This window comes from Spermophilus citellus (genome assembly GCF_964194105.1).
Source record: "Spermophilus citellus genome assembly, chromosome: 6".
Classification (NCBI taxonomy): Eukaryota; Metazoa; Chordata; class Mammalia; order Rodentia; family Sciuridae; genus Spermophilus; species Spermophilus citellus.
Window position 1 is genome coordinate 30,162,451 of NC_138187.1, and position 66,708 is coordinate 30,229,158.

The 66,708-nt window shown below is 51.4% G+C and overlaps 5 protein-coding genes across 13 annotated transcripts in view; 1 reads left to right on the forward strand and 4 right to left on the reverse strand.

The window, feature by feature from the left end:
* The window catches only part of ZAN (zonadhesin), a 33,792-nt gene extending 30,899 nt beyond the window's left edge, over nt 1-2,893 (reverse strand). The window contains exons 1-6 of the mRNA XM_081299428.1: nt 2,388-2,893; nt 1,942-2,033; nt 1,482-1,560; nt 1,252-1,380; nt 500-771; nt 197-281 (exon numbers count right to left, since the gene is read on the reverse strand). Coding sequence (XP_081155554.1) covers nt 197-281; nt 500-771; nt 1,252-1,380; nt 1,482-1,560; nt 1,942-2,033; nt 2,388-2,541 — 811 coding nt within the window. The 5' untranslated portion in view covers nt 2,542-2,893. The remainder of the gene's footprint in view (nt 1-196; nt 282-499; nt 772-1,251; nt 1,381-1,481; nt 1,561-1,941; nt 2,034-2,387) is intronic.
* Nucleotides 2,894-19,314: 16,421 nt separating this feature from the next.
* Nucleotides 19,315-21,275, reverse strand: EPO (erythropoietin; the record flags this gene model as incomplete). The annotated part of the gene is made up of 5 exons (XM_081298165.1): nt 19,315-19,873; nt 20,046-20,225; nt 20,461-20,547; nt 20,761-20,994; nt 21,150-21,275. 5 exons carry the CDS (start codon nt 21,273-21,275, stop codon nt 19,718-19,720), a joined length of 783 nt encoding a protein of 260 aa, XP_081154291.1. The 3' UTR covers nt 19,315-19,717.
* A 10,494-nt stretch (nt 21,276-31,769) lies between these two features.
* On the reverse strand, nt 31,770-33,457 carry POP7 (POP7 homolog, ribonuclease P/MRP subunit). 3 transcript variants are annotated; one of them, XM_081297745.1, is made up of 2 exons: nt 33,434-33,457; nt 31,770-32,621 (listed from the first exon to the last, which is right to left on the reverse strand). In XM_081297745.1, the coding sequence occupies exon 2, from the start codon at nt 32,609-32,611 to the stop codon at nt 32,189-32,191; it is 423 nt and encodes a 140-aa protein (XP_081153871.1). In that variant the 5' UTR covers nt 32,612-32,621; nt 33,434-33,457; the 3' UTR covers nt 31,770-32,188. The 3 variants fall into 3 exon arrangements, with proteins under 3 accessions (XP_081153871.1, XP_081153870.1, XP_081153869.1); XM_081297744.1 differs by lacking the exon at nt 33,434-33,457 and adding an exon at nt 32,802-33,073; XM_081297743.1 differs by lacking the exon at nt 33,434-33,457 and adding an exon at nt 32,838-33,072.
* Nucleotides 33,458-39,545: 6,088 nt separating this feature from the next.
* GIGYF1 (GRB10 interacting GYF protein 1) lies at nt 39,546-52,030 on the forward strand. Of its 5 annotated transcripts, none has more exons than XM_081297740.1 (27): nt 39,546-39,687; nt 43,865-44,103; nt 44,889-45,034; nt 45,311-45,420; nt 45,521-45,650; nt 45,745-45,840; nt 45,956-46,067; nt 46,180-46,288; nt 46,641-46,681; nt 46,840-47,010; nt 47,228-47,481; nt 47,587-47,695; nt 48,155-48,292; nt 48,477-48,577; nt 48,764-48,935; nt 49,030-49,196; nt 49,329-49,429; nt 49,510-49,638; nt 49,741-49,841; nt 50,022-50,104; nt 50,181-50,321; nt 50,404-50,631; nt 50,856-51,046; nt 51,131-51,291; nt 51,371-51,537; nt 51,612-51,741; nt 51,840-52,030. In XM_081297740.1, the coding sequence occupies exons 4-27, from the start codon at nt 45,386-45,388 to the stop codon at nt 51,890-51,892; spliced, it is 3,120 nt and encodes a 1,039-aa protein (XP_081153866.1). In that variant the 5' UTR covers nt 39,546-39,687; nt 43,865-44,103; nt 44,889-45,034; nt 45,311-45,385; the 3' UTR covers nt 51,893-52,030. The 5 variants fall into 5 exon arrangements, with proteins under 5 accessions (XP_081153866.1, XP_081153867.1, XP_081153864.1 ...); XM_081297741.1 differs by having other exon boundaries at nt 51,615-51,741; XM_081297738.1 differs by having other exon boundaries at nt 49,030-49,429; nt 51,615-51,741.
* Nucleotides 52,031-54,402: 2,372 nt separating this feature from the next.
* Nucleotides 54,403-59,545, reverse strand: GNB2 (G protein subunit beta 2). 3 transcript variants are annotated; one of them, XM_081300481.1, is made up of 10 exons: nt 59,376-59,545; nt 57,009-57,154; nt 56,719-56,757; nt 56,506-56,612; nt 56,127-56,190; nt 55,881-56,043; nt 55,721-55,787; nt 55,270-55,471; nt 54,959-55,175; nt 54,403-54,880 (listed from the first exon to the last, which is right to left on the reverse strand). In XM_081300481.1, exons 2-10 carry the CDS (start codon nt 57,063-57,065, stop codon nt 54,774-54,776), a joined length of 1,023 nt encoding a protein of 340 aa, XP_081156607.1. In that variant the 5' UTR covers nt 57,066-57,154; nt 59,376-59,545; the 3' UTR covers nt 54,403-54,773. The 3 variants fall into 3 exon arrangements, with proteins under 3 accessions (XP_081156607.1, XP_081156609.1, XP_081156608.1); XM_081300483.1 differs by lacking the exon at nt 59,376-59,545 and adding an exon at nt 57,876-58,292; XM_081300482.1 differs by lacking the exon at nt 59,376-59,545 and adding an exon at nt 57,476-57,787.
* Between the last annotated feature and the right edge of the window lie 7,163 nt (nt 59,546-66,708).

Genomic DNA, 66,708 nt, shown 5'->3' on the forward strand with positions numbered 1-66,708 from the left:
GCATCAAAGACACCTTCGCTCAAGCAAGCATCCTGACAGTACAGGGACAGTAGAGGTGGGAAGGACATAGAAACTCACATCCGCTGTGTGAGTCCTAGGCACAAGAGGACTTGCATTTTACACAGCTTCTATAGAGGAGCCAGGGTGATCATGCCAGGGCCTAGCACCCTTCCTAGAGCCCAGGGTTTTGTCTTACCTCGACAAGAACCTTGACCGATCAAGATGAAACCCACAGCAACAATAAAAGCGGGGTTGCTACCCCGGATGGCCTCAAAAATCAGCTGAAGAGAAAAATGAAAAGACTCCATGGCAACTCAACAACTCTGCCAGGCGTGTCCACTACCTGTTGGTACCCCAACGGTCCAACCTACCCAGGGCCTTGAATCCTTCATTCATCTCTTCTCTGCTCCCTTTCCACCTTCTTAGTCCCACACCTAGCTCTGAATCCCCTTACCACAGGCCATGCAGACACATACGGGGCCCACTCTCCATCTCTCACCTGCATGGGCTGCCGGTGTCCTGAAGAGATGGTGGTAGAAGCATTGAGCCAGTTAGGGCTCTGGGGCCCAACACGGTTCCACAGAGAAGAAGGGGAACTTCCAGCAGGGCTGCTCAGCAGGAGAATGAGTGTACTGCCCTCTCCAGGGCCATTCATGTGGTAAGAAAATTCCACACAGATATCCCCGGGGGCACAGAAGGGCCGGCTGGTCAGTTTGACAGACTGCCCTGCTTTGGAGACCTTGTCCACCTCAAAGTAGATAAAATGATTCCCTGGGAAAAAGAGGGGAGCCAGCAAGATGAGACACCGGCACAACAGCAAGTCTACTTGCTATTTCTGGCTTTCTAAGTGGGCATCTGAGCAAGTAACCAAACACCTCACATGATGGCATTGTTTCCTACTGACTTTGGATTTCTAACTGGAGAATATGGGGGAAAAAAACAAAACCTGCAACCTAGACTCCATAAATGTACCCATCAATGCCTCGGCTGAGATATGAGATTGTCAGTTTTGAAGGCTTAGACTTAATGAAGTGGGAGGACTCATTTTCTTAGGGAATTGCAGTAATCCTACAGCCATGAGAACCCTTAACTGTGTCTACTGTCATCTCTTCAGCTCTGGACCCATAACAGTTTCCCAATAAACACTGCTGGCTCCTCTTCACCACCTCCAATGTCCTCCATCAATTGCAGATTCAGCAATTCATTGAGTTGAGAGGTCCTCAATCTCCTCACCTTGATAAGAGAACTCACCCACAAGGCCTGTGATGTTGTTGAGAATAGTTCTACTTCCCCAGGACCACTGTCCGCCACTTTCTGGTTTATGGGTCCAGTCACAGAAGGGATGGGCTCTGTCTTCAAAGTTGCACTGAGGAAAGCTGTCTAGTAGGTCCAGAGGGAGGTTTGAGAAACTGGGGCAGTGCTCTCCATTGCTGTCCCTACCATCCCCAACTCCAGGGGGCCTCCCAGAGCCCTGCTCTCACCCCCACAGGGAGCAAGGCTGACTGCATCCACTGCTACCGCTGGCTCTGGGATCCTTCCAAACACACCCACCAGGGCAAACTGGAGAGAGAGAGAGAATGGGCCTGGAGTAAGTACACAGGACAAACCCTCAGCCCTCCAAAGCCCAAACTGATCCTTCTTTTGGGAGTGGGGGGGTGCCAGGGATTGAACTCAGGGGCACTCGACCACTGAGCCACATCCCCAGCCCTATTTTGAATTTCATTTAGAGACAGGGTCTCACTGAGTTGCTCAGCACATGGCTTTTGTTGAGGCTGGCTTTGAACTTGAGATCCTCCTGCCTCAGCCTCCCCAGCCTCTGGGATTACAGGCTTGTGCCACCAAACTTGGCTCCTTATTCCATTCAGAGACCCAGGGCCTCTGCTCCTGGTGCCTTGGGAGTACCTACCATGTGCAAAGATCTGACTCCATGATTCTCTGTACCTGTATCTGTCCCGGTCCTGTATAATTGAGAGAAGTAGGCTGCCAGTTGGGTCCAGGTTGTCCTGAAAAAAGAGTGTGTTTCCGGATGCTGCCTACAATGGAAAAATTGGTGAGAGAAGTGAGCTTAGAGGAGCTGAGAAATTACTTCAAACCTATACCCAGAAGGGTGAGTTGCAAAAGAAATATTTAAGCACGCTGCCCCAAATGTAAACAATTCTTCTCTCTCCCTCTCTATGTATCCATTTTTCTAGAATCCAGTGTCCTCATTTCCACTTCATGGAAAATCTCCCACATATCTTAGATTTTCCCTAGACCTGAGACATTCCTCCTCCCTTCCCGCTTATTTCCCCATCAACCCAACCCTGGGAGATGCTAGTGGAAATCCAATGCATCCTCCACCCTCCCACCCCCACCTCACCCCCCCACCCCACCCCCACGTCGCTAACCCAAGGTGGAAGCGTAGACCAGGAGGGCTGCTCCAGGAGACCGGTTCCGCAGGATATAGTAGAAAGAAAGGGTCAGACAGCCATTGGAGCGGCTCGGGGGACTCAGGAGGGAAGATTTCTGCCCCGGCCTTGCATTTTTGGGGTCCAGGAGCATGTAGAGGCCATCTATGAAAAAAAAGTCCTATAAAGTAGGGTGGCTGGAATTGAAGGGGGTATTACGCAGGGGTAGGACCCCACCTGAGATGGGGACCTGGTCCTGGGGAACCCCAACAGCCACCTAGAATCAGGCAGCGCTGAGGTGGGCGTACCCCAAGTCACGACTGGCTGAGGCCTTCCACCCTCCCTCGAGTGCTTGGACTAGATAAGGACGAGGGCGCCGCCCTAGGAAACACGGGCATCCTCTCAGAAGCAGCCTCCGAAATCTAGTGCTTCGGATGCTGACCCCTCGAGCCCTCTTTTTACACAGCCATTCGCACAAATTGTTAGAAGGGCCAGACCGACGCACGAGGGCACGCAGGTCCCCCGCCCCGCACCGCACCCGCTCCCTCAGGCAGCCAATCAGCCTGAAGTTCGCTCCGTGACGTAACGAGTAGCCGGGAGAGGGAGGGGGCTGCGGACATGCCAACCGCGCAAGCGTGAGTTCAGGTGCCGGCCTTCCGCTGCGTCCCCCTAGGTGAGCGCGGTGGAGAGTGCGGGCAGAGAAGGAGGCTAAAGTAAGGGAACAAGCCAGAGAGGGACAGCAGAGAAGAGGATGGAAACAATTGGAAGGAAAGGAATGGGAAAGCTGAGTGAGAGAGCGAGGAGACGTGAGAAATGGAAGAGAAGAAAGAGACGCCCGTCATCCATCCCAGCGGCTCAGGAAGACGAGGCGGGAGGATCCCAAGTTCAAAGGCAGCCTCAGAAATGTAGTGAGGTCCTAAGCAACTTAGACCCTGCCTTAATGTGGCTCAGGTGGAAGGAAGGAGGGAGGGAGGGAGGGAGGGAAGGAAGGAAGAAATTTATATATCTATATATGGGAGCAAGATGGATAAAACTAAAAAATAGAGAAACTAAAAGAAAAACAGCGTTTGCTGAAACTGCTAGGCATGGGACACGATGCTGAGAGATGCAAAGGCGAGCTGGCAGAAAGGAAGGGACGAGAGGCCTGAGAAGAAACAAGAAGTGGACTCTCAGAAAGTAAATGAGGGCCCCTGAGCTCTGTTGGACCTACAAAGTCGGGCCCTGAAGGCTTGGAAATGTGGGCTATGTGGAGAAGATTGAGAGAGGAGATGAGAAGGGAGAGAGAGGGAAGGAGTGAACAGCAGGAAGAGGAAGGAAAACCCCAGGCAAAAGAACAGAGAGATGGTGGGCAAAGAAGCATGATGTAACATTTGGTGGAAAAACAGGAAGACTGTATTGCCTGGATTCCTGCTAAATAAAACCCCCTAAATATCCTCCAACGGCTACTCTTGCGGGTTCTCTTCAGTGGCTCCTTTTTTTAAAAAAAAAAATTTAATCCTTTCTTTTGCTTTTTAAAATACTTTTTGTTGTGGATAGACATAATACCTTTATTTTACTTTTATGTGGTACTGAGGATCAAACCCAGTGCCTCCCACGTGCTAGGCAGGTGCTCGACCACTGAGCTTCAGTCTCAGCCCTTCAGTGGCTTCTTTTTTTTTTTTTTAAAGAGAGAGTGAGAGACAGAGAGAGAGAGAGAGAGAGAGAGAGAGAATTTTTTAATCTTTATTTTTTTTTAGTTTTCGGCGGGCACAACATCTTTGTTTGTATGTGGTGCTGAGGATCGAACCCGGGCCACACGCATGCGAGGCGAGCGCGCTACTGCTTGAGCCACATCCCCAGCCCCCTTCAGTGGCTTCTTAACAAAATGGTAGAGCATTTGTCTAGAGTGTGAGAGGTCCTGGGTTCCACCCCCAGCACTACAAAAATAAATCAGATCAAGTCACACAGCTGCTCCAAATCCTGCAAAGCCCCCTTCCCATTCACACAGAATAAATGCCATAGTCCTGACAATGGCCTTCAAGGCTCTATATGATTTGCCTTTCCTATGATCTGAGCTAAGTCTCTTCATTCTAGATCCATGGCTATACTTCAGATCCCTTCTTCCCTCTTGGCCTGGGATACCTCAGAGCCTTTGCATGGCAGGCTTCTCTGTCTGGAATGTTTTTCCACACTCCTAATATTTTCATGCCTCATTCCCTCAACTCAAGTGTGTTCAGCTGTGATCTGAAGGAGACCTATCCGGGTCACTCCAGTTAAAATTCACAACTTTCCTACCCTTGCACTTCCACAATCCCTTTCCCTTATTCAACTGATTTTTCCCAAAGCACTTGTCACACCAAAACTTTGTCATTTACTGTAATTTCCTTTTTTGTTTTGATATCTGTCTCCCTGTTCCTCACCAACACCACTCCCTGTCTGTTTTGCATACTGATTCTCAAAAGCCTAAGACACTGCCGGGCATGTTGTAGGGTGCTCAGTAAATATCGAAGGATGGAAGGAAGGAAGGAAGGAAAGATGCCAAGAAAGGAGGTAAGGAGCAGGCTGTGTTGGGTCCACCAGGTGGAGCTAGTGGGAAAGCTGGGGGTGCTCAGAGCATGCTTCTAGAAACCTGAGCTGAAAAAGGCTTGAGTCTGCTCTGGTTCACCTACACAGACCCATGGCAGCTATTGTAGGGCGTGCAGAGGTCACTAGAGCCTAGAAAGCCCTGAGGATAAAAGCATGGCCAGTACTCACTCCCAGGACTGGAGAAATCATCATTAGGTCCCACGTCTGCCTGCCCTGATGACCCTTTCTTCTGTGTCCACTTGGCCCCAGAGGAAGATGGGATCCAGCTCCAGCCACAGAGATCATTCATAGTGTCAAAACTGCACATTTGCATCATGCATACTGAAGGCAGAGAAAGGAGGGGACAATGTAGCTTTTTCTGAAAGGAGACAGCTCTGATAGGGATGTAGTCTGGAGTCAGAAAATTCTTGAGTTCCAATCTCAGATCTGTGATGAGCCGTGGCTGGCTTTCCAGCCAGACATGGCCCCTTGACTATGGGCCGCGTTCCTGACACAGGTAACTTTACCTGCCCAAGCCTCAGTTTTCTCATCTATAAACTGGGAATGGCAGTGCCCCTCTGTCTCCTAGGGTTGTCAGTTAGATCATGAGCATGGGGCATTTAGTCCAGTCCCTTTGGTTAATGAGTGTTGATTCCTTTCACCCAGCTTCTGAAATTTTCCTTTCCTTGAATTTTCTCCAGTCTCTAGGGTCAGTTTAGAAAGATCCATCTAATGCTAGATGGATTGTGGTGGTAATGTCCAGGTTTTCTTGGAAGGGAGGGCTTTCTGAGATGCAGGACTTTTAGTGCTGAGACAGGGACAGCCCAGGGAAAGCCAGGCTGGCTGGTCACTCTAGACAAGGTATCCCCACAACTGCATGTTGGAAGAGCACCTTCCTTGATGTATGGCTTCTTCAGGAATCAGAGGTGTGGGGTGAGGTAGCAGAAGGAAGCCAGTAGTCTTGACTCATGAGAAACCTGGGTGCTGAGCCAAAATAGATTTGCAGAGGCCAGGAAGAAAGAAGCATGTGAGAGGGAGGGAGAGGGACTCACCCCTATTGCAGGTTCCCCGATGGATAGCGAGGGCATCCAGGGAGATGTCCAAGTAGGGAGTGTTGCCCCTCATCCCCTCAAACGTCAGCTGCAGGATGGGAAACAAGGGAATCCCTGATTCTGTGAGCCCCCTGGCCAGGCCTCCTGTCCCTTTGCCTTTAGCTCCTGATTTTCCTGAATTCAGATGGCAGGGACCACACACCCCCTCCTTGCCCCAGCCCTCTGGGTCCTCCAATACCCCTGGCATCCCCCGCCCCACAGATGGCCCTGGGGCTCTTCCCTCGGCCTCACCCAGCTGGGCAGGTTGAGTCCTCCGGGCACAGTGACGGAGGTAGGTATCCAGGAAGGGCTCTGGGTATTTGTGTGTTTCCAGAGTAATTTGGGGCGATTGTTCTGTTTGCCCATGAATAGCAGCAGTCGGAGCCAGGAGCCCCATGACAGCCCGAACATGTGGTAGGCGAAGCGCACACAGAACGGGCCTTGCTCCCATATGTCAGGGCTGCGCAGGCGGGCCACTCCACCCTGATGGAAGTTGTTGGAATCCATGTGCAGATAGTAGCCCTCTGGGGAGGCAGAGCCCAGGATGCTGGAGCCTTTGGTCCCCAACACTGCCCTCCCACCCCTGCTCAGAGCCCAGGTGTGCCTGAGGCTTCAGCAGCACCCCCTCCCTTGGCCTGTGCCCAGCTCCCTGCTGACCCCTGCCATCTGCCCTCCCTAAACCTGAGGCTTCCCACAGACCCCTCACCTCCATTAGGGTACCCCCCAGGGGGCCCAGTGGTGCCAGATAGGGAGGGACCACTGGCTCGGATCCAGTCCCCATCATCGGTGAACTCTTGGGACCAGTCACAGAGGGGTTTGGAATTATCCTCAAAATCACACTGGGAGATAATGGCTGGAAAGAAAGGGCCCCTGTGAGGCCTCAGAGAGGGCAGAGGGCAGAGGGCAGGGGCCAAGACCACAGACCCACCCTGGGAGATGGAGGTCAGCAGGGTCACTAAACTTAGAGAAGGCTGTCACTAAGATTGGGGGATCCAAAGCAGAGATTTGGGAGACAGATCTTTGGGGAGAAATTCAGGGCTGGGGAATGGAATGGGCCAGACAACAAGGTTGTCATCATAGGACTGAGATTGGAACTCAAGAATTCGGACTCCAGACTGCACCCCTTTCCTGAGCTGTCTCCTTTCAGGAAAAGCTCCATTGTCCCCTCCTTTCTCTGCCTTATAAACATGAAGCTCTGCCCCACCGTTCCCTCTGCCCTCTGTCGTCCAAGGGCCTCCCTTTGCACATTGGTTCCATGTTTATGCCACCGCCCTGCCCCAAGGATAACTAAAAGTGGCCACCCTGGGCTAGGGACTAGCATTCAGTCCTAGGGAGGGAGAGGAGGCCTGAGTCATCCAGGTTCCAACTCACCTTTCTCCCTTGGGTTGAGAGCAGCAGGTTTCAAATCTTGGGGCTTCTGTGTCCTTGGGATTGGTTTGGAAAAAGCAAAAATATCACTCTTGTTATTCCGGAGAATTAGAAGACTCTGATTGAGAGTTCTCTGAGCAGTCATGGACGGACAATTTTTTTTCTCTCTTTTTTTCCCTGAGTATGTCAGCGTTCACACAGTCAGCGTGCATTGTCTTCTTCAGGATTTCAGGAAGGTCACCTTCAGCCTCTTCCCCTAAAGTTCTTCCCACTCTCCTAAGAAGCAGGCCTCCTCTACCTCCTCCCATCGCAGACCCGGTTTCCTGGGCGTGGGAATTCTCATGCAGTGTCTGGGTTTCACACTGGGGTCTCTTTCCTTAGGGTTGAGGTCTTTTTTTTTTTTTTTTAGATAGCCCAAGTTTTTGCCCAGAGAGTAGAGATGCATGGACCCCAGGTTGCTAGTGGGTAGTGGATGGTATCTTGCCAGCTACACCCGACTGAACATATAAATGGGCAACAAAGATGTTCCCTGGTCCTTCCTCCTCACCTCACCAATTCCACAGAGAAGGCTCTTGCCCCACATAGAACAGCCCTTTCTTTTCTTGTTCAAGTTCAGCCCACTTCCCCACCCCTACCCACAAGCTCCAGGACACTACACCATCCTTTTATTTTTTTCTTTTTCTTTTTGGTACTAGGGATTTAACCCAGGGGTGCTTAAACACTGAGCCAGATCTCCATCCCTTTTTATTTTTTTTTATTTAGAGATAGGATCTTGCTAAATTGCTTAGGATCTCACTAAGTTGCAGAAGCTGGCTTTGAATTTAGAATCCTCCTGCCCCAGCCTCCCTATCTGCTTATTTACAGGTGTGTGCCACCTCGCCTGGCAACATCCATCATTTCTTAGTTGCCTCCTATTTGAAGTCAAACTTATCAGTTGGGCCTACTCTGAGTTTTGTCTGTTTTCCAAGGGTCTGACCTGCCTCTCCTCCTCTCCCAGCCTCAGTCTGTCTCCTTAGCTCTGTACCCTCCTTCATTTCTCCCCAATTCCACCCTCTGGGGCTGAAGGATCAGTGCCCTCCCTGTTTGTAAGGTAACTTCTCCCCAGCCCATCAGGCTCCCTGCCTTCCTCCCAGGCCTCTGCCACCCCCTGATACATCACCCACCTCTAAGCCCAGCTTACCAGATAGGGGCAGGCAAGGGAGCCTGGCCCCAGGCAGCCCCCACAAGCAGCACCAGAGTCCAAACTGGAGGAGCCATGAGGGACCTCAGAGGCGGCCCTCAGGGGACAGGGAAAGGGTACAGTGAGGAGACCAGGCCACTCTTACACTCCCCTGGTCCTCCTCCCTTGGTATTCTTCCAAGAGGGCCATGAAAAACAATCAATCCGAAAACAAGAGAAAGCCCTGAGAACTGAAAGCTCTCAGCTGAAATTAAAAACCCAATAGCAGAGTGATAAACCAAAATCAAGGGAAAGAAGAAAGAGAGAAGACAGACTTGGAGGGTGAATCTGGGAAGTCTACCATCCAATAAAAATAGTTCAAAGAGAACAAAGGAAGAGAAATTATTTTTAAAAACGGGAAAACACCAAGACAATGTCCCGTCAGTGAAATACTCAAGTCCCTAGATTAAAAGGTGCCTAAGTAAGATGAATGCAGAGACCCAGGGGGAGGTACATTGTGAAATTTCAGAGTATGGGGTGAAGGGAAGATCCAAAGCACTTTCAGCTAGAAAAGAACAGGTCACAGAATAAGGATCAGGAATCAGCATGGCATCGGGGCTTTTCAGTAGCAACCACGGATTCTAAAAGGCGGTTGAACATTATCTGCAGAATTCCACAGAAGATCATTTCAAACCTAAAATTCTATAACTGGCATCAGTGGCGAAGGCCCCCAGAGGGTCCTGTAAAGGGAGAACGGAGAATGGCTGTGGGCAAAGAATCGAAGAAGATAATCACAGAAGAAATACAAACAGCCAACAGATATTTGAAAAGATGTCCTGCTTCACTACCAGAAAGGGAAATGGTGAACAAAACTACCAACTGTGAAAAGGCCTGCTTCTGTTGTGGTAATAGGGGCAGGCTGGAGAGTTAAAAACCCACGACTGTCATACTGATAAAAATTTTAAAAATGGATAGTGTAGAGTATTGGACAGGATGCAGGTAGACACAGGCAAAATATGGTGATGAGAAGCCCAGGTGTCAGTGGGCTAGATTGGGTAGCTCAGTGAGAAGAGCATTTATTTGCCCAGCATGTTCAAGACCTTGGGTTTGATCCCCATACTGCAAGAAAACAAACAAATGTGTACGTTGGTGAAAACTTCTTAGACAATAGTTTGACAATGACTATTAAACTTTAAAATGTGCCTAACTTGGTTTGTGAGTTGTTTTTGTTTGTTTGTTGTTTGGTACCAGGGATTGAACCCAGGAAAACTTAACCACTGAGCCACATCCACAGCCCTTTAAAAAATTTGTTTTTATTTTTATTTTTTTGGTCCCGGGGATTGAACTCAGGGGTATTCAACCACTGAGTCACATCCCGGCCATATTTTGTATTTTATTTAGAAACAGGATCTCACTGAGTTGTTTAGCGCCTTGCCATTGCTGAGGCTGGCTTTGAACTCACAATCCTCCTGCCTCAGCCTCCTGAGCTGCTGGGATTACAGGCATGCACAGCCACACCCAGCTTGTTTATTGTTTTTTTTTTTTTTTTTTTTTTTTTTTTAAAGAGAGTGAGAGAGGAGAGAGAGAGAAGAGAATTTTTAATATTTATTTTTTAGTTCTCGGCAGACACAACATCTTTGTTGGTATGTGGTGCTGAGGATCGAACCCGGGCCGCACGCATACCAGGCAAGCGCACTACCACTTGAGCCACATCCCCAGCCCTTGTTTATTGTTTTTTGAGGCAGGGTCTTGCTATATTGTCCAGGTTGTATCAAACTTCTGGGTTCAAGTGATCCTCCTGCCTCAGCTGCCTGAGTAGATGGGCCTACAGGTGTGTGAAGATATGCTCTTTAAAATGTGTGCATATCTTTGACCCAACATTCCCATTTTAGGAATCTTCCCACAGAAGCACATGTACATTTGTGCAAACACGTACATACCTTAAAGATATTAACTGCAGCATTGTTTACAATGAGAAAAAATATCATTAAGATGACTTCAGTGTTTATCAGTAGATATGTGACTGGTTCATATTAAGACATTATAATGCAGGTATTAAAAGGAAAGGTGGGGCTGGGGTTGTGGCTCAGTGGTAAAGTGCTTGCCTCTCATGCATGAGGCACTGGGTTTGATCCTAAGCACCATATAAATGTAAAAATAAAAATATTTAAAAAAGAAAGATGTTCCTCAAAATATTGATATATGATAAAGAAATTCTTCTAGGTATATAGTCAAAGAAATTGAAAGCAGAACCTGTAACAGATGTTTGCACATGTGTGTCTTTAGTAACATTAATTATAATAGCCAAAAGGTGGAAAGGATACAAGGGATCCTACAATAGATAAATGAATAAATTAAATGTGGTGTATACACACACACACACACACACACACACACACACACTCAAATATAATTAGCCTTAAAAAGAAAAAGTAGAGGGGCTGGGGATGTGGCTCAAGCGGTAGCGCACTTGCCTGGCATGTGCACAGCGCTGGGTTCAATCCTCAGCACCACATACAAATAAAGATGTTGTGTCTGCCGAAAAGTAAAAAAATAAATATTAAAAAATTCTCTCTCTCTCTCTCTCTCTCCCCCCCCCTTCTTTCCAAAAAAAAAAAAAAAAAAAGAAGAAAAGGTAGAGCCAGGTCCAGTGGGGCAAACCTATAGTCCCAGCGACTCTGGAGGCTGAGACAGGAGGATCTCAGTATCTCAAATTCAAAGCCAGCCTCAGCAACTTGGTGAGGGCCTAACAACTTAGCAAGACCCTTTCTCAAAATAAAAATTAAAAGGAAAAAAGGGCTGGGAATGAGGCTCAGTGGTTAAGCACCCCTGGGTATCAGGTACCCCAAAATAAATAAAAATGTGGGCTAGGGTGTGGCTCAGTGTGTGATAGAGTCTTTGCTAGGCCTGGATTCCATCCCCAGAGCTGAAAATCAACTAATTAATTAACAAATTAATTAATTAATTCTGACACATATTATATATAACATTGAGGACACTATGCTTATGAAATAAGGCAGCCCCCAAAGGCTAAACACTTACATGAGGTACCGAGAGTAGCCATATACATAGACATAGAAAATAGAATAACGGTTTCCAGGAACTGGAGTGTGGGGGGGGAATTGTCGTTTGATGCATAGAGATGGGTTTGCAAGATGATAAATGACAGTGGTGGCCGCAGAACAACGTGAATGTCCTTAATACCATGCGACTGGTTAAGGTGCTAAATTTTGTGTCATATGTATTTTTCCACAATTCATAAATAATTTTTAAGAAACATCACTTCATAATATTACTTGATAATATGATACTGTTCATTCAAGTCTTTTCCTGACTTAAAAAAAAGGAACATTAGCAAATCCATAGAGTCCTAAGGTATAAAGAGCACTTGGATGTGTTATTAAATGTAAGAGGAGAGTCACAGAAAAAAAGAATGTATGGAATAACCTCATGTAAAATCCCAAATCAGTGTGGGGGCCTGTGTGTGTTTATATACATGCACAGTCATGCCCGACACAAGGATCCTTCAACCAATGATGGATAGCATATAGGATGGTGATCCTATAAGGTTATCACAGACCTGAGAAATTCCTGTCACCTAGTGATGGTGTAGCCATGGTAACGTCCTAATGCTTAACATAACACATTACCACACATTACCGTGATGCTGCTATAAACAAATCTACTGCTCTGCAGTCATCAAAGTATAGTTGCTGGATCACAGGTATGAGTCACCACGCCCAGCTTGTACTCCTGCTTATTAAAACAAAAAACAAAAAGTTTCCCATTAAGAGTGTGCTGTGATGCCAGGGCCCACCTTCTACATCCTCTTTTCCATATCCCTGATTGCATCAAGAGGCCACATTGAGTGACCCATCTTGTGTAAATACACTCAGCAATGTTTCCACAGGAATTTGCCAAATGACGCAGGTCTCAGGACATGATTTGTTGTAAGTGCTGCTCTGCTGTAGGTAGGTAGAGGTGTAAAGGTGGGACCCAAAGTTCACACACGGAGCCACTGACAGTGGTTACCTCTAGGGAGGGGCTGGTGGATTTCCCACACCATGCCCACTCTTAGACATTATGGGAGTCTCCATAGGAAGAATGTCTCCATCCACTCCCATGTAACAGATTTAGGACATTATGAGAGACCTCCATGTGAGCCATTTGAGGGGTCAGACTGGAAGGTTTGGGTGATGGGGGTGGAAGTTGAGGAGATTTCCTTGAGAGACCAGGGACACGTTTTGGAGCTGGTTGGAAAGGAGAAGTAACTGGGGAGTAAGTGTAAAAATGGGCACAAAATGAGGACCTCTCAAGGCAGGAGTGATTGAAGCTTGTGTAAAGGCTTATGGGATGAGTCCAACAGCCAGAGAGGAGAAAAGGGTTTCTGAGAAAGTGCATGGAAGAGTCCAAAAATCAGAGCAAAAGAAACAAGAGGGTTTTTATTTATTTATTTATTTTTTCGTACCAGGTATTGAACCCAGGAACACTTAACTACATCCCCAGCCCTTTTTAATTTTTTTTTTTTTTTAATTTTGAGACAGGCAATTGCTTATTGCCTCACCGAGTTGTTGAGGGGGGCTTTGAACTTGAGATCCTCCTGCCTCAGCCTCCAGAGCCTCTGTGATTACAGGCATTAGCCACCATACTCTACTGACAGAGGGCTCTTAACAGGAGTGGGGAGGGCTGGGCCAGGCAAGCCGTGATGCACATTTAGCTGCTTCTGTTTTATCTGTGAAATAGGAAGAGGATAGAGCAATCTCCACAGGCACAAAGGCCACAGGCCTGGCCTTCACATCCACAGGCCTTCTCTCCACCCTACATTAGCCTGGTCCCCCCAGGTGGGCAGACAGACATATGAACAAGCAATTACCACACAGTGCTTTGGCAGGGAGCTGTGGAACATGACCCCAGTTGCTGGTAACAGGAAGGAAAGAAAACTAGTTAGGGTCAACTCTCCATAGTAGGTGACAACCGAGGGACTTTCTAAAGGACAAAGAGATGGTCATCGGGCAAAGAAGTGCAAGACATTTTTGAAGAATGGCAAGAATAATCTGGGGGAAGGGGGTTGTGTGTGTGCGCACAGTGTACAAGCAGGACCAGGAGGAGGCTGTGCCCTGTCTGGAGGACCTTGAGCGCCATAGCTTTGAGGAACAGTGGGCTCACTTGATCCCACCTGCATTTTCAAATGGTGGCCCCAGCAGGCAGCAGGATGGATCAGAGGGGCTGGCGGATTTGGATAGTTGTGCAGATGGACGCTAACAATCAAGGGTCAAGTGCAGGGAGTGGATCAAGAGCTTTCCAGGAGCCAGAAACAGCAGTTCTTTCCTAGTGACCTAACCCAAACTCTTCACTGCAAATATATTTTCCTCATTTTCTTTTTGGGGAACAGAGCTCTAGAGAAATTTCATCGATTGCTCCCCGTCATTGTCAGAACATGGTGCTGACTCCAAAGTCCCTGGTTCCCATGCTGGCTTCTGCTGAGTCCCACAGTTCTGAGAGCTGTCCCTCTGGGGTTATTGGGGACATCCAAATGTCCATGGGGCATACACCCGAGCCAGAACTTTCCTGCCTTTTATTGGCTTCATAAATGGCATTTCTACTTTAGATTTCAGCCTGAGGGGCACTTATAGCTGCTTTGGAAAACCCAGTGAGGCTTAGGGGGTGTGGTTCAGTGATAAAGCATGAGCTTAGCATGCCCAGGGCCCTAGGTTCCATCTGGAGCACCCAAAACAAAACAAAACAAAACAAACCCACTGATTCCTGGGGCACACACAGAGCTGGAGGCTGCAGGGTGGGGGTGGGCAGTGTGCTAAGCTATCGTGAACCCAGATTTTAGATATATATACATATATGAGTCGTAGTTGGACACAATACTTTTATTTTATTTACTTTTTAATGTGGTGCTAAGGATTGAACCCAGCGCCTCACACGTGCTAGCAGAGCACTCTATCACTGAGCCACAACCCCAACCCATAATTTTAAAAAAAAAATTTATTTATTTTGTGGTTGTAGATGAACAGAATGCTTTCATTTTATTTGTTATTTGTAGGCAGTATAAGGATGGAACCCAGTGCCTCACACATGCTAGGCAAGGGTTCTGCCCCTAAGCTACAGCCCTAGCCCCATGAACCCAGATTTCTGATACCCACCCCCCCAGGTATTCCTGAGGCAGCCCCCCAACACTTGTAGCATCAAAGCTAGGCTCAGGGTGCTTGGTCTTTGCCTTGGAAAAGAGACAAAGACACTCGTTCTAGCCATTCCCCTGAGCTGTCAGGGAGGGGACTATATGGTCTTGTACCCTGTGTCTAGTTTTGTGGGGTTTTTTTTTAATATCTTTATTTTATTTTTATGTGGTGCTGAGAATCGAACCCAGTGCCTCACGCATGCTAGGGAGCGCACTGCCACTTGAGCTTCATCCCCAGCCCCATGGGTTGTTTTTTTTTTTTAATCGCTGTGATCACAGGACCTGACAAGAACAACAAAGAAGAGGGAAAGTTTATTATTCAGGGCTCATGGTTTCAGAGGTCTCAGTTCATGGATAGGTGACTCCATAGTTCTAGGCCTGAGGTGAGGCAGAACATTATGGCTAAAGCAGTCAGGACTTGGCAACCAGGAAACAGAAAGCAAGCTCCGTGCACCAGGGACAAAGTCTAAAACTCAAAGTCATGCCCCCTATGACCTATTTCCTCCAGTCGAAACTTTCCTGTCCACAGTTACCACTCAGTTAATCTGGGTCTGTGGATTAATGCACTGATTAGATTAAGGGTCCCATAACCCAATCATTTCACCTCTGAAAATTCCTGCATTGTCTTACACATGAGCTTTTGGCGGACATCACATCTAAACTATAAGGGTGAGGAAAATCAAGACCCCTTCTGCCCCAGTGAGGTCTGAAAGCCACAGCTGGAATGCCAATAGGGCCATGCAGTAATCCAATCAGGAACAGCACCCTCAACCTCCTTTGGGTTCAAGCTGAGGATATAAAAGATGCCCATCTCAAGCCCCATCTACCCTCCCTCCATGGGAGAAAGTAGGTAGTCAGAAGGGACAAGGACAGGAAATAGTTAACCCAGGGAAGAGCACTAGAAGGTCATTGATCCACAGCCCCTCCAGGTTGGGCAATAAATCCTCTGATGGCTGCTTTTGATGACCTCCTTTGGCACCACAGAGCTAGACGGTCACAGCTTCCAATTTGCCAAGAGGTGGGGAGTGGGAGGTCAAGGAAGGACAGAAAGGTTAGGGGGTGACACACTGGCTCTGCATTTTGGGGAATCAGGAATGGGCAAGGTTCCAAAGACTGGCAGGCTTTAGAGCTTCATAGCTGCAGGAATACAGTCTGAGAGATGCTGAGAAGTAGAAAAGCCCTGGGAGTCACCTCCTAGCTCACTCAGGGGTAAGAAATATGACGTAACATCCGGCCTTAGTGCCTTCATCCATAAGATACAGGTAAGAGACAAAGTTAACACAGCCAATGTTTTTTTTTTTTTTAATTAGGAATCTATAGACTTTGGGGAGCATGTAATTTCCTTCCCTTCCCTTTCTTTTCCAACAGGGCCCCATAAGTTTGGAAACAGTTGTTATTCTGCTGCAAATAGTCCCTTCACAAATGTCACATTTTTATGATGGAATTTTAGTAGAATTAGCATTGACCAGCTTGAAATACTGTCATTAATATTCAATTTAGATTCCAATGTCTGAAAAATCTCATTTAGCTAATGCAAAGATCACCGTCTGTGAGGAGATGGGTAGACAGGCAGTTCCAGTAAAAGCTGAGGTGACCAGGTACATCTGGTCATCCTAAAGCTTGGGCCAGAGAGGACCCACAGTCACAGGCTGGAGCTGAGATGGAGAGAGAAGCGGGGGGGGGGGGGGGGGGGTTGAGTTGGGCCATCATGCTGGCAGGGAGGGAGAGGAGGGAAGGAGGCCTCTCTGCCCTTCAGAGGGTGAGTGGGAGCCTGAGACAGGCGAGGAGCTAGTAGCAGAGATGGAGAGTCTAATGCCTCATTGACTATGACGGGTTCATCCATTCCATTCACCTCTCCTTTCCCCCTGCCTGGTGATCCTGTGCTTCAACAGAAGATGAACCCTAGCTGGAGTCAGGGAACACCTGGCCTCTGGTCCTGACCCTTCCTCTCAATGCCTTGCAACCTGGCCAAGACTTATAATTTCTGGCCTGGTCCCTTAGTGGAACCTATGCTTCGGTTTCTTCCTTTGCTAAATAGGGATCCTCTTCCATCCCTGCCCTCCTCATAGGGTTGGGAGAGCAAATGAGAGGAGGGCCAGGAAAACAACTTGTAAGTCGCCAAGCTCACTCTACACAGAAGGTGACATCCTTAAACAATTAAAGGATGTGCAGACTCAGAACCACAGTGTGATGGAGGCTCCTGATCCCAGCTGGTCTGGTCACTTACTTAGTGGAACCTGGTTTCCCCAGGTGACAGTATTTCTCTATTTCATGGAGTCATGATCTGACATTTAATGCTGGCTCCACCTCCTCTTCTTCCTCCTCCTCCTCCATCACAGTATAGAGAAAGCTCACTCTTCTGGCCTGCACCTTAGGAGACTCAGAAATCTGGAAAGACCCTCCCATGCCTCTCATCTGGGGCTCTGGACTCCACCAGGTTCTCCTCACTAACGTGGCTCTGGACACCAAGGCGTCTGGAGACCCTGCCCCTCAACACTCAGTCACATACCAAGCTGTGTCTAAGTTAAGTGTTTCTGTGTCTTTTCTACCAGGGGACTGTCCAATCCAAGGACACTAGACTATGAGTGGCACGGGCTGAGTGTCATGTCATTTCCTAGCACTTAGGGCAAAGGTTTGGCAAAGAGTAGGCATTCCATAAACATGGAATAATGGATGGTGTTTTAACTGTCCCTAACACACTCCCCCACCACACCTAGCCCAGCAGTGGTCAGGAAGTTCAGGTTCAGTGGCCACTGTTTGTTGTTGTTATTGAGCTGGGGTCTCAACTGCCTTTTTTTTTTTTTTAATTGAAAGCAGTAAGACGTTTGAAGAGAAGTCAAGGAATAAGGTTAGTATCCCTGAATCCTGGAAAGAAAAAAGAGACAGTTACCCCATGGGACATCTGTACCTTAGGCAACAAATCAGGCTAAAGGGTAGCCAAGATTTTGAGGTTTTGAGTCCTAAATCTCATGTTCAGGTCCTAGCTGTCATATATTAGCTGAATTCCTCGGGTTTAAGAACAAGTCTCTTAGCTCCAATTTTATCAGTCTAAGAGGGAGATTTCTCCCTTACTGACTCAAATCAGTGGGGCAAGAATCAGATGTCACATGTGGAAGCCACAATACAAATTTGTATTGAAATGTGCAGAGCAGAGCCCTTTGTGGGTTTCTCTAACAGTTCTCAATATGGCCTGAAGAGGGCACTGTAGTCCAGGAGCTAGGTTGGCCACTGTGAGAGTTCTTTTGGGTCTGCCCTTTTGCAGACTCCTCCACCTCAACTTCCCCACCCTCCAGTCTCTCCCCGACCCCCACAATCTAGCAAACCCCTTCAAATTCCCCATCATGCCTGTAATTTTTTCTGCTCCATACTGCCAAACATTCTCTTTTGCATATGTGCCAGAGCGCATACTGACTTCCCTATGTTTTGTTTTAAAAGCAGAAAGACTGGCCACCACATCTAGGATAATAGCTAACATTGGGGTCCCAGTACACTTTTGTGGCATTTTTGCTGGTGCCTGGGTGGTCCCTTCCAGGTGAAGTATTAACTTCTGGGAAGGAATCAAATCGCTGTCAGAGCAAGATCAAGAGTGAAGTTCAGGTTCCTTGGCTGTGTGTTCCATGACCACCGTCCCAGGGGAGTAAGGGGGCAGGTCGGGATCATGTGGAAGGAAAATCAGATGCAGGAAGATGTTGGGTGGGGGGGGCGCAGGATTGGGATTCCTGTTTTCTTGGCCTCGGGCAAGTTACTTTACTCCACCTGTCAGTGAAGGTGGCCGCAGACACTTTCTTACAGGGTCTTGCAAGGGGTTATATAAGGGAGCCACTTGGAGTTGCACTTGTCACAGAGCAAGTGCACAGTAAGACAGCAGTCTGTGAAGGTGGCCCTATTGCACCTCTAGCCCCTCTGTGAATTGCAGGGCAGAGCCTTACTGAGACAATCCTAAGGCCAGGATTGGGCTGCTGGGTTTACGGGGGTGGAGGCTTGTGTGCCAAGGTAGGAAGCTAATGCTTAGGGATGTGGCATGACCCAAAGGGGCCATGGAGGAAAGGTGGGAAATAGTAAGGGTCCAAGAGCCAGAGCTGGCAGCTGTCGCTAGTCCCCAAAGGGGGTTCTCATCCTGGTTTGTTTCCTCCATGGCAGCCTGGGCTCACTAAAGGCTTGTCCTGGTGGGCTGGGCAGCTGCCCACTGAGGAACAGCCTTGAATGGGGCCTCCTTATTGACCAGCGTGGGCAGAGCTTGTGGCCTTAGGCCCAGTGGGGTCAAGAGGTCAGACAGGCCATGTGAGGCAGCACGTAGGATCCAACCCCCTCCACTCTGTTTTCCCATATCTGACGCCCTTCTGCCAAGATAGGAGCAGAGCCAGGGCAATAGAGGGTTCCTGGGGAAACAGAAAAGTCTAAGAGCCATGTTGGTGGTTTCAGCTCTTGCCAGTGAGATTGAAAAATACACAAAACTAGGACCCCCTTCCCCCCGCATGAGAGCCAGGAGCCAGCCCCCATTCCATTGTCATAACTCTCATCACCCCTATTGTCCAATAGGCTCTTGCAGTCATCAGAGTCCCATGAGACCTAGGGGATTCACAGCTGGCCACCTAAATTTTCCAGTCCTTCCTGTCCCTGCTTAGTAGGTGCGAAAAGAAGTATTGGCCTTCAAAGCTTGTCTTGATGTCACAGTTCTGCAGGGCACCAAGTGAGTTTAGGTGTCTCCCCAACACAGCTCTGTCCCTGAGCTTGAAGCTGGTGTCTGAATTCTTCCTGCTCTGGGGCCTCAGGCTGCCCCTGTGACATTCTTGGATCTCAGGGTTAAGCTCTGGACAGTTCCTCTGGCCCCTAAGATGTCACCGTTGGCACTGGAGTGTCCGTGGGACAGGTTGGCACTGAAGTAACAGCCCCTTGAGGGGATTGGGTGTGGTGGAGGGGAGGCATGGCACAGGCAGAGGTGGTGAGCGAGCTGGTGGATGTGCCTGAGTGGAGGCACCTGGTCACCTGTCCCCCCTCCTGCAGGCCTCCCCTGTATACAGCTTCAGCTTTCCCCGGAGGAAATTGGAGTAAATTCTGAAGAGTTTGCACAAAGTATCGACAGTGAATGTCCGGAGTGGAGCAGCGGAGGCTGCATCTGGAGGCAAGACGGCTTCCCTCTGCCAGGAGAGAACAGGAGGTCACTGTAGTGCTGGGGACCCCAGATGGAAATGGGATCAGGGACAGCATTGGTGGGGGGATGAGGAAGGCCCCCCCCGTACTTCTTGGCAGGATGTTTTCCCCAGCTTACAGAAAGAGCAAGGAGAAGTGTCCACACCCCCTCCTACATACCTGGACTCCCATCGCTCGGAGCAGGGAGGTGAGGCTGCGCAGGCCACTGACAGCTTTGTCTACGTGCAGTCGCAGAGTATCTGATGGCTGGGAGGAGTTGGCCAGCAGGGCCTGGCTCCGCAGAATGGCTTCTGAGAGCAGGGCCAGGCCTTGCCAGACTTCTACAGCCTGCTGCCCAACCTAGAGGGAACAGAGACTTGGAGTCAGGAGGCCCAAGTGACCTCTTCCCCCTCCCTCCCAGCAGCTCCATGCACCAGAGCAAACAGAAAGTACGCAAGAAGGTGTGTTGGATACCAATAACAAATGAATGAGTGAACATATTCCTTTCTCCATTTCTTTTCTATTGTTTTCTCTTCCACCCCGTGAGGGTCTCAAAATTAGACCCCCCTCAAGAGGGAGGAAAAGACAAACTCACCTCCATTCTCCTCCAGGCATAGAAGTTAACCTTGGTGTCCGGGACAGTGATATTCTCACTTAGGCTGCAGCCATCTGCACAGCCCATCTGAAAAACACAGCCCAGGAGTCAGGACCCCCAAGGGCTCTGGTCCTGGGCCCCCAGGCCACAGGCCACTCTTGCTTTGCCCCTTACCTGGCTCCCAGATATACTTTGGGGACCACCAGTTTTCTTACGGGGGTGGGACTGGAAGTGCCAGGAAGGAGACCCCTGGAGTCCTGAGAGTCTATTCTGTGGCATGTGCCAGGGAGGGGGCCTCACCGTGACATTCTCGGCCTCCTTGGCCTCCAGGATGTACCTCTCCAGGACTCTGCTGTCACAGATGAGGCGTGCAGGGGTGCCCAGGACTGGGAGACCCAGAGAAAGAAACAGCAGGGACAGCAGGAGCGGCAGGGCGGGACATTCTGGAAGAGCCAGGCTGAGCGTGAGGCCGGGAGGGGAGGGGAGGGTGGGTTTGGGGGGGCAAGTTCGGTCATCCCGCGCCCCTGCGGCCACCTAGTCCCTGCAGACCCCAGCCTCGCGGGCGCTCAGGCGCTGCCGGGCTTGCCTTCATTCAAACCCGCTGCGCCGGCACACCCCACCCCCCAGCGACCGGCATCCACTTCTCGGGCCAAACTTCAATCCCGGCGCGACAGAAGCTTCCCGCTCACAGAGCCTGGCTGTCGCTCCAGGACCAGGTATCCGCTGATCAACTGGCTCACCGCCCACAGAGCAGCGCCTCTCTGCTCCCTGAACCTCCAAACCTTGTCCTGGGCTCCAGATTGAGCTTTTGCCATTCCCAGGGGCTCCCCAAGCCCTGCATGCACGTGGAGGCTGCCCCACCCCCTCCCCCTTCGCGGGTCCTTAGCAGGTCGCAGGTCCTTGAACCCAGCCACCTCCCGGCCAATAGCCCCAAAGGTAAATCCCTCCTCAAACAGGGGCCCGGGCGACAGCAGCTCCCCCTGCCCGCGAGTACTCACCGCGCACCCCCATCTCCGCGCCTGGCGGGGCCCCTCAGCGCCCAGGGGCTCGGCAGGCGCCCACGCCAGGAGCCCTCATCCCGGGAAGCTGGTGGGGCAGGATCACCCCACGGGCTTGGAGGAGGGGGTCGTGTCCAGGGGGTGCAGGCACGTCGCGGCCGCCGAGCCCGGGGTCGAAGGAGAGCCGGCGCGGTGGTGGCCCTGGCCAGGGTCCGGGAGGACGACGGCACGACGCAGCGACCGGTCAGGGTTGGCCCGGGGACACTGCGGCTCCGGCCGGGGGTCGGGGATGTTATCAGCATGTGTGCGTGCGCGGGTGGGGGTGGGGATGAGGCTGAGTGCGTGAGGGGTCGCCAGGGGTGTGGGCCACCCCCGGTCGGAGCAGGGGGCAGGACGCCTGGGTCCGGAGCTGCAGACGCACGTGCGGGCACGGATCTGCCCCCGCGACCCTGGGATCCGGCAGGGGAGCCAGTGGGGTGCGCACACACGGGATGGACAGAATGCCTGGACCTGGGCGAGGAGGGCTGAATAGGGAAGGCTAGGCACGAGGAGGGCTGAATAGGGAAGGCTGGGCACGGGACACTGCCCCTGGGGGGCGTCCCAGTCTTGGTCCCGGAGCTGGGTTCCTGGGTTCTGGCAAAATAGTTGGATCTGAAAGACTGGAAACAACTGGGTGGCCTTCCCTCTCACAGTCCCAGGATGTGGTCTAAGGGTCGGTGTTGTCCATCTGGAGGGATGAATGGGAGTAGATGGAGCAAGGGTTGGAGATTTTTCTCCCCACACTCCTCACTTTCCAGGACCCTGAACCCTCCCCCCCAAAAAAGTTAACTTTCAGGACACTCCTGCACTTTGACATCAGGGTTTGTGACCTGTGGTATACGTTAAACTCTGTGGCAAAATTCTTAAGAACCAGGAAGAGCTGATCCCAAGAGGTGATGGGAGTGGGATTTACAAGTCAGCTTTCCTGGCTTCTGGAACCCCTGAGGCAAAGGGGCAAGTTCCCTAGAGCAGGAGTCCAAGGCTAGTTGGCCTCTGAAATCTTAGAAAGTGGCCTCTTCCTTGAGCCTCTGTGTCCTCCTGAACTGTCAAATGGGTGTGATGAAAGTACCATCCTCACCTCTTTGGAGGTCAGAAAGACAGCCAAGTCCTACAAACACAGGCATTATATCTGTTCTCTAACTCCCTACCAGGTCTCATGATATCAGATATCTCTTATGCATGCATTCAGTACCTACTTTGTGGTTTTGGGGGCTTTGTTTTGTTTTACAGTGCTGGAACTTGAACCCCAGGGCCTCATGCATGCTAGGCAAGTGCCCTTCCACTGAGCCACATCCCCAGCCTACTTCCCGCAGTCGTTTGCTACATACTTTGCAAGACAATAAGGGGTGTTGAGATGGAGTTTCTGACCTCCTGGAGTTTGCAGTGAGATAAGTTGGGTACACAGAGCAAGGTGTGCAGATCTGAGCTGGAAGAGGTTGGGAGAGGGGTGGACTCTCCTCCAGCTGGGGGATGTTAAGGCAGTCTGAAGGTGGAGGCAACTATGAGCTTAGCCTGGAAGAGTGAGGAGGGTTTCCATGGCAGATGCCAGGGGGAGGGGGAGGCTAGTGAGCAGGAGGGAGAGGTGGGACATTAGGCCAGAGTGAAGCCTGTGAGGAGTCAGGTTGTAAAGGGCCTTGAATGCCACTCTGAGGAATTTGGATTCTGTTTGAAAGAGTAGGAAACATTCATTCACTTATTGAAGAAATTTCTGTGGAGTTCATACACTCACTCATGGCCAGGGACCTGAGTCAGAGTCGTGAATGACCAGATAAGAATGCCTGCCCTGGGGCTGGGACTGTATGTAGCTCAGTGGTAGAGCACTTGCCTAGGATGTGTGAGGCACTGGGTTCAAGTCTTAGCACTGCATATAAATAAAATAAAGGTCTATTGACAACAACAACAAAAGTATTTTTAAAAAAATGCCTGCCCTGGTGAAGCTGACGTTCTAATTGGGAGACAAGGAACACAAGTGAATACAAGATAAAGGATCTCAAATGACATCAAGAATTAAGGAGAGCTGGGTGCAATGGTACACACCTATAATCCTAGTGGCTCAGGAGGCTGGGGCAGGAGGATCACAATTTTGAGGCTAGCTTCAGCAACTTTAAGCAACTAAGTTGCTTAAAGTCTCACTCAAAATAAAATATAAAAATATAAAAAGGGCTGGGGAGGTGGCTCAGGAACACCCCTGGGTTCAGTCCTGATACAAAAAAAAAAAAAAAAAAAAAAAGAATTAAGGAGAAAAGGCCCAGAATGCAGAAAGGCAGAAGCGGGGTTCAAGAGATTGCCATTGTCAATAAGCCACTCAGGAAGCCACATGGTGAAGGTGACCAGATGGAGGTGAAGGAGGGAGCCGTGAAGGTGTGTGAGGGAGAACATGATCCAAGAGGGGGCATGGAAAGAGGAAAGGGGTATAGATGAGCATATGGCTGGTGGTATCCAGGGCCTGGCCCCTTCCCGCTGCTCACTTCCAGCCTGCTCTGGGCCCTCCCTGAACCTGCTGTCCTGGCTTGGCACTCAGAGCCCAGCTGTGCTCCCTTCCCAGGACCCAGCTGCAGGACACGCACATGCACACACGTCCACACTCATCTGCACGTGCGCCTTGTCCTGATCACACACCCCCAATAGACTCTGCTCTCCAGGGCCCCTGACTCCTGCGTCACTGTCCTGACCTAACTATGACTAGGGGGTCGGGGACAGTTGGGGGTGGGGAGGACACAGTCTTGAGGAAAGGGTGGAGCCTTTTGAGCTGTGGGACCTGCCCCTCCTCTCACAGTGACTTGTCAAGATCCCTGGGTTCCTGCCCACCAGAAGGGAAGGGAGACAGGACAGGCCACCAGCCTTTAGGTGATGAAGCCTGCTAGACAGGGTGACCTGTCCCCTGGGACCTTTGGAGAGTTAAGATTACAGCTTGGCAGGGAGTTGGAGGAGAGGCCCGTGGTCCTCCCCACACCCAATCCCAGTGCCAAAGTAATCCTGCTGAGGGCAGAGGCTGGTCTGGGGTCCGAATACAACCCAGATGTACTTGGATACGCCCCAGCAGGATCCATTCATCTGTCCTCGGTGGCAGGGGACCCTGGGGAACAGGAAGAAAGTAAGAGGGTACCTGGAGCTCCCCCTCCAGTGCCCCACATCTTGCCACCCAATGCTCCTCCATCTGCCTGCTGTATTTCTCTGGTGCGGTGCTGACCCAGCCCTGGAGATCTTAATGGGGTCTCCTCCCTGACTTCCCCATCAACTCCCTACCTAACCCTACCCTCGTTCTCTTTCCCATTGAACAGCCCCCTTTGTGTGATTCCCCTGAGCAGGAATCTGCGGTGGCTCCCCACTGCTTTGGAACTGAGGACCTCCCTGTCCTGTCACCCACCCAACTTCCCAGCACCTTCTCCCAATGCCCACTCCTACTCCCTCCATCCCCAGAGCTCACTCCAATGCTTGTGCCTCCTGCCCTTTCCTAACTGAGCCTTCCTCCTGGGTCACCTTCCCACACTATCTCCCCTTTTTCTTCAAATCACAAACCCTCCTCTTCCCCATTCCCGCAGCAGAAAGTTGTCTCCTTCCTCTACTCTGCCATCATCTAGGTACAATCTCAGGTCTCTCGCTGTCAGAGCCACCGTGTCCATCTGTCAGTCTAGCACTGAAAACTCCAGGAGATATTTATTAAAAGTCTCTGCTGGGAGGGATACTCTCTCTAGACATGTGGCACAGGTGTCCTGGTACACAGAGAAGGAAGGGCAGTATATGGAAAGTCTCATACAACTTGGTTCCTGCCAAGTACCTGGCCTGTTTAGGGTCCTTACTCTGCCGTGGGGAGCATTCCATGGGTATCTCCGTGCCAGGCTCCTCAGCCAGAGAATTGGAGGAGTGAGCCATTTCTGGCCAGCTATCTTCCTGGGATCCTGGACTTGGGAAACCTCATCTCCTTTCTAAGTAGGCAGCCATGAAGCCCAGCTTGAAAGGGACAGTTATGACAAGATGGTGGCTGGGGAGGAGTCAGGCCCTGTTCCACAGACTCCTCCTGGCAGCCAATTCAAATTGAAGATCCAAGTAGAAACAAATTTACAACCCCCCTGAGCTGTCCTAAACCCCAGGCAGCACGGAGCCCCAGCTGCATGGAGTCTGGCTGGGGAGAGGGGGGCCTCTGGGCCCCCCATCCTGCCTCCTTTCCAAGCAGTGGCTTCTTGGCTCAGGAGTTCAGCCAGCCGGCCCAGAAGACCTTCTGTGCTGGGAAGTAGGGTGGCCGGGGTCCTGAGAAGGGGTGTGTGTGTGGCGGGGGGAGCTTCCTGGCCCTTGGGAACTGGAAAAGAAGCAAGAATGCTGGAGAAGGGGTTCCTGCTGGAGAATCAAGGCCGAGTCCTTTTCAAGGTTAGTTTGGAGAAACTGAGGCAAGGGATGCTTTCTTGGTCATAAAGCAGCCAACAGAATCAGACCTCTATCAGCAAGCAGTTCTGTGAAGGGGCTCAGTGGCTGAAAGGGGCTGTCTGGTGAACATCAGAGCTGAATTGGTGACCTGAACTCTGCTACTGACTTGCCAGGCACCTATCTTGGCCAGGTGACCTTTTCTCGGAATGGAGATTCTGTAGAATGGAGATGGCAAAAATGATGGGCACTGCTTACCAGGGCTGTGACGGACTAGAGGACATCTGGCATATGAATCAAGAACACAGCTATTATTACTCTTGTAGTCCTCGGTCTTCCTCTGACATTGTCTACCGTTCCCTCCTGGGAGTTGGCGACAGATTCGTGGCACCTTGCCTTTGGTACAGTAGCTGCCCTGACCATGCATCTTGCTGGAAAAAGGTCATCAAATAGAGGGCCCTTGACCACACTTCAGCAACTAGCACCTGGACACAGTTTTCACTCCCTGCAAAAGCTGTGAGTGGATAAGGGGCAGATATCAAGACAGTTCAAAACTTGGTTTATTCAAAGCCTGGGGCCCACCAGGTATTTCTTGGGGAGACCCAGAGAAGCCCCAGTAACCTTGGTCTGAGTGAGACCTTTGGGCATACCCTAAACAAGCCCTGAAACATTACAGGATCACCTTCCCTGGTTATTTATGTCTTAAATCCCCCAAATACTTGAGTCCTTTCAGGCTCCCACAGCACCATAGACCTCCACATCTTGTCAGATTTCTGCAGAAAGTACCAGACCACATCTTAGGATTCTAGTTCTTAAGTACTGTGAAATATTCTCAAGCCCCTTCCTATATTACTAATCCTGTATCAGAAGATGAGGCTGGTAAATAGTCCAAAGTAGCTTTTCTGTCTAAACAAAAACAAAATTAGAAAGTCTTAACTTTAAAAAAAGTACCACTGAGCCAGATGTTATTATCACAACCATAATCCCAGGTACTCAGGAGGCTGAAGCAGGAGGATCACAAGTTCAAGGCTGGCCTGGGCAACTTAATAGGACCCTGTCTTAAAATAAAAAATTAAATGGACTGGGGATGTAGCTCAGTGGTAGAGTAATTGCCTAGCATGTAGGAGGTCTTCAGTTCCACCCCAGAACTGCACAGACAAAACCAAAAACGCGTCTTGCAATTTAAATGGAAGGATTTTTTCCTACCACGTAGACCTTTCCAGAGGTATGATTATAATGACAAGTTTCATTTTGTTAACACAGAACTTAGTGACTTCATGAGGATTTTGCATGAATTCCACTGAGCTCTTGTTCCTATATAGGAATATAGTCCACATTCTACTTCAAGGAAGCTTATAGCAACCTTAGACATACGCTTCAACACCCAAACTTAGCAAATATGTTCCCAAATTGTTCATGGTTCACTAAGAACTAATGAACTATCAGAACTTGATGTTTGATCCCACAAGTATTCCCCTAATCTGATGTAAATAGCTCTTTGGCTTGTGTCTTAGTTCATAGCCAGCAAATAATTTTAGTCCTTTCAGGAAAGTGTATTTTTCTTGCAGCAAACAAGACTCACTGACTCTGAGTTGGAAGAGATCTAAGAGGTCCTGGGAAGGTGAAGGTCTACCCTCTGCTTGTGTATTTCCAGTGACAAGACATCTGATATGGGGGCTGGGGATGTGGCTCAAGTGGTAGCGTGCTCGCCTCGCATGCGTGCGGCCCAGGTGCGATCCTCAGCACCACATACCAACAAAGATGTTGTGTCCGCCGAGAACTAAAAAATAAATATTAAAAATTCTCTCTCTCTCTCTCCCCCCTCTCTCACTCTCTCTTTAAAAAAAAAAAAAAAAAAAAAAGACATCTGATATCTCAGAGAATTAGAGGCTTGTTTCAGTGAAGCAGCTGGTATCCCCTGTGTACCCATCCATGCATCCATCTACCATTCATTCACCAGAAAAGCATTTCTTGAGGTTATCCCTCAGTTTTGTAACTAACTCCCTGATCACCTTACCTAGAGAACAAGGGACCAGTCACGAACAGGCTTTGTACAAAAATCAACATTTTCTTTTTTTTTTTAATATTTATTTTTTAGTTTTAGGTGGACACAATATTTTATTTTTACGTGGTGCTGAGAATTGAACCCAGTGCCCCATGCATGCTAGGCGAGTGCGCCCCCACTTGAGCCATATCCTCAGCCCCAACATTTTCTTATTATAAAAACAATATGTAATTTTTGAACAACAAGAAAACACAGTTAAACCGAAACCCAAACTACAAAGTACCCATAATGCCATTAGAGAGATGGAGTTGTTAAGTGGCTATTTTCATTCTTTTTTCTTGGGTCTTGCCCCAAATCTCTGTGTAACTGGACACCCTTTGCCCCAGGAACTACTTTTGAACATACTTGTCCGACTCCTCCAGAGATTCAAGGGTTTGTGAACATGACATTGTTCCCCCAACTTCTGACCAAGCACTAGGAACACACTTGGGACAAAGTGCTGGGCCTTCTTAGGAAGGTCATCAGCCAGTCTAAACCAGTTCCTGTGTCCTAAAGGCCTGGCCTCTCCCTTTCTATGCCTGGCACCATCAAAAGCCTGACAAAACTAATAGCCCAGACATCACCTCCCTTCCCTTCTCCCCAGTCTAAGATGCCTAAAATCATTTTTTAGCCAGATGGCTTCAATCCACTCGATAGTAGCCCTGTTGACTGAGCCCTTACTATTACTAGGACAGTTCCAAGCAATTTGCAAATTACTTGTCTTTTAAAATCTGTCTTGCTTCCCACTGGACTTTACAGGACCAACATTTAATACCTCTTCTGGAAGGCATGGCGCCCAGCACAGATCCCCACAAATAGCAGATGCTCAAAGATGCTATGGATGATATGCGAATGTCTACACCGCCTCCAAGATAAGCATTTGGATTTGAATCTGACCTCCTGGAATCTTTCTGAATTGGGAGTTCATTTCCCATTCATTGTGGGGTCTGCACCGGTTAAGTAAAAAGGATTGACACACTTGTGTCCTCTCACCTCCTCTGTTGGACTAAGCTAAGGTGGAGGTCAGAGAGCCAGTAGAGGGAACAGAGTTTGGGGCTGGCCTCTCTGCAGAGGTCCCTAAAGACACAAGGATTTTTTGCTCCACCCACTCTGCATGGACCCAACAGATGCATGAGCCTGGTTCACACCCACTACCTGCTCCCACTTTCTAAAGCCAACAGTCCCTCTTGCTTCAGTAGCAACATCTATGGGCTGGTTCCCCAGAGGCCACTGAGGAAAGCCCCACTGGCAAGCAGTAGGGAAACATGGAAGAGAAACAACAAATCGGCCAGGAGTGGGAGCTGCCAAAACAAACCAAGTGCAAAAACGGCGCCTGCCACCACCTCAGCTGGGCCCGGGGCCAGGAGCGCAGACAAGAACACATACGCGCAGGGAGACACACAGGCCATTCAGTTCCTTGCAGGCTTCCTACTATGCTACTGGAACTACTGGGGGCTCCAGAGTAAGGGAGCCTTGCAATCAAGGGTGATGGAGGGAGGAGGATGACAGAAATGTCAGCAGCCTCATCTCCCCAGTGCCTCCTGCTTCTTAGGCACCTTTTGTCCCTCTAGTTCCAGAACATGCCCTGCCTATTCATGAGTCCCCCTTGATTTCTCTGCCAGATTGCCCCTTCCCTCTTTACTGCCTGTCAAACTCCTATTTATCCTTCAATACCAGGTCAAAGGTGAAGCCACTTTGGACCCCACCAGGAAGTCAGCCCTTAGCATGTCTTCACTTTTATTACCATAGCAACTATTACTTCTTACACATCTTACTCATTCACAAATGTATGTGTGTCCACTTCCCCATTAAGTGCTGAAGTCCTTACAGGTATGGGCCATGCCATATTCACAAGCCAGGGGAAGGGATTTCAATTAGGAGCCTGTAAGGCTTTCAGGTTCAAACCAAATTACCTTCATAGTAACTATGATAAAAATTCAGTTACTAACCTTCCAAGGCTTTCAAACTCTTAAGACTTCAAACAATAGTCAATACCAAAATTTATATCCTAACTAGTACACATGTGTATACAATCATCTCTTGGTGTCTGAGTGGGATTGGTACCAGGACCCCGCTGAGAATACCAAAATCCAAGGATATTTAAGCCCCTTATATAAAATGGCACAGGATTTGCATAGAATTTGTCCATATCCTCTTGTATATTTTATTTTGGTACTGGGGATTGAACCCAGGGGCACTTTACCACTGAGCTACATTTCCAGCCCTTTTTGAGACAAGGTCTCCCTAAGTTGCTGAGGCTGACCTTGAGCTTGCAATCCTTCTGCATCAATCTCTCAAATTGCTAAATTACAGGTATGTGCTACTGTGCCCTCATATACATTTTAAATTACCTTTAGAGGACTTATAATTCCCAAGACAATGTAAATGTGTGTAAAAAGTTGATATATTATTCAGGAAATGATGACAAGAATAGACAGTCTATATATTTAATACACACTATCTTTTTAATATTTTCAATTGAATCCAAAGATGCAGAGCTTGTGGATAAAGAAGGCTAACTACATGTACATATCTGATTGAAAAAGCTTCAGTAAAATAATACCAGCAGGCACAGTGGCACACACCTATAAACTCAGCTACTCTGGTGACTAAGGCAGGAGGATTACAAGTTTGAAGATAGCCTTGGAAATTTAGCAAGAACATGTCTCAAAATAATTTTTTTTTTAATTTTTAAAAAATAAATGGGAGCTGGGTGCCGTGGCACACGCCTGTAATTCCAGCGGCTTGGGAGGCTGAGGCAAGAGCATCTCGAGTTCAAAGCCAGCCTCAGCAAAAGTGAGGCACTAAGCAACTCAGTGACACCTTGTCTCTAAATAAAATACAAAATAGAGCTAGGGATGTGGCTCAGTGGTCGAACACCCCCGAGTTCAATCCCTAGAGCCCAAAATAAATACATTAAAAATAAATGGGAGTGCACACCTGTAATACCAGCAACTCAGGAGGCTAAGACAAGAGGACTGCAAGTTCAAGGTCAGACTCAACAATTTAGTGAGACCCTATCTCAAAATAAAAAGGTCTAGGGATGTGGCTCAGTGGCTAAGCATCCCTGGGGCCCATTCCTGCTACCAAAAAATAAAACCTGGGATGTAGCTCAGTAGTAGAGTGTCCGTGGACTCAATCCCTAGTACCCACCCACCCCCAAAACTAAATTGTATTTTTTTAGCTTAGCTGCCTTTTAAAAACAAGGCTGTGACCCAGTATATTGATCTCAAGGTCCACAAACCTGTCACCATCACTTTGATAAACATTGCTTGAGATGACTCTGGTTTGATAAACCTAAAAGATCAGGTCATCCCATAAATACCCAAATGAGAAAGCATATATTACCTGTGTGCCCAGTAATTATTCAGGGGAGACTTATCTTTCTCACCAAACAGCCTAGCCAGAAAGGCTTCAAGGGCTCTGGACTCCAGTTGCCCAGAAGCTACCTGGGCCCTGTAGAACCAGGAATTAAATCAGTCAAAACTGTCCATTCCTTCCACACAGACTGACATTGGGAGATTCCATCTGCTTCCATCATCCTTAAATCACCTTTCCTGTGCCTGGGAACCATTACCAGGGAGGAGTCTGGCAAATCTATAGGCATACAACAAGCCCAGCTGCATAGGCAGGCATGTGGCCTTTATCCATCCAGTCTTCCTCTGAGGGCATGAAAAATGTTAAGGTGGACATCGAGATTATTTGGCTTCTGTACCCACTAAACAGTTTGTTTAGGTTACAACGTCATAATCTGTGTTCTGTAGGAAATATCTGGATTCCCCTCCTGTATCTAAAAAACTTGTAAAGTTTACTACTCTCCCTATTCAGGGACACACAGAATTGCACAGGGAAGAAGCAGTAGCAGTGAGTAGCAGGGCACCAACACAACTTGTAGTTTTTATTGTACAGGACAAGAAAGATCCACTGTTGGGGCCCAACAAGAGACAATACACCTCCCTGCCCTCAATTCAGAGTCCTTGAGCTGAGAGAACAGGCCTTTCTTTTGGCACCAGGGACTGAAACCAGGGGTGCTTAACCACTGAGCCACATCTCAGCCCTTTTTCTTTTGAGACGGGGCCTAAGTAGGTGAGGCTGGCTTTGAACTTTGAATCCTCCTGCCTCAGCCTCCCGAGTCTCTGGGATGAGTGTTCTACCACCCCGGCTTAACAGGTCTGTTCTCAGAGTTCTGGCAGTCATCAGTGAAAGAGCCAAGTCAAGACAGCCACATCCGGGCCTACCTGAGGTGGTGGGGGAAGGGGGGGTAATAAGGGGGGCAGCTTCATTTCGATTACTTGGGCGTGACCCTGAAGACTCGGATGTGGATGGCCGAGTTGTTGCGGATTCGGGTCAGTGGCTCTCTGGTGTCAGTTTCTGGTTCCAGTTCATCCACAAGCTCCACAGTGGAGGTATTGGCAGCCACCTGCAAGGACCCGAAGCTGCCTGCCTGCAGCTGCAGGGCAATGTTGATGGCACGGTTGATGGCCAGTCCCAAGCCGTGAATGTAGATCTCAGTGCATGCATTCTGACCCCGTGTCCCTCCGTCCAGAAGCTTCTGGCAGCGGGCCAGCTGGGCCTTAAAGTCAGTCTTCATGTTGACATAAATGTCATTGGGCCTCCGGGGCAGGCGGTGGGGAAGCCTTTTCCGAAGGGTGTACTCCACCGGGTCCAGCTCAGCGTCGACTGCCCCGCGAGGCTCTCGGTTTTCAGCCATGCTGTGCACCCTGGCATGGGAAAGGGTCAAGATGGGAGAGTCACAAGTTACTCTGGGTATTTTCCCATCCCGCTTCCTGTACAAAGGGTGTACCCGGGAGGGGGCACGGTTGACGCCCCTCTTCCCTTCCAGCCTCTCTCCCCATCTCCGGTTCTTATTCGTTCCTCGAGTCTTCCCCAACTTCACGCACCTCCACCGCCCCCTCCGCCAGCTCTACCGCGCCTACCCTCCGAGCTCCACAGTGCCTTCCGGGCGCGCGGCCCGCTCCGCCAGCCCACTCAAGGGTATGCGGAGTAACCCAAATAGAGGCTGCGATCCGCGACCTTCAGTCGCGGAAAGGATAGGAAGGCGGTGCGCAACACGCACGCCAGACCCCAGCCCATAAAAGGGTGGCGAACTGCGCCCCTGCGCCCAGCCGTCCGCGAATTGCCTTCCCGGCCTCCGTTCTCCCCGCCCCTTTCCTGAGCGCTCGCGCGAGTGCGCGAGGAGTTTGAGCACCGCGAGGCTTCCGGGCGTGACGGGATCTACACGTGTACGCCGGGGGCGGGGCGGGCGGTGGAGGGAGGAGCCAGGAGGTGCGGGGCGGGGCTCCTTCGGTCAATCCCGAGTTCCCTGCCGCGGAAGGGGTCTAGAAGTGGGGGGAGAGCAGCAGTTAGCTATCCCAGGGGCCTGAGCAGGGGATTCTGAGACAGCAGGCGAGTTCAGAAGAACGTGATCGCGAAGGTCAGCAGAGGTGTGGGTAGATGTAGACAGCTGACCTCTCACCCAAGGTCCCTGTAGCCCAAGGATCGAAGGGGGATTTAGTAAAGGCCGGGTCCCCACCTTGCTCGAGGAAAGAGCCCGGGGACACCCCTGTAGCTCAAGGAACCGATCTTTCTCTCGAGTGCGGGGCCACACGCTCTGCGCCCAGCCTTAAGAGCTGCTCACCCACACCTCTGCTAGCTCCCCCAGCTTTTCGGCCACTAGCCGAAACCCCAGAGCAGAGACGTACCGCCCCCTGGCGGGGAGGGCTAGGGTTCGCAGCTCCCCAAGGCCTGTGAGGACCGGCCTTTGTTCAAGATTGGTTTAGCTTCTGGACAGTTCCCTTGGAAAGGACTTAGACCTGCACTGGGGACCTCGAACAACTGGGCTTTGGCTTCCCCATCACTCAAATGCTAATTGAGTTGTTAAACCCATTGTCTTCTTGTAAATTGTTAAGTCTGCAGTGAGTTGGCTTGTTTATGCTCTCCAGACTCTTCTCTAGTTGCCATGGGCGGGGTCTGACTTACTGGACCAAAGGTTGGAAAGAGAACTTAGCCCCACATCATCTAGATCCTGCAGTTTTCTTCTTTAGCTTCAGATTCTTTGATTAACCACAAGTGTGGGGGCTTTATGTTAAAATGGAAGATAAGACAGTAAAGATACCAAGTCCTTCCAAATTGATCTATAGTTTTATGACAATCTCAACAAGAATTTTTGTAGATATAGAGAAGTTTATTTTAAAACTAATATGAAAAAGCAAATGAAGTAGATTAGCCAAAACAATTTTGAAAACGTTGTTGGAATCATGCCATCGAATTTTGACTATTTAAGTGTAATAATGAAGAAAGTGTGGTACTGGCAGAGGGATAGACACAAAAATCAATATAGTGGAATTGAGAATCCAGAAATAATACAGCCAATTCATTTTCAACAATGATGCAAAGGCATTTCAGTGGAGAAAGGTTGGTCCTCAACAAGTGGTGTTGAAACAACTGGAGAAATAGGCAAAGAAATGAACCTCAGTAATACAAAATCAATGGTAGATCTAAATGTAAACCATGAAACTATAAAACCTTTAGATGAAGACAGGGAAAAGTCTTCATGAAATAGGATCAGGTGAAGAGTTGTTAGACATGATTCCAAAAGCACAATCTATAAAAGAAAAATTGATAACTGAACTTTTGTCAAAATGTCAAAATTTTTGCTCTGAAAATAAACCACAGACTAGGAGAATATACTTGTGAGTCACATGTCCAAAAATCCAGGATATGTAAAGAACTCTGAACTCAAGACTTAGAAAATAGAGCTGGGTGGCAGTGAGCTTGCCTGCACATGTGAGGTGCTGGGTTTGATCCCCAGCACCACATAAAAATAAATAAATAAAGGTTTTGTGTACATCTACATTTAAAAATATTTTTTTAAAAAAAGAGAAAATAGGGGCTGGGGATGTGGCTCAAGTGGTAGCGCGCTCGCCTGGCATGTGTGCGGCCCGGGTTCGATCCTCAGCACCACATACAAACAAAGATGTTATGTCCGCCGAGAACTAAAAAATAAATATTAAAAAACTTCTCTCTCTTTAAAAAAAAAGGAGAAAATAACCAGGCACAGTGGTGCACACCTGTAATCCCAGAAGCTTAGGAGGCTAAGTCAGGAAGATCATGAGTTCAAAGCCAACCTTAGCAAAATCGAGGTGCTAAGCAACTCAGTGAGATCCTGTCTCTAAATAGAATACAAAATAGGGCTGGGCATATGGTTCACTGGTCGTGTGCCCCTGAGTTCAATTCTCGGTACCTCCAAAAAATGTTAGAAAATAAACAACTCAATTACAAAATAGGCAAAAGTCTTGGATACTTCAGCAAAAAAAAAAAAAAAGGATATAAGGACATCAGAAGATGTTCAACATCATTAGCCATGAAGGAAATGCACATTAAAACCATGAGGAGGGCTGGGTTGTAGCTCAGTGGTAGAGCGCTTGCCTAGCCTGTGTGAGGCACTGGGTTGGATCCTCAGCACCACATAAAAATAAATAAAGGTATTGTGTCTATCTACAACTAAAAAAATGTTTAAGAAAACGTGATGCAGGCTGGGGGTTGTGGCTCAGTGGTAGAGAGCTTGCCTAGCACATGTGAAGCACTGGGTTCAATTCTCAGTACCACATTAAAAAAAATAAATAGAATGAAAACTTATTTTAAAACATGATGAAATGCCACTTACATATTAGAATGGCTAAAATACAAAATCCTGACAATACTAAGTGTGGATGAGAATGCAGAGAAATTGGATCTCTCATACACTGCTTGTGGAAATGTAAAATGGTAGAGTCATTCTAGAAATAGTTTGGCAGTTTCTTCTAAAAATAAACATCACATGACCAAGCAAGAGCACTTGGGGGCATTAAAAAACCTATACACTATTGTGCATAGCAGTTCCATTTATAATAAATTTCCCAAGTTGGAAACAATCCAGATGTCTTTCAACTGATGAATGGTAAAATAAGCTACAGTACATTCATACCACAGAATACAACAAAGCAAAAAGGACTGGATCAAAGCAACCTGTCAAGCCATTAAAATACTGTGTATATTACATAATACTCTGGTAAGCAGCTCCTATTTTGGTGTGAAAGACAAGATGAGCAAGATGATGTGAATTGTGCTAAGGGAGAGGGGGTAAGTATAGGATTTGGTGAACCCCTGGGAAGGAAGAGCCAATATGATCTTGAGGGTGCCAAGGTTTTCCAGAGGAAGAACAAGTAAGCTGAGACAGGGATGTCTAGCAGTGGGGCCCATATTCTGTTAGAATGGACAAGTTTTGCAGGACTAAACCCTGGGAGGTTGGGGAGAAGTGGAAGAACCAGCAAAGGCCTGAGAAGTAACAACTGGTGAGGCAGGAGGGAAACCAAGGGAGTGTAGTGTCCCAGAGAGCAGCTGAAGAAAGCCTTTCTGGAAAAGGGGGTGACCAGCTGGGTCATAGGCTGCTGACAGGTCATATAAGATAATGGAATTTAGCAATGTAGAAGTTAACTGGTGACTTGACTGAAGTTATATTTGGTCGATCAAAGAACTTAGCTCCTGGCAGAAAGTAATTATGAATGCAATAAATTAATTTTAAGGCTCATTAAAGTGATAACTGATAATAAGCAGTGTATGAGCTATCCTACATGACTAAGTTCATGTATCTTTTCTTGATATTTAAAATCTGTTTTGAGACCTCTTTTATCCCAACTAACCATCATAACCAAATCTGTTTGTTCAGTTCGTATGCTTGCACATTTAAAGACCAAGACATTTTACAGCACAGCACCTGAGTAAACAAAAATATTTTAGGCCCAAGTGATTTCTTTGAAAAATTGTCTGTAATTTTGTATGGAAGACTCATGGTTTTGATTTGTTTCCTTTTTCAGAATGGAAGATTATCCCCTTCAATTTCCTCAGCGTTATCAGAATCAGTGGTCCCATTTTAGAGTTGAGGAGATTACTGGTCACAATGTTAATGTCACACACTGGTACCCAGGAAACCCAGGACCATTCCTCCAGTCTTCCATCTTAAGAGTCAGGGTGCTCTCCCGGACATGCTGTTTCTACAGTGGTCCTAATCTCCACTCAAAAACAGGATTGGGTTAGGGTTGTGGTTCAGTAGTAGAGTGATTGCCTAGCATGTGAAACGCACTGGGTTTGATCCTTAGCACTGCATGTAAATAAATAAATGTATAAAATAAAGATTCATCAACAACTAATAAAAATATTATTTAAAAAAATAAGCCTGGGCTGGGCACAATGGAACATTGTATACCCCAGTTACTCAGGAGGGTGAGGCAGGAGAATCACAAGAGTAAGGCCAGCCTGGGCAACTTAGCAAGATCCTACCTCAAAATAAGAAATAGCTGAGTGTGGTGCCACATGCCTGTAATCCCAACAACTCAGGAGGCTGAGGCAGGAGGATCACAAGTTCAAGACCAGCCTCAGCCATTTAGCAATGCCCTAAGCAACTTAGTGAAACCTTGTTAAAAAATAAAAAAAAAAAACTGGGGCTGGGGTTGTGGCTCAGTGGTAGAGTGCTTGCCTAACATATGTGAGGCACTGGGTTCGATTCTCAGCACCATATATAAACAAATAAATGAATAAAGGTCCATCAATAACTAATTAAAATTTTTTAAAAATAGAAAAAAAACTGGGGATGTCGCTCAGTGGTAAAGCACTCCTAGGTCCAATTCCCAGTACCAAAAAAAGAAAAATAAAAAAGAGCTGAGAATGTAGCTCAGTGGTAGAGCACCCCTGGATTCAATTCCCAGTACCAGAAAAGAGAAGGAAAAAAAAAGGAAAGAAAGAAAAAACCCAAAGTGATGGGCTGGGGGTAGAGCTCAGTGGTGGAGCACTTACTTGCCTGCACCTGAACTTTATCACGGCAAAAAAAAAAAAAAAAAAAAAAAAAAAAAAAAAAAAAAAAAGACCCTAACAGTGGCAACCCAGGCTTTCAACTAGTACCTCAGTGGTTTTACTAGTTTCAACTTCACTTCTCTTCTGGGTCCTCTTCCATGAGCTTGGACCACCCACTATTCCCAAGCCTACACCCACTTTTCCTAAACCCACCCAACACACCTGCCCTTCCCTTCAGCTCAGCACAAGCCACACTCTGGCTCCACCACACAGAGGTTCCCCTTTTTTTCCTATCTTTTCTCTACCTTAACTAACTCACAATCTCACATTTGCTTATGAATTATTAAAACATGCTAACTTCATATGATCTAAAGGTTAGGCTCCTGGTTACCTCAACCACCCAATCTAGAAAAATTAAACGAAACAACAAAAACTTTTTAAAAACAGCTGTCATGAGCTTACAAACTTTATCCTGGGAGAAGATTCAAGCTTGGATTTTTTTTTTTTTTTTTTTTAAGCCATGCTAGGGCTGGGAAGCCAGGGCCTCATGGGTTCTAGGCAAGCCCTCTACCACTAAGCTGTACAGGCAGTTCACATTTTCAAACAGTGTTAATAGTCTTGAATACTGCGTTTCTGGAACCCTGTGCAACCAGGAGCACCTATGAGCTGGTATTTGTGGTGGTCCTGATCTCTGCCTATATTACATGCAAAGAGTAGTTCACTAAACTTGCTCAGAGCCAGTTAGTATTGGATGGAACAGGGTACCGACCTTTTTCCCTTAACCACTGCCATTTTCCAGGAAGGAACTTAACACCTGAAGCAGGAACTCTGGCTGCCATGAACGTCAAGGGGCTGTAAAAATACAGACTCGGGAACTGCAAATGCAGATACATCTTGACAGTCCCGCGTGCAGAACAAAGGGTCTTCTAGGTCGCCCCTTGAGATCTGCATTCTCCCGTGAAATTCCAGCTGGCCAAGCGACCTTTCCCCCGCTTTGCGCCTTGAGAGGGATCACATTGTGTTGGACAGGGGCTGGTTTAGAAAGCAGGGAAGGGGCGTATGCACACACAACTTCTGCGTTCTTAAAAAGTTGAGCGCGCCTCGAAAAGTCATTACTGAAAAACCCCGTTTTTAAACAAAGCGGGCCTCGGTCTACATCTCGTATTTGCATAGTGGGCTCGCCGCCTCTCGAAGCCTTTCACATTCACTTATTTTAATTATCAACAGGACTCCGTGAAGGAGTGGCACTAGGCCCCGGGTGGGGCGCAGAGCAGCCTTACACCCTCCGGAAGGAGAAACTGAGGCTCCTCCGCACCTCACTCTTGCCCGAGCCCGACGGACACCGCAGGTCCGGTCGCCTCGCGCCGCTTCCAAACCCTCAGCTCCGAGCTCCTTTCCTACAGCCCGCGACGTTTGAGGAACGGTTCTGATTGTGTTTTTGTCTCCTGCAACCCAGGCGGGCTTCCCGCAGGAGGCCGGACAGACGGGAGAGGTCGGCGTCGTCGCGAGCCGCTGCCCCGGTCCCGGGGGGCCCGCGGGCGGCCCAAGACTCACCCGAGGGACCCCCCCCTTCGCTCGCCGCGGGCCCGCGTCACGTGACGAGCGGGACTCCCGGGTCACGTGCCGGGGGGGCCGGGGGCGGCAGGCGTCCGGGCCGTGCCCCGCTGGGCTCGCCGCGCGAGGCCGGGCAGCAGGTCCGAGCGGGCCGGGGCCGTGGAGGGCAAGGGCGGCGGCGGCGGCCGCGGCGGCGCTGGAGGGGGCGGCCCCGCGGCCCCGCGTCCGCGTCACGTGGTGCGAGGCGGGCAGCCATCTTGCTACAAACACAAACAGAGAGGAGCGGCCGCCGCGGGAGCGCCAGCGCCCCCTCCCCCGCCGCCGCCGCCCCCCCACGGCCCGCCGTCGCCGCGTCGCCAACGCCCGGGACCGGACCCTCGCGCCGCCCGCCCGCCGCCGCCCGCGGTAAGCGCTCGGCGGCCCCGCGGACCCCGGCCCGCAGCCCGGCCCGGGCAGGCCCGCCCCCGACGCCGCGGCGGCCGCGGAGCCTGCGGGAGCTCGAGCCAGCGCGCGGGCCACCGGCGCGGCCTCAGCCCCGGCCCTCCCCCAGGCCGCCGGCACCGCGGCCCTCTCCGCCCCTCCCCGCGGCCAGACCCTCCTCGGGAGCGGGCCGACCTCGGCGGGGCCCCGGAGGCCGGCTCCCGGCGGGCGGCCGTCCCCCGCGCGCGCCCCGCGCACCTGGCGCCCCTCCCTGAAGGGCACGCCGTCCTCCGGCCCGGCCCGCGCCTGCCCACCCCCGCGCTCCTAACGGTCGCCTCTCCGGGATCCCGCCCACCGGGGCCGAATGCCCGGTTCTGGCCGGGCCCCTGCTGGTTGTGTGCGCGCCCCGCGCTCCCTCGAGGTGTCCCTAACGTGCCGCCGGGCTCTCCTCGGAACGAGCGGGGCCTCGAGGGTCTCCAAGTCCAAAGCGTTGCAGCACTTTGGCCAACATGGGAGCTTCCCCTCCGCCCAACCACTTCGCCTGGCTCATCACCTACGTTTCCAGCATTTCAGGCTGCCACCTTAGTGCTTGGTCATTGGGGTCCCCTTCCTCCGGTCGTCTGGTCGCGTGAAACACCTGCCTTTGCATCAACACTAGTCTCCGTCACCAGGCCAGGCCCTCCCCAGCCCATGTCCCCAGTGCAGCAGCTCCCTGGTCACAGCCCCTCACACTTTGCCTTTTCCTTTTTTTTTTTTTTTGCAAGTAACTTTAATGGGACCTTCGTCTCTCTTTCTTCCAACCCGGTGGTAACTACAATTCCCAGTCAACTTCCAGATCTGATCCACTCTAGTGCTGGGTTCTGAGAGATGCTAAATAAGTACTAATTGGCCTCATCTTTCCTCCACCTACTCCAGGCGACCCCTTTACCCCTGCTTCTCACAGAACTGCTTTCCCAAAGATCTTCACCCTGCAGGCAGCCTCTCTACAGCCCCTGTGAGCTGTCATGTTAGCTTCCCTCATCCCCCCACTGCCATGGGCCAGTAAGCTGCTCCACTTTGCTGCTTACAAGTGGGAGTTTGGTCTCTGGCTCCTGCTCCTCTCACTGTTCTTGCAGCCCCAGCCCAGTCTCTCTCCACCCCAGCTCCACCTGTACCTCCTAGATTGTAGGTCTTGGTCCTCCAGTTGGGAAGGAGTTGGAGCAGATCTGGACTTTATGTTCCCACCATTGCCTGGGGACCAGTGGCCTTGTGGGTCCCAGATGGTGATTATGGTCAAGTGGATTGTGTGCTTCGGCTTCTGAACTGGCTTTATCAGCCAGTGGACATATTAGTGTTGTGTGTGACTTTTTAGGTCAGGGACCCCAGTTTGCCCTGGCCTTTACATCTGAGGTTGGAGTTGGGGATAGAAAGATAGCCCTACCTTGGAGAAGAAACGGGGAAAAGAAGAGACTTTGTGAAGGATTTAAAAGTTGAAGAAGAAATTTAAAATGGTTTCAGATTCTCACAGAAAGCCTGAGTGTTTGGGATGGCTACTGCCACCGTTTGCACCTTCTCCAGTCCTGGATAGCATGAAGCTTCGGGGTGCCCTGATGGGGCAGGTGCAACTCCCCTTCCTTGTTTTCCCTGGCTAGAGCCCCAGGCTGGGCAAATGGGCAGAAGGGATCAAATGAGGTAAAGTGAAAGTGCTTTGAAAACTGTTAACTAGTAAATAGTTGCCAAGTGTTGGTGGCATTTGTCAGGTGGCATAGAGAGGAGAGTGCTGGGATAACTGACCAGCCCAAAAGAATTTGGGTTTGCAGCCCTTCTAAGCTTCAGAATCCTTGTCCCACCACGCATGCAGGATGTTTCCATCCTGGGAAAGGGCCGAGTCACCTCCTACAGCTTGGGACTGGGCAGTTAGTTGCTCCAAATGCTGAAGCAGTTGGGATTCTGCCTCTGTTAACGTGGTACCTACGGAGCAGTGCCAAGGCACATCACTTTGGATTGGAACTAATTTTAGGGGTGATGGAGTAAGTAAATAATGCTCTCAACTTAGTGTGCGCTGGGCCAACCTCTTCTCTACATTGTTTACTTCTGTGAGTTCTGAACCCCTCAGAACAGATTCCGGGTCCCTGAATCCAGTTGGGAGCTCCCAGGACTAGTCTGTGCCCTCACCCCTTGTCTCCAGCAGGTGGCAGCCGTTTAATAGCAATAATTCAGTTGCTAGCGAAGTGAGGGTTCACTGAGGTCTGAAAGAAGGGGTGAGGAGGTAGCCGGAGGCTAAGGCTGGGGCAGAGGCAAACTACAGTGTGCCTCTGACTCCTGCTCAAGCAGCCAGGGAGAGGATACAGTTTCTAGCCCTGGTTTGCCTCCTCTTGCCCTCTTCTTCCTCAGAGATCCAAGTGCTTGATTTTGGGAGGGTGTGATGGGCAAACCAAGGGTTATTTTTTCATCCTTTTCTCAGGGATTTTCCTACTGGCAGGTCTTCAGATTTCTCTCATGGGACAGTGTAATTAGGGAGTCATTTTCCTGCTGTTCAGAGCGGGAGACAAATGCGTGTACTTAGGTTTCCCTTGTCTTGCATCTTCTCCTGTAAACACCCGAGTAGTGGCTGCTTGGGCCCCTGGTAGAGCAGGGTTTCTCAGCTCAGCACTGTTGACATTTTGGACTTTTTTGTTGTGGGGGCTCTCCTGTGCATTGTAGGGCGTCCGGTAGCATCGCTGGCCTCTACCCACTAGATTCCAATAATGCCCCTCTGCCCAGTTGAGACAACCCCAAATGTTCCCATCCACTGCTGAAATTCCCCTGGGGACCACAGCGCTTTAGTCAAGACCCCTTGGCTTCCAGGCAGTGGGTGTGGCTGAGGCCTGCCTTCTGGGAGTAGTGGCCTTGTACTGCTTCTCTGGTCCCTTCAGGCTGAAGAAAGGGCCAGGCACTCCCTGGCACCAGGCCCTTCTCTCACTGATTTTTTCCCCAGGAAGGCACAGGCTCAGGCTCCTGGGCTTTGCCTCCTTGCTCCCACTTTCCCGCCTCTGCAGTGGCCCTGCTCTTCCCATTTTGCCTTTGATTGTTTTTTCTTCCCACCAGGATAGCCTGCCCGAAGGCAGGAGGCCGGAAGCAGGGGTGAGGCTCCTCCCCTCTCCACCCAGCAGCCCTTTTGTGCCCCCGAAGTAGTGTCTATCCCACTAGAAGGAATGATCTGAGAAGGCTCAAAACTGCTTTTCCTGAGGCTTATTTGAAGGAATATGGAATATTTTTCTTGAAGCTTTTTTTTTTTTTTTTTTTTTGAGCTGGGGATTGAACCCAGGCCTTGTGCATGCTAAGCATGTGCTCTACCACTAAGCTACACCCCAGTGCCACTAAAGCTTTTTTTTTCTTTTTCTTTTTTTGTACCAGGGATGTTTAACCAGAGCCACATGTTCAGCCCTTTTTATTTCTTATTTTATTTTAAGACAGGATCTTACCAAGTTGCTGAGGCTGGTCTCGAACTTTCGATCCTCCTGCTTCTGTCTCCCAAGTGGCTGTGACTACAGGCACGCACCACTGCTCCTGGCTTGTTTTCTAAATTGATAGAAAATTTGCCGCTTTAGTCATGTTTTTCAGCTCTGTGGCGGGAAGTCCATTCATAGTGTCCAGGAGCCACCAGTCATGTCAGAACTTTTTCCTCGTCCTCTGCTGAAACCCTGGATGTGTGCAACAATTCCCCTCCTCCTACCCTCACACTAGCATCTCCCAGACGACTCTCCACCCATGACTTTGAGTCACCTGGTACCTCGAGTAAGAGGATTCCTATGGTGTTTGTCTTTTTGTGACTGGCTTGTTTCACTTAGCATTACATCCTTAAGGCCATTCAGTTGCCAAGTCACTTTAGGGTTGTAGTGTAGAAAGATGAGCCCTCCTCTGTGGGCCGTGGAGGCCTTCTTGAACACAGTGGACAAGAGAGCTTTCGACCTGTCAACAGGTTCTCTGACTTCTATGCTTGGCAGGGCTACTGTTGCCAGCAGTGTCAGCAGAGGCTCTCATGGAGGAGGTGCACAGGCTGGGAACCTCGCCAGTCAAGGTGTCTGTGGGCACCACGTCATGCTCTAGACCTAGAGCAGGGACACTGACTCTGGGTGACCCCCATGTCTGAGAGAGCCTTTCTCCTAGGCTCTAGTGGAACCCTCTTCCTCCTTCCTCCTAGGCTCCTGGCATCCCGGAGTGGATGGGCCCTGCAGAGGTGCTCTGGCCCAGCCTTCCTCCCAGCCAGTGACGGAAGCCCTTGAATAGCCCTGGACACTGCCTGGCCTTCATCTTTTGCTCCAGTCCCACCAGGGATGAGCCCTCTCTCTCGAGTCTCCTCCATTGTTCCTTAGAGGAATTGATTGCTGCTGCCACCTCTCCTGTCGGCCTCGGTGACTCTGCCTTGCTTTCCACTTCATGGTGAGGCACCTTCTTCTAGCACCTATGAGAATGTCGTTCCCACCTTGACTTTTTGTTTGAGTAGCTGTTCTTGATCTGGAGGAGAGGTCTGGGTGTGTGCTTCCTCTTGGTAAACCGGCCCTGGGGTGGCACCTGCCACCCAGCAACTCCAAAGACTGAGGCAGGAGGGTGCACAGTTGTGGCCACTTGGGGAGTTCAATGAGATCCCATCTCAAAATTATCAAAAGGCGGCTGGGGACATAGCTCAGTGGTAGAGCTCCTCTGGCTTTGATCCCCAGCACCAAAATAAATAAGCAACCAGCCTGGGGATGCCGTGGCCAGGCTTTCCTGCCTGGAACCTGCAGTGTGGGCCCATCTTTGGCCCTGTAAGAACCCTTTTTTGCTGGGTTTCTCCACAGACCCAGGCCCTGGATTCTAGTGTTGGAGCAGCCAACCCTAATGTCTGTCCTTGAAGGAAGTAGTTTAGTTCATGTCTGATCTTCTCTCCAGGGTTTACCTTTTCTCTGTTGGATATTTGTGGCTGTAGGAGCTTTTTTGCTTATTCTGTGGCCCTGAGTGTCCATACTGATTGTAGTCTACCTCCTTATTGAATTCTGTGCCACACCTCGTCTCAGCCTCCTGATGAAAGTGCTGATGACCCGAGACCAGGCCTGGCATTGTTCTCAGCCATACCTTGGCATCTACCTTGTGTCCTGCCTACGAACAGGGTCTCTCTAGTTGTGTAGGGCAGATGGCAGGGGTGCCATGTGACCCACATGCACACTTAATCCTCACTTCTCTTTAAGGATCTTTCCTAATTGTGAAGGTCCCTCCCGGGCACTATTAAGGCCAGACCATTAGCCAGTGGCTTGGGGACAATAGTTCACTCCGTACTGGCCCCTGCCTGAAGAGAGCCCAGCACCCGAACTGCTCCCCAGGACAAGGCCGCCAGGTGAGTGTTGGGCTGTGGGAAGGTGCCCTGCAAGGCAGAAAGGCCTCTAGCTTCCTGGTTTCCTCACTCTCCTTGGTCTGTCCCCCACCCTGTCTCAGCCTCGTTTAGCTCATGGTGTGAGTGGCCACAGGGCTGGCTTAGGTGAATCCTTTCCCAGCCCAAGTGACCTACCCACTGGCCTTAGGCCCAGTACAGTGCCTATGAAGGGTGGGACCAATGGCCAAGTTGCAGAAGCTCTGTGCCTGTCTCATGTTCTCTGTGCCTGTGACCCCATAGGTATTTGGACAGTGCATTTTGGATCCTCTCTCCTCTGCTAATCCCCAGCCCCTGGGAAGCAACCCCAGCTCCACAATGGCAGCAGAGACGCTCAACTTTGGGCCTGAGTGGTGAGTCAATGGGTGCAGCGGCTTGTGTGGAGCAGCTGGGGAAGAGGTCTAGGGCTGCTTGGACCCTGGTCTCTCTGCTTCCCTTCTGTGCCTATTCTAGGCTGAGGGCCCTTTCCAGCGGAGGCAGCGTGGCCTCCCCACCCCCATCCCCTGCTATGCCCAAATACAAGCTGGCTGACTACCGCTACGGGCGAGAGGAGATGTTGGCCCTCTATGTCAAGGAGAACAAGGTGGGGTAGCCGGGGTGTGTAGCTCCCTGTTCACTTGGCTCATGCAAGGGCCCTGGGGCATGTGGTAGCTTGGCCTTTCCACCCCCACTGACAGGTCCCTGAGGAATTGCAGGACAAAGAGTTTGCTGCCGTGTTACAGGAGGAGCCGCTGCAGCCCCTGGCCCTGGAGCCTCTGACTGAGGAGGAGCAGGTGGGGCCTGGCCAGGGGCTGAGGCAATAGGAGCCTGGGTTGGGGGCTGGAGTTGGGAATATGGGTGGTGGTCGGGCTCCTGGGTCCTCACTCCCGCCCCTGGCTCCCTCCTCAGAGAAACTTCTCCCTGTCAGTGAACAGTGTGGCTGTGCTGAGGCTGATGGGGAAAGGGGCTGGCCCCCCCCTGGCTGGCACCTCCCGTGGCAGGGGCAGCACGCGGAGCAGAGGTAGAGGGGTGCCTCCGTGTTCAGGGGTGGGCAGAGTCGGGCCTGTGGTTCTAAGGGTGTGGAGAGAGGATCTGGCGGGTTTTATACCCAAGTGTGCTGCATCCTTCTCCAGGCCGTGGCCGTGGTGACAGTTGCTTTTACCAAAGAAGCATTGAGGAAGGCGAGGGGGCCTTCGGGCGAAGTCCCCGGGAGATCCAGCGAAGCCAGAGCTGGGATGACAGGTGGGACTGGAAAGAGGTGACTCAGAGACAGAGCTGGGCGGAGCCCTAGGCTGGGCAGTGTCCCGGGGAGGGAGGCTTGGGTTTATGTCAGCAGAGAGTGACCAGAAACACCATCTGAGCCTCTTCAGAGCCCTCTGTGCCCTCCAACCTTCTGGACCTAAGCAGCCCTGTCCTTCTTGTGCTTGAGGAGCTTTTTGCCCCTGTTACCTTCTCTGTGCTCCTGCTTCTCAGCTTGCTTCTCCCTAGTTCTGTGTCCCTTCCTCCTCAGGCAGAGTGGACAAGGTGTGCAGCACTCCACAGGGTGGGGAGGGGCAGTTGGGCTGTTTCTGACTAATACCTTTCTCTCCTGCAGAGGTGAGAGGCGGTTTGAGAAGTCGGCAAGGAGGGATGGAGGTATGAGAGTGGCAGGCATGGCAGCCGAGGTGGTGGGCTTGAGGTGGGTCACCCTGGTGGGGAGTTACCAGGGGCAGTGATGGAGGCAGGAGGACCTGGAGCAGGGTCTAGCAAGAGTCTTCCAGAGACTGCAGTGGCGTGTCTGTCCTTGCCCCCAGCCCGATCTGCATTCGAGGAGGGTGGGGCTGGCCCACGGAAGGAGCATGCTCGCTCAGATAGTGAGAACTGGCGTTCCCTGCGAGAGGAGCAAGAAGAGGAGGAGGAGGGCAGCTGGAGACTAGGGGCAGGACCCCGGCGAGATGGAGATCGCTGGCGCTCCACCAGCCCTGGTGAGACTGGGCAAGGTGGCACTGTGGAGTTCAGCAGTTGTCCCTTGAGGGTGGGCTCCTCTTGCCAAGAGAGAGAATCTGAAAGCTTGCTGAGGTGGGGTTGAGCGGGAAGCAGTCCTGGAGAGGCAGTGGTTCCTGGGGTATCCTTTAAATGGCAAAGGAGGGGAAGTCCTCGTTTGACTCGGTGGCTGATTTTCCTTCTCCAACTTTCCCCCAGATGGTGGCCCCCGCTCTGCTGGCTGGCGGGAACATGGGGAACGGCGTAGAAAGTTTGAATTTGATTTGCGTGGGGAGCGAGGAGGGTGTGGTGAAGAGGAGGGGCGGGGTGGGGGAGGCAGCTCTCACCTCCGGAGGTGCCGTGGACCTGATGGCTTTGATGACGACAAGGATGGGCTCCCGGAGTGGTGCCTGGATGATGAGGATGAAGAAATGGGCACCTTCGATGCCTCTGGGGCCTTCTTGCCTCTCAAGGTACCTGTGAGGAGGCAAGGGGAAGAGTGATCAGAGGAGGGTGGAGCCTGCCTGCAGGGTCTCCTGGCTCCCTCCACTGATGTGCACTCTCCTTTTCCCACACAGAAGGGCCCCAAGGAGCCCATTCCAGAGGAGCAGGAGCTGGATTTCCAGGGCCTGGAGGAAGAGGAGGAAGAGCCTTCAGAAAGGCTGGATGAGGATGGACCTGAGGCAGGTAAGACTGCAGAACCATGATGGGGAGGCTGAAGAGCCTTGGGCTGGGGCCAGGCTGCCAGAGAGGTCTGTCATTGGGCTGCGTACTTTCCCACGTATAGGGTTGGGCTTCTTAAAAACATAAGCAAAACAAGAGCTCGGATCTAGGGAGGGACTCCAAAGCAGCAGGGTTATGCCTAAAAGGTAGCAAATCAAGTTAAAATAAAGTAGGATCAGTAACATTCGAAATCCCTGGGAGGCTCAGCAGAGTACACAGGTAGATAGATCTCTGGCATCATATGCATGTACCCACACAGCCTTATGGGACCTGCTGATGTCCCACCCTGCAGGACAGGAAGTTGGAATACACAGTGAGTCCCTTGTGCTCAGTGCTGCCACAGCTGGTGGGTTTGCACGGCCTCCTGTGCAGGGCCTTCTGCATCTTGGTTTTAATTCCTGATAAATCACCCTTCTCTTTTAGGTGGGAAGGAACTAACCCCACTGCCTCCTCAGGAGGAGAAGTCCTGTTCCTCATCCCCACTGTCCACCTTGGGCCCACTCTGGGGGACGAATGGGGATGGTGAGGAAACTGTGGAGAAAGAGCTCCCCACAGCTGAAGGTAGACAGATGGGGCTTTTTGTGGGCTGGGGCTGGGGGAGAAGGCTCACCCCACCTGTGGGAGGGTGCATAAGGCACTGATATTGAGAAGAGATATAGCAAGAACCCGTTTTCTTGGAGGGTGAATAGAGAAGTGTCTGTCCCCTTCACTGCACCCTCTTTCACTTTTCTTCCTTCATCCCTAGGAGATGAGCTGAGGGGAGTTCAGCTGAGTCCTGGGGTGGCCTCACCCCCTGCTCCACCTGGAGATCTGGAGGATGAAGAAGGCTTGAAGCACCTGCAGCAGGTGTGGAGGGTGCCTGACAGAGCCCCAGGGATTCTCCCCCGTAGGGGCTCAGCACAGTTGTTTCATCTGTCCCTGTCTCAGATCATACCCACCTTCTCAGTTCTGTCCTGCCTCATTCATGACCTGTCCCAGCCCCATCCTGATGTGGCTGTGATCAGGCAGCTCAGCCTCTTTTTCTCTTCCCAGGAAGCGGAAAAGCTGGTGGCCTCCTTGCAGGACAGTTCTCTGGAGGAGGAACAGTTCACGGCTGCTATGCAGACCCAGGGCCTGCGCCACTCCACAGCTGCCACTGCCCTCCCCCTCAGCCATGGCGCTGCCCGAAAGTGGTTCTACAAGGACCCACAAGGGGAGATCCAAGGTAGCTGTGGGGGATGGGAGGGCTGCTCAGGGAATTTTCTTGCTCAGGGCATCTTTGGCTTGTCCTCTGACCCCAGTGGCTTTCCTTGGTCCAGGCCCCTTTACAACCCAGGAGATGGCAGAGTGGTTCCAGGCTGGCTACTTCTCCATGTCATTGCTGGTGAAGCGGGGCTGTGATGAGGGCTTCCAGCCTCTAGGAGAGGTGATCAAGATGTGGGGCCGCGTGCCCTTTGCCCCTGGGCCCTCCCCACCCCCGCTGCTGGTGAGCACACATTTCCTCTGCAGGTTGCAGGGAGGGCCAGTGGGAGCGGAGAGCTGGTGGTACTGGGCGGGCCCAGAAGAGCCTGTCCTCCCTGCCACAGTGCGCACTGGGCCTGCTCTCGCCCTCCTGCAGGGAAACATGGACCAGGAGCGCCTGAAGAAGCAGCAGGAGCTGGCTGCGGCGGCCTTGTACCAGCAGCTGCAGCACCAGCAGTTTCTTCAGCTGGTTGGCAGGTATGGGGTACCTGCCGGGGCTCAGAGGTTGGCCAGGCAGCAGGGCTGAGCGGCCCACCACATGTGCCCTGTCTCCATAGCCGCCAGCTCCCACAGTGTGCACTCCGGGAAAAGGCAGCTATGGGGGACCTGACGCCGCCGCAGCAGCAGCAGCAGCAGCAGCAGCTCACGACATTCCTGCAGCAGCTCCAGGCTCTCAAACCCCCCAGGTCTGGGTGGCTGTGTGTACCTTAATCCTCGGGATGTGCGAAAGGGGAAGGTGGGCAGACCAGAGGTGGATGTTGGGCCCTGAGTCATGATTTGCTCCTCAGAGGTGGGGACCAGAACCTGCTTCCGACGATGAGCCGGTCCTTGTCGGTGCCAGATTCAGGCTCCCTCTGGGATGTACATACCTCAGCCTCATCACAGTCTGGTGAGTGGCCTGTTGGCCCTCCTTTCCTCCTCCCTTGGGTGCCACCTTCCCCCTGTGGCAGAGATGGGGACCCAGGTCCTTACCTCGTGCTGCTTGGTCCACCTTTTATGGTTGAAGAGCCATGGTTGGGTAGAAGCAGGGGCCCCAAGTGCACCCCTGAAGCTGCCTTTGCCCCTGCAGGTGGTGAGGCCAGTCTTTGGGACATACCAATTAACTCTTCGACTCAGGGTCCAATTCTAGAACAACTCCAGCTGCAACATAAAGTGAGTAGGCCTGGGCTGGGTGTGGAGGCTGTACCGAGGCCGCCCCATCCCCTGTCTGATGTGTGATGTGGCTCAGTTCCAGGAGCGCAGAGAAGTGGAGCTCAGGGCGAAGCGGGAGGAGGAGGAGCGCAAGCGCCGCGAGGAGAAGCGCCGACAGCAGCAGCAAGAGGAGCAGAAGCGGAGGCAGGAGGAGGAGGAGCTCTTTCGGCGCAAGCAGGTCCTCACCCTCCCAGCCCCTCTCAGTCTGGGCCCCACTGGCTGCCATCAGCCACCTTCACCCCCCTTGTTTCTCTGCCCAGGTGCGGCAGCAGGAACTGTTGCTGAAGCTGCTGCAGCAGCAACAAGCCGCAGCCGCTGTCCCTGTGCCCCCTGCACCCAGCTCCCCACCCCCGCTCTGGGCTGGCCTGGCCAAGCAGGGTCTGTCCATGAAGACCCTGCTGGAGTTACAGCTGGAGGGAGAGCGGCAGCTGCACAAGCAGCCTACACCCCGGGAGCTGCCTCGGGCCCAGGCCCCCAACCACCGTGTGGTAAGTGGCTGCCCCTTCCCCCAAAGACGGGGACCTCTCTGTTCAGGGTGATTCAGGGAGGTGGGGATCACAGCCCAGACTCCTATCCAAGGCCTGGTTCCTCATTTGATTTCGAGGCTCTCTTCAACATAGCCCTCACCTTGTCCCTGTGCCTCTTAACAAGCCTCCCTGCCTAGCTTTCTCGGGTCCCTTATTGGAGCCTCCTAACTTCCTGCCATCTGCAGCAGCTTGGGGGCCTGGGCACTGGCCCCCTGAACCAGTGGGTATCTGAGGCTGGGCCACTGTGGGGCGGGCCAGACAAGAGTGGAGGCAGCAGTGGTGGCAGCTTGGGCCTCTGGGAGGACACCCTCAAGAGCAGTGGGAGCCTGGCTCGCAGCCTCGGCCTGAAGAACAGCCGGAGCAGCCCATCTCTCAGGTGGGCTTCCTGCCTGTGGGGCTGGGCTGGGGTAGAAGAATGCTGAACACCTGAGCTAATCTCCAGATTCGCCTCCCGCCTCAGCGACTCCTATAGCCACCTGACAGGTCGGCCTGTTCGCAAAAAGACAGAGGAAGAAGAGAAGCTGCTGAAGCTGTTACAGGGCATCCCCAGGCCCCAGGATGGCTTCACCCAGTGGTGTGAGCAGATGCTGCACACCCTGAGCACCACGGGCAGCCTGGACGGTATGGCAGGTACACCTGGGCAGCTTCACTGGGTCTAGGGCCTTCAGACTTGGCCTGATTGTTCCACCCTGCCCTATAGTGCCCATGGCTGTAGCGATCCTCAAGGAGGTAGAATCCCCCTATGACGTCCATGATTATATCCGTTCCTGTCTGGGGGACACGCTGGAAGCCAAAGAATTTGCCAAACAATTCCTGGAGCGGAGGGCCAAGCAGAAAGCCAGCCAGCAACGGCAGCAGCAGCAGCAGGTAAGGTCTGGGTAGGGGAGAGCAGGGAAGGGTTGCCCAGTGCACTTGTGACTCCCTCCCATGCGCTGCTTTAGGAGGCGTGGCTGAGCAGTGCCTCTCTGCAGACAGCCTTTCAGGCCAACCACAGCACCAAACTTGGCCCTGGGGAGGGCAGCAAGGCCAAGAGGCGGGCATTGATGCTGCACTCGGACCCCAGCATCTTGGGTGAGTGTGGGTAGGACCAGGAAGGAGCTCTGTCTGCTTCCTCCGTACTGGCCTGTAGGGGTCTGGGGGAGCTCAAACCCTTCTCCCCCTGGCTTTAGGGTACTCCCTGCATGGACCTTCTGGTGAGATCGAGAGCGTGGATGACTACTGACCAGCCCATCCCACCAGCCCCATGGGCTGTAGGCCAGGGGCGGCAGCAGCAGCAGCTTGGACCCTCAGGTCTCCAGCCTGCAGGCTCCCAGCAAGGAGCAGAGGAGGAAGCAGGGGCAGGGTCCCCAGCACTTGTTACAAACCACACGATGCACCTTAATTCACCCACCACGAGGCACTTTATAGATTGGGGGGGAAGGGTTTTTTTTTTTTTTTCCTCTTTTTAATTTTAAATGACTTTGAAGAAAATGTTAGGAGAGGACAAAAATATCGTTAAAAAACTAGACTCTAGACACCTTTCCCCTTGAGGGGTAGTGGGTGTGACAATGGAAGGTCCACAGAAATTTTTTGTTTGTTTTTGTTTTTTTAAAAAAATGAAAAATAATGAAAAAAAAAAAAGGTTAGGAGGCTGAAAGAAAAACACACTGTTATTTTGGGGCAGTGGGGCACAGGCCCCATGGACCTGTATGCCTGGCCCCCAAGGCTGCACGTAATTACCCTGCTGCCCCCAGGAGGTGGGCCACTGGGGTAACTGGAAGCTGGGGTGCCAGCAGTTTGCACAGCGAGGCCCCCTCAGAGCCCCGCCTGCCGGACCCGCTGTGAACCAGCTCCCTGTTGCTGTGACTGTGGCACAGGTGTCCGGGATGGGGGCCAAAGTCACCCCTTGGCTTCGCTGCTTTGGGGGAAAGTTGCACAAATTGGACAAGTCGCCTCGGCCCCAGCTGCCGCCACCCTGGCTGATGGGAGATGGGAAGGGCCGGTCAGTGCCAGCCTTGTCAGGTGGTGGGACTCAGATCCAGGCCTGCTGAGGAGCTTCCCCCACCGCTGCCATTTTGGGGGATGGCCTGGGTGTGATACTGAAAGCCCCAGCTCCCTGCCTTGCCACATGAATGTATTCTTTGGCCCCAAGCCCTGGCCTCACCCCCATCAGAGGAGGGGGGTGGAGTAGTTCCTCCAGGAGCTGGGAGGCTGCTTCACGGACTGAGTCCTTGTTCCTGTGAGGGGCAGGAGGGCCTTGAAGGGCCAGGAGTGGGCGGCTTGGGGTTGAGGCCTGCAGTAGGGGAGCTGTCCCAAGGGAGCCCCCTGACCTGCAGCCAGCTATGTGGGGTGTGGACCACCCGGCTCTGCGCCTGACCCCTCCGTTGACCAAATGGGAGAGGAGCAAGTGGCCTCTCCTCTCCACGCCGTTTTTTAATGTTGGGTAAGGCTGGGGGTCAAGAGTGGAGTGTCTCTCCTGGGTCAGGGGTAGGCTGCCTTGCCTAGTGCTCACCGACTTCTCACTCCCAGTCCCCTGCCTGGGCTTGTCATCCGTTTTTTTAGTAGTTTGTTTTATCTTTTGGGTTTCTCATAGAACTTCTCCCATCGACCTCATTGCTGAGAGTGCAGTATTAGGGCAAGACTGCCACTGCCTCCCCTCCATGAATGTATTTCTCCTTCCTGCCCTGGGGAAGTCCCCATTTATCCCCAGATTTTTTTAATTTTTTTTTTTTTTTTTGCACCAAAGTGGCAACTGGGTCAGTGTTGGGGATAAAGCTGGCCTCGGGGTGGAAGGGCCCCTCCACCTAGGTCTCCCTGGTTTTGACAGTGTTAGTGTCCGTGAAAAGACAATATTCTCTCTAAAGCAATAAGGGGGTGATGGGCCAGGGGAAAATGTGTTGCTGCTGCTGGCCCCCCAGCTCCCCCTGCCCTCTTGCCGCACACTGGCATTAGAGGGGTGAGGGAGACTCCTGTTGTGACTGAATGTAACCACCCTGCCCCTGCCGCAGCCAATGCAGGGGAAGGGGGGACACTCTTCCTGTCTCTTCCTGCCCCTTCCCCCCAGCTAAAGAGACTTTGAACTGGGGGCCCACGAGCCTGGAGAGGCCTTAACCCTGTGAGGAAGTGTAGGGGGAACCCTCTCCCAATCCATCCCCTCTTGAGAGTGGTCAATGTTTACAAGCCCTGAGCCCTCAGCCCAGGGACTCAGACCCCATTGCTGTCCTTTCCCAGTCCCAGTCTTCCTGGGCCCTAGCTGCCCCCTACTTCTAGGGTTTGGGGTAGTGCAGGGGTCATTCTGTGTTCCCTGGTCTGCCTTGTACCCACCATCTCCCTGCCCTACCTCCACCCTGTGTGACTTCCCTTCTTCTTGCCCCTGTAAATACTCCTTCCCCCAATAAAACTCGGTGTGTGTTCTCCCCTTCCACCTCGCCTACTGACCTTATTTGGGGAAAGAATTATAGGGATAGGGGCACAGCTCAGCTAGGAGCTAAAGGAGCACAGGGCAGGGGCATAGCCAGCCCAGGTGGGGGAGACACTGGTGGGCTATGGTTACCCGATGACCTCGCTGGCCCTGCTGGACAGGAGCACCTTCCGCCTCTGGCTTCAGCCTGGGGGGGGGGGGGAAGGAGTTCACGTGTCTCCCCCCCTCCCCAGGCAGGCCTGCTGCTTTGGGCCTAATAGCCCACTGCCTGCCTGCCCTCAGGCAGCAGAGATTCAAAGGAGCCAGACAAAAGCAAGAAAGGAGACCAGGTACAGAGTTGGAATTGGTTCCTTTATGGAAAAACTGAAAATATAATAAAAATTAAAATAAAACCAGTTTTAAAAAAGCCAGCCCCTGGAGTTTCCACCTCCTGCCTCTGGCCCTCCAGAGGGGTGAGGCCTTGACCCCAGGGCAGCAAAAGGATAAGGGCTTCTGCCCCTCCTCTTCCCCCATTCCATCCCCATCTTTATCTCCACAGTGGGGGCCCCCCGGGAGGAACCAAACCTGGGTGGGGGAGCAGGGACCCAAGGCCCTGTGGTCCAGGGAGGGAAGCTCGGTGTGTACCCAGCCCCAAAGCTCCCGGCCTGTAGTGTGGGCATGGGCAGGGCCCCTCCCAGCCTGGGCCCAGCTGGGGTTGGGACCGTTAGTTCCAGATCTTGAGGAAGGAGTCCCAGGAGCCTGTGGCCACAGCCATACCATCATCAGTGACCCCAAGGCAGCTCACACGGTTGTCATGGCCAGCAAGGACACCTGAGGGGGAGAGGGACATAAGTACTACCTGGGTGCATCACTACTCCCTGCCTGCCTGCTCCAGCACCCAGGTCTCACCTGCGCGGTCGCCCTTCATGGCGTCCCAGATGTTGCAGTTGAAGTCGTCATAGCCTGCAAGCAGCAGCCGGCCACTGCGTGAGAAGGCAACCGAGGTGATGCCACAAATGATGTTGTCATGTGAATACATGAGGAGCTCCTGGTCAGCCCGCAGGTCGAACAGGCGGCATGTGGCGTCGTCAGAGCCCGTGGTGAAGGCGTAGCCGTTGGGGAAGAACTGTGGGACATGGGCCAGAGTGGGTGAGGATGCGAGGCCAGGGTCAGTGGCCTGGAAGGAAGGGGCCAACCCTTCGGGCTCACCCCCAACTTACAGCGACAGCGTTGATGTCGGATTCATGACCAATGAAGGTCTGTCGGCACATGGAATCCCGCACGTCCCACAGCTTGATGGAGGCGTCACAGGCACCTGACACAAAGGTGCGCCCATCGGGGGCCAGTGACAGAGACATCACATCCCCACTGTGTCCAGCAAAACCCACAGTCTGCTGGCCTGTCTCAATGTCCCACAGGGCACTAGATGAGACAGAAAAAAGGAAAGGAACAGAGATGAAGTGAAGGACAAATTCCCTGGCTTCCCATGTCCTCTCCAGAGGAACCTACCCCTGATCTATGGAAGGGGCCCAGGAACTTGCTCTCCACCCAGGCCAAACAGCTTTAGGAGCCCACCTAGAAAGGGAGGCTAGGTGCTCGAGACTGAGCACTGAGATGACCTAGGGAGGGAATGTGGGTTAGCACAGACTGCCCAACCCTGAAGGGCCTTACCAGGTGGTATCCCCAGAGCTGGTGATTATTTGGTTGTCATCCAGGAAGCGGCAGCATGACAGGTACCCTAAGGAAGAGGGCTGGTCAGTGGAGTCTCTCAGGGAGAGCAGCAAGGCCCTGACCAGATAACAGCGTCCTTACACGGACAGGCCCCACTCACCAGTATGGCCAGGCAGCTCCCGGCTGACCCTGACATTGCCCTCGCGGGTCTTGAGGCTGTAGATGGAGCAGATGTTGTCCAAACCCCCACAGGCCACAAAGTTCCCTGAGGGTGCGTAGGCACAGGTCATGACCCAGGAAGAGCGCAGTGGGATGGCATGGACCTACAGAGAAGGGGCAGCATCCAGGGTCAGAGCCAGTCAGGGCCCGCAGCCCAGTCCCACCCTGCCTCAGGCACTACCTCTACCTTGTTGGTGGTGTAACTGTCCCAAATGATGAGCTTCCCATCCTGGGAGGCGCTGACCAGCAGCCTGGTGGAGAGCAGCCAGGGAGAGGAACAGGAGTCAAGGTACAGAGCAACAACCCCCTCCCATCTGAAGGGAGGCTCTTCTGAGACACCCCAGTAGCAGCTCAGAAGCCCTGTCAATAAGGCCCTGCTTTCCCTGGTTCCCTGAAGACAGTGGGAGTCAGTCTCCCCAAACTTCATTTGACACAAGGGGCAATCTGTACAGCCCACCAGACCTCTGCAGCTGCCTGCCCCCCATGCCACTCTGCCCACTATAAAATCACCCTGGAGCCCTTAACACCAAAGCTGAGCACAGAGCCCCAACCAATCACCCATGCACCTTGAGTCTGTCCCCCAGTGCATGGCATAGATTTTTGCCAGGTGTCCACGGAGGGTCCTCCGTGTTCTCATCTGGATTCTTCCCACTGGGTCCAGCCCAGCTGTGATCTGGAGGTGGGCAAAAAAAGGGGCTCAGGGACACCCAGACAAGAGGACCTCCACCCCCAATCCAGCAGCATGCCTCAAACCCTTGCTTCTCCAGGAATCATCTCACCTGGGTCAGTGTTGAATCCCCGCATGCTTTCCGGGCATCCTGTAAAAGATGGCAGAGCCAGAGAAAAGCAGGAGAGAAGATGGGTGCAGGAGGAGAGGGAAGAAGAGTAAAGAAAGCGGGAGACAAGGCAGTGGGGAGTATGAGACATTGAGAGATTAGGGTACCCTCCCTCCCCCCACCCACAATGACCCAGGCGGCCCACTGGGGGCAGAGGACAATGGGCAGCAGCACACACAAGCTGTCTGGCCCTGCCCGCTCACTCTTCCCATCCCCGCCGGCCAGGCCCTCACCCGGATCTGGTTCCGGAGCTGCTCGGCCTCCTGTCTCAGTTGCTCCAGCTCACTCATGGCGCCGGGCCCGTGGGGCGGGGTTGGGGGCGGCTGGGGGCCGCGGGACGGGGGCTGGGGGAGGCAGCTCCTGGCCGCTGGCCCGAGGCCTGGGGGATGCAGGGCTGACGTCAGACCTCAAGGCCGCCGGGGAAGTAGGGGCAAAGGCGGGGTGGAAGCGCGGCCCGGAAGGGGTAAGCTCGGCGGGGGGGAGGCGGGCGGGCCGTGTTGTCCCCGAGCAGGACAAGGGTCTCTGGCACCCGAGAGACGTTACGGAGGTACCCGCGACTTCCCCAATCTTCCTCCCGCCCCCCGGAAACAGAGCGGGAAGTGCAAGAGGAAGCGCAGGGGAAACCCCTCCCTCGGACAGCAGCCCGGGCGGGACACCCGCGGCAGGAACTGGGAGGGGGGGAGTCCCTTCGAAAACAGACCTGGCGTCCGCCCCAGCCGCACAGGCACCGCCCTCCCAGCACCTAATTTTAAAAGGGGCGGTGCCTCTTTAAATTCACCCCCACACGCCGCACACCCTCCACACACACCCCCAGCTTCGATGGTGGGGGAGACAGGAGGGGGAGGCTGGGCTGTTCGTGGGGTTGCCTAGGCAACCGTCACCCGGACCGAGAGCACCTCATTGGTGAAATGCCCCCACCCTAGCCCCGTTGCCAAGGCAACCGCATCCACGGCAGAGACCTGTAGGGTGGGTGACCCCACCCCCGGCCCCAGCGCCCCCGCCCGACCCAGCCTCCCGCCTCTCCCCTGAACCGGCCAGGGTGGCTGTTTACAGGATTTGGGAAAAGCCGATTGGGCACTAATAGGTTCGGGACGGCTCACCCCGGATAATCCCCGTGCCGGCTGCGCCCCATTAGCCGCCCGCAGCGGGAGGGGGCGAGGGCGGTGGGGAAGGCAGCCCGGGGCCGCTGCTCCTTCCAGCGCCGAGGCCACTCGCCCCGCCGCGCCCGCGGAAAGCCCGTGGGAGCCGCTCCGAAGTAATTAGGACTCGGAAGAGAGGCCCCTGGCCCCAAGGCGCGGAACTGCTCTCTCCCAGGCGCCGATGGCCAGCCCCAGGCGGCCGGCCCCGCCGTCCTCGGCAGTCCAAAAGCCCAGCCGGGAGCTCGGAGTCGGGACCCCAGGAACCTGGCTGGCACCGCTCCAGGGCCCGACGTCCTGTCCCCACCCCCAACACCTGTGAGATCTGGCCGTGCACCCAGCGCTCAGCCGACCCGGGCGTCCCCCACCCAGCTCACACTTCCCCCAGGCGTTGGGCGTTCCTCTTCCCTACAGATATTTCCCCTCGGTAAATTCTGCGCTAGGGCCACAAGATGCTACTCCAAAGGCGGGGGTCAGGGGGCAGAGCCCCTACCCAATCTCAACCCGGGTACAGACAAAGCCTCTTCCTTCCAGATGCCAGCAGCCTAGGCCAGGCGGCAACGCCAGCGGCCCGGGGCAGAAGGAAGCAGGCCAGGAGGAAGCCACTGGGGGTGGGGACGACGCTCCCAGTTCTCGGTCCCATCACCCTCCAAGGCCCCCTCGACAGCTCCCTGATTACGGGAAAAACAGCAGCCAAAGCCCCAAACAGAAAAGAGGGTGCCACCTCATCGCAGGTCTGGCGGGGAGAATTGGGGGCCAGAGGAGGGTCCCCATATCAGGCAGCTGGAAGGCGCAAGCTGATGCGGCGCTGTGAAGCGCAGTGGGCCTGGCCTTCTGGCCCCCACGACCTCCATTTTGCCCTAAAGAAAGCTGGGCGGGGGGCAGGAGCCTGAGAACTAGGCTTGGGTTAGCACTTGTAAAGGAAATAAGGTACCGAGGTCTCCAGTTTAGGGCTTGGGGGCCAGAAGCCGCAGCCAAAGACCAAATCGAGAGTAGGGTGGAGACGAAGGCAAGGGTGGCCTCGCGGCCTTGCCCGTCTCTCCCCGGATTCTGGAGTTTTATAAGGCAAATGCCGGCAGGGGTGCGAAACGGGTGGACACGAGGGGTGCCGTCCAGGGGCAGGCGGGAGGGTGGTGGTGGGGAAAGGGGGCGGGACAGGGCCTAGAGGGAGCTCGGAATTTAGCCCCCCAACTATTAAGGGAGCAAGAGGCAGACGGGGCTGGGATTGGGTCTGGGGTCGGGAAAATACCGCTGATGGTGCAGGGATCGCATGCATTATTGGGGCCCTGGGTCCCCCAGTTCCCCTTCCGGGTTTGGAAGCTACGGGGCCAGAGGAAGGGAGGGGAGGTCTGGAGAGTTACGTCCGCTCCCAAGAGGCTAGATCGGGGAGACAGAAGAAGGGACATTTCCCCGTGGGAATTTGGGGCTGGGGGGAATGAGCACTCCTTTTGTCAGCGGAGGTACCTGTGGCGGTAGGACTCTGCGAAGGGATCGCTGGAGGAGCGCGGGAGGTCCTGTCTTCCTCCGCGGCGGAGGCGGCAGCGGCGGCGACGCGGATGGATTTCCTCAGTCACCCCAACTCAACCGCCCAGCGCTGCTCTCCCCAGAGCGGAGGGATCCCGCCCGCCAGTGACGCGGCTGTCGCCGCCGCGCCCAGGGCCCGGCTGGGCGAGACCAAACTAGCTAGTGGGGGGAGGCCAGAAGAGGAAGCATCACTTCGAGGGCAAAAACTGACTCGGTCACAACAAAGATACTACTTCATGCAATTTTGATGCTAAAGGGACCAAAATAATGTTTGCTTCCAGAAGAGGCGTAAGACTTCTCCTCTGGGGCTGGCAGAGATGGTACCGGCATAGGGGAGGGTGAAGAAAAAAAAAAAAAAACTCGCTGGTCACGTGACACGTCTCCGGCCCCTCCCGAATTGGGCGGTTCCAGACCGGGAAGGGGAGCTCGAAGCCCCAGTTCTAGATTTAACCACGCCCCTCCCTGGTGATGCCCGCCCCTCTGTTGGAGGAGGAGTTAGAGAGATCCGGACTGGAGCTGGACTGGGCCCGACTCCAGGCGGCTGGAGGAAGAGCTGCGATTTGGGCTGTACGGGTCAGGGTTGGGGCCGCTGCAAGCCCGAGTAATTGAGGCAAGTCTTGCTCAGGCAGTTTATCTGTATTGCCCAGTGGGCTTTTGTAGACCACCCTGTACAGGGCCACATGCCACTGTAAATGACAATTTACATTTGTTGAAATCCATGCTTGTTATTTAATCCGCACATCAATACTGTGAAGTGTCAGCAGTACCCTGATTTTATAGTAGTGAAACAGACCCAGGCTGCAGAGTGGAGATACGAACCCAGGAAGCCTTAAAGACTTTATTGTGCAGTTATATCGATACAATTTCTTTATGTAACCCCACTGTGGACCACCCGAAGGTATGAGAATGTCAGTATAGGCCTCAGTTTACACATCTGTTTAATGAGGGGTTGAAGCCTTCTGCACTGCCAAGCCTTTTGAATTGTCATGGGATCCCCATGGTTGTGAAAACACTTTGGAAAGTTCAACATATTGCCTTCATGGATTCCTCATAACAAAAGCACCAAAGCATTCTATTCATTAGCCTTTGTGAAAGGCCCTAAATAGCTTTCAGAAGCACTTTTTTTTAAGAAAAAAAAGTGACATTCTTTGTTATGCATAAATTCTATTTATGTGCACCCAGCAACTGAATGACAGATAATAGATGTCAATTAGACATCAGAATTTGGAAGGGACTTTATAGATAATTTTCAGTTTTATCTTCTACAAAGGGACATAGTGACTTCCCCCAAGGCACTTTAGCAGCCTGAGACTAGACCCAACTCTGTCAATCTTTTTTTTTTTTTTTTTTTTTAAGAGAGAGTGAGAGAGGAGAGAGAGAGAGAGAGAGAGAGAGAGAGAGAGAGAGAATTTTTAATATTTATTTTCTAGTTCTCGGCGGACACAACATCTTTGTTGGTATGTGGTGTTGAGGATCGAACCCGGGCCGCACGCATGCCAGGCGAGCGTGCTACCGCTTGAGCCACATCCCCAGCCCTCTGTCAATCTTTATAGGGCATTTGATGCTGCTTTATCTCACTCTGGTTTCTGCGTTAATATGCTTTCTTGGTTTAACTCATTCAGCTAAAATTTACTGAACCGCAATGATGTGTCAGGCTTTGTGTGTTCTAGCACTGAGGATACAACCACAAACAACATGTGCATCTCTTCAGCCTGCCTGGACACAGAGATGGATGATACATGGGCAATGAAATAGCAGTGCTGGTGGTCTGGAGATGTCTTTCTTTCTTTTTTTTAATTTTAATATTTATTTTTTAGTTTTTTCGGTGGACACAATATCTTTGTATGTGGTGCTGAGGATTGAACCCGGGCCGCATGCATGCCAGGCGATCGCACTACGCTTGAGCCACATCCCCAGCCCTTTTTTTTTTTGTTTTTTTTAACAGCACTGGGGATTGAATCCAAAGGCATTCTACCACTGAGCTACATCCCCAGCCCCTTTTTAGATTTTTTTCTTTTGAGACAAGGCCTCATTAAGTTGTCAAGACTGGCCTCAAATCTTCTATCCTCCTGTCTCAGTCTTTTGAGCCACTGAGATTACAGACAGCCAGCTTGGAGATGTCATTTATTGGGAAGGGGCGCATTTGGGGAGGAAGATCAAGAGTTTTAGATTGGGATGTTTTAGATTTGAGGTGCCAGGAGAAAATGCTTAATAGGCAGCTGAAGAAGAAGGTCTAGAGCTCAGCAGAGAAATCTGAGTTGGAAATGAGCCCCAAAAGTGAGTGTCACATTCAAGCAGATGAAGTCATAAAGAGGTTCAGAGAAAAGACAAGATGGCCTAACACCAAAGCTCTGAGGAACTCTAATATTTAGAGGTCAGGCAGAGCACAAGCTGCCAAAGGAGATATCAGAGAGCTAAGAATAAAATCAGGAGAATGTGGATTTCTGGAACCCAAAAGAAAAGAGTCTTCCCGAAAGGGGATGGTAAATTGAGTTGAATACTACAGAAATGAAGCAGGACTGCACGGAGAAGTGCTTAAGGATTGGGTAAAATGGAGGCACTGGTAACTTTGTTCTGCGCAGTCGCAGTGGAATCTAGCTAGGCATCTACCTGCAGTGGCTTATAGGGTGAATGAGCAGTAAGGTAGTGGAGACAACGGAAGTGGTTAAGACTTAGGAAATGTTAGCTCGGAGGGGTGGAGAAAGATGGGGCAGCAGTGGAAAGAGAATATGGAGTCTGATATTTGCTTTTTATTTTTGGTGGGGGAATATGATGCTGGGGGTTGAATGCAGGGCTTTGCACTTGCTGGGCAAGCGTTCTACCACTGAGCTACGTCCCCGGCCACAAGATATTAAGATATTTGCTTTTGGATGGGAACTACTTGAGCTCATTTAGATGATAATGGGAAGGACAGAAGGAGAGAGGTAAAGGATACAGGCAGGTAGGGAATGACCCATGGGGGTGACCCACGTGTGGAAGAAGGCAGAAGCCCTAGAGCACACGTGGAGGATGGGGCTCTGACAGGTCACCAGGACATTACCTGTTCCTTCTCAGTCGGCTTGGACTTTACTCCTCCTTAGGGCAATCTACAAATGTTGCTTTTCCAGGATCTTGACTTTGGCCTTTTCTTCTCATTTGCCATGTTATTCCTTAGTGACTTCATCCACTTCTGTGACTTTATCCCCTAATTGCTCATAACTCTCAAAGCCCAGATGTCTCTTCCCTGTGTGCAGACTTGGTATATGTCCAACTGCAGACTGAATATCTGCATTTGGATGCTCATGGGCAGTGGTGTGCTGGCGTCAGCTGGTGCCAGCTCATATCAGCTCACAAGAGCTCATTATACACCTCTCTTCCCAACTCCTTGTTTAGTGAATTCATGTTGGTTGTAGTGACTTGAAATTGGGTATGGTGAGAGTATTTACATCTTGGAAATCGGCAAATTCTTCTGATCAGTGCTTCCTTTCCCTGAAGATCTGATTGTTAAAACATTTACTGCACACTGCTGTTTGCAGACAGTCTCCACTCAACATATTCTGAACTAAATCACCTTTCCCTGGACCCCATCCTGCCAAACCCTATCCTTTCCTTCAATCTCTTTGCCAGTTAACAGCACCCAGGAGTGTCCTACTACCTCATTTCCCCATATCCAAAGAATGGTCATTTAGTTAAGGTATAGGGTAAGCTATAATAATAATAAAAAAAAGAGGTCCCAAAATTCAATGACTTAAGTGATAATTGCAAAATAGATACTCCAGGATGATGGGGGCATCTAGACCATCTTCAACATCTCTGTGTCCAACATGGCCCATGAAGCAACCACTGTCATTATCTGAATCACATGCATTGGGAAGTGGGGTCGGAAGAACAAGTTCTTCCCTATTTAGGGACATCACTAGTTTCTGCACAGAAGCCAGTCAGATGCAAGGAAGACTGGGACATGTAGTCTTCACCTGTGCATCCAGATATAATATTATTAATAAAGAAAAACGGGAGCTGGGTGCAGTGTGGTGCATGCCTGTAATCTGCTACTCAGGAGGCTAAGAGGATGATTTGCAAGTTTGAGGCCAACCTCGGCAACTTAACAAGACCTGGTCTCAAAATAAAATTTTGAAAAAGGGCTGGGGATGTAGGTCAGTGATTGAATGCTTGCCTAGCATGTGCAAAGCCCCAGGTTCCCCAGTACTGCAAAAAAGAAAAAAGGGAAATGGGTATTGGTATAAGGCTAGCTAGCTTTTTAAAAATTTCTGCTTCTTCTCCTCCTTCTTCCTCTCTCTCTCTCTCTCTCTCTCTCTCTCTCTCTCTCTCTCTCTCTCTCTCCTCTTTTCTTTTTTGTTGTGGTGCTGGGGATGAAACAGGGCCTTGAGCATGGTAGGCAAACATTCAACCACTGACCTACATCCCCAGCCCTCAGGGCTAGCATTTTGTTACTGGTGCTACCTCTTGAATAGTGTGTGTGTGTGTGTGTGTGTGTGTGTGTGTGTGTGTATCCCTTATACTGTATGCCAACTGTTATTACCATAGTTCTTGTCTATTTCCTGGCCTCTAGAATTGTCCCTTTCCAATCAGCTTACCTAACGGCTGCCAGAGATATCTCTAAACCTGCAAATTGCATAGTATAACTTGTTCAAAAGCATGCAGTATGACTGGGGTGTAGCTCAGTGGTAGAGAGCTTGCTTAGCTTATGGGAGGCCTAGGTTCAATCCCCAGTGCTGCAAAATAAATAAATAAATAAAATATTTCAAGCCATGCAGTAGTTCCCCCATGGATTCCCGAGGAGAACCAAGCCTTCGTGCATGACATATAGGCCAGGTCTTGTCCTTCTCCACTCAAAATGCTTTCCACCCCCACTCCAACTCTGTCTCCTTGTCTGCCAGAAAGTTGGGCCATTTTCTGGGACTTAGTTTAAATGTTCCTCTCTGACCACACTGTTTTGTGTCACACTGCAATGCTGGCTGCATTCCTATTGCAGGCTTTATTAGACTGTGTATTTCTGGGCACCCGCCACCAACACTGGGACAGGGGCTCTCTGTAAAGCCAAGGCACTTGGTTTATCTGGCAGAAGGGCTGGATAAGTGCTTGGCCAATAAGGAACAGACCTTACAAGATGCCAAATCATTTCCAAGATGGGGATCTGAGAGGCTTGGCCCTGGCTCCAGCACCTTGGACATCATTACCTGATGCTCAGGTTTGACCAACCTGAACATGGATTTGGAATGTGACCGTGTCTAGAAGATTCTATTAGATTAATTGTTTAATCATCCATCTTCCTGGATGAACATTAAACTGAAGTTACATATTGTCCTCTGAGCCATTTTATTCCCAGTGCCTATTAGGCACCTAGAGAACATTGATAGAATGAATAGAAGCCTGACAACATTTGCCGCAGAATCAGCACTTTCCTCATGTCTCAGTTTAAGTCTCAACTCTGTCATATAACAGCTGAGTGTCCTTGGGCAAGTCACAAGCTCTCTGCCTCTGTTGTCCCTGGAAATTTGGGATCTTAGTCTGGTTGCTATTGAGACTAAATGAACTAATATTTGTAAAACATTTATAGCAATGCCTGGCATATAGAAAGCACAAAGTATCTACTAAATGAAAACAGAGTTGCATGGGACTTGGGGTGTAGCTCAGTGGTAGAGAGAATGCCTAACATGTTTGAGGCCCTGAATTCTGTCCCAAGCACGGTGGGGGGGGGTTGTAGGAATGGACCATTTGATCTTTAATCATTTTCTAGTCTTGTCTTCCCCTAACCCCACCCCCCCAACACTGCCCTCCTTCTAGACTGAGTTTCTATTTCCACATATTCCAGAATTTTACATGTCTTCAAATCTTTGCACATGCTGTTTTCTGTGCAAATATTTCCCATCTTGTTCACCTCTGTGCCCCTATAAATACTTCCCAGTTCAGCTCAAACTTCATTTTGAGATACCTTCCCAGAGACATATAGTTGCAGGCATGAAGAAGGCATAAAAGATGTCTGCTGAATCAATAAAGGGACAAATGTCGAATTAGATCCCATGACAAATGCAAATTGGCCACAGTTGGCTGGGAGGTAAATTGAGTCTTATACCTTGCTGACCATAGCTTTTCTTCCTACCACAAGAGGAAAATTCACTTCTCATTACCAGATAGACTGCAGGCTTCTAACTTATGCATAATATAGTAAAGCTTCAAAAAACTCCTAAAGGACATTTTTTTTTTTTTTAGGTGTAGATGACACAACACAATGCCATCATTTTTATGTGGTGCTGAGGATCAAACCTGGGTCCTGCCCATGCTAGGGGAGCCCTCTCCAGCTGAGCCACAATCCCAGCCCCCTAAAGGACATTTTTATGACCCAGTGTTCACTGAATAGTCCTGTGTACCCAGCTCTCAGCCAGGCACTTGATTCTGTCATCAGACTGAGTCCTCACCACAAGCTACCTTATGGATGGAGACAATGAAGCTTGAGAGGAGCACAGAGGTGTTATGAAACAGGTCATATCTCAACTGGCTGATAAGAGATATGGGCACTAATCCTGGTTCTGACCCCAGTGAGCTTCATGATCCAGACAGAGCCTTCTCTCTATCTGGGGAAACCCTTATAAAATCCCAGGGTGAAGAGGCGGGTGTTAATTCATGATTGGTAAAGTTTCAAAATCTGAGAGGATTTGGGGGAATGCGGCAGGGGAGCCGGTATTGGGAATTTACAAGGTGATTTCACAAGAAGTGAGGCAATATCATTAAATGTCAACAGAAGGAGAGGTGCAGGCCATGAATAGAATTGCTTCCCTCTCAGCATTCCTTTGATCCTCTTAACATTTTGAAAGATGAAGAAATGCAGGTCTCACCAGGGACAGTGGTCTCTGCCTGTAATCCCAACAGCTCTGGAGGCTGAGATAGGAGGATCACAAGTTCAAGACCAACCTCAGCAACTTACAGCAACTTAGCAAGGCCCTAAGAACCCTTGTCTAAAAAATAAAACAAAAAAAAGGCTGAGGATGCTACCCAGAGGTTAAGCAACCCTAGGTTCCCTAAATAAATAAATAAATAAATAAATAAATAAATAAATGCAGATCTCAAGAGCTTAAGGGGCCATCCAATTCATCAAGGTCTCGGTTTATAGAGGTCAATGATTGATCAAGGGTCACTCGAGAAAATCTCAGTCTCCCAGCTCCTGAGTCAGCTATGTTCTCTACAGCTTATCACTCTTGCTGATAGCAGGAGTCCTCCAGTCTAGGAAGCCACAACTGAACTCAGAATTAATCCTGGGCATGTAAAATGCTATTGT

Excerpts from the sequence above, each read along its gene's own strand:
- GIGYF1 (XM_081297738.1), top strand. The coding sequence starts at position 45,386 with ATGGCAGCAGAGACGCTCAACTTTGGGCCTGAGTG. Across the intron at positions 46,068-46,179 it reads GGGCAGCACGCGGAGCAGAG|GCCGTGGCCGTGGTGACAGT; the intron begins GTAGAGGGGTGC and ends ATCCTTCTCCAG. Across the intron at positions 49,639-49,740 it reads CAGGCTCTCAAACCCCCCAG|AGGTGGGGACCAGAACCTGC; the intron begins GTCTGGGTGGCT and ends TTTGCTCCTCAG.
- GNB2 (XM_081300481.1), bottom strand. The coding sequence starts at position 57,065 with ATGAGTGAGCTGGAGCAACTGAGACAGGAGGCCGAGCAGCTCCGGAAC. Across the intron at positions 56,758-57,008 it reads AGCTCCGGAACCAGATCCGG|GATGCCCGGAAAGCATGCGG; the intron begins GTGAGGGCCTGG and ends CATCTTTTACAG. Across the intron at positions 55,176-55,269 it reads CCGACATCAACGCTGTCGCT|TTCTTCCCCAACGGCTACGC; the intron begins GTAAGTTGGGGG and ends CATGTCCCACAG.
- POP7 (XM_081297745.1), bottom strand. The coding sequence starts at position 32,611 with ATGGCTGAAAACCGAGAGCCTCGCGGGGCAGTCGACGCTGAGCTGGAC.